Source organism: Salvelinus alpinus, chromosome 5 (assembly GCF_045679555.1).
Source record: "Salvelinus alpinus chromosome 5, SLU_Salpinus.1, whole genome shotgun sequence".
NCBI classification, from domain to species: Eukaryota; Metazoa; Chordata; class Actinopteri; order Salmoniformes; family Salmonidae; genus Salvelinus; species Salvelinus alpinus.
This window is the reverse complement of record NC_092090.1, coordinates 30,803,663-30,875,751: the sequence shown is the minus strand read 5'-3', so window position 1 is coordinate 30,875,751 and position 72,089 is coordinate 30,803,663. Positions and strand designations below refer to the sequence as shown.

Here is a 72,089-nt window from a genome sequence, read left to right as displayed (position 1 = left end):
GCTAGTAAACCTGTTAATGTAATCACAGCACAACCCACTCCAGTCTAGACACCAATCCTCATGATGTCTCCTAGCCCAGTCTAGGATAACAAGGACTGCCTCTGGGCATGAACAGATAATCTATTACATTTTTAATCCATGCTTTAGATGTATGATGGGAAGATCACCACCATGACTGCTCATTGAGGATTAGGCGTGTGAACACATGGGACCTTTCAAGCTTCGGGGCACCAAATACAGTCACATTTTTTGGGGAATGGTAAAACGTTTTCAGTGAAAACTACATCGACTAAAATCAGATATAAACTACGTAGAAAATAAAATATACCTATATATTTTTTAATAAGATCATCTTTGAGAACTATCAATCACCAACAACAAAAAAGGCACAGTCAAGGAGAATCAAAAATGTATGCATTCAGGAGTATTTTTGTCATGGCAGGATTTTGATATAATGTTTGAGAGAGCATAAGCCATGCCAAAATGGAAAGCCCCCCAACTTGTGCCATATCATGAGGATACCTGGATCACCTATTGAGGTGATAAAGGAGCTGAAAAGGAAACTGGAGTAGGACTTTAAAACTGCAATTTTTTTCTCCATGCCCCAAGAAATTGGCTTACATTTTTTTATAAAAATTGGCAAAAAATTCTGGACGGCGGCCGCACCATTGGCCACGCCGACTGCCCCCCCCCCCCCATCCACCCACAACCTAAGCCTCATTTTGCTCCAGAAAAAAACCCTGCCTATGTGTTAAACAACATGTGACCAATGGAAATATATCCTACTACGGGAAGGAGCACGCAATGCAACAAGTCTACCAGATCCAGCAGTGTCATTGGAGGGTATATTCATTTGTTTATCCACAACTCTCCTCCTGTGATGTACTTTTAGAGCATGGCGTCTGTTTTGAAAAAGAAAACGAGAAAAAGCCTCAAATATGAATGCCTCGTGTAACATCTACAGAGGCCATCATTTTATGTGATCCTTCCCCTTTAAGCAACCTGCCATCTCGGCAACCAGACGGACCAAACAACTCCCTGAAGGATTTGGCTATAATGGGCTTGGCATTTGCAATGATGATTGACACAGAAGTTGGAGCGAGTCATTCGCATACATACAGAGGGGTGTCTGTAGTGCTCTAGCCAAGTCTGCCTGGACCAAGACATCCTGGATCAGGCAGGAGGGGAATAGGACCAGAATAAAACATCACAAAGCCAGGTCATACTATCTTTCCAGGTGAAGCTAGGGGAGTAACTATGTCCAAGTAACAATGCTGTTGCTGGTGTTCTTTTTAGATCAGGGGTGTCAAACATACGGCCCGAGGCCCGGATCCCGCCCACGAAGGTGTCAAACCCGGCCTGCGAGTGGTTGGGGAAACAAACTCAAAAATATAAACGCAACATGTAAAGTGTTGGTCTAATGTTCCAAGAGTTTAAATAAAATACCCCAGAAATGTTCTATGTACAAAAAACATATTTCTCTCAAATGTTGTTCACATCTGTTAGTGAGCATTTCTCCTTTGCCAAGATAATCCATCCACCTAACAGGTGTGGTATATAAAGAAGCTGAATAAACTGCATGATCATTACACAACTGCACCTTGTGCTGGGGCCAATAAAAAGCCACTCTAAAATGTGCAGTTTTGTCACACAAGACAATGCCACTGTTGTCTCAAGTTTTGAGGGAGCGTGCAATTGGCATGCTGACTCCAGGAATGTCTACCAGAGCTGTTGCCAGAGAATGTTATGTTAATTTCTCTACCATAAGCTGCTTTCAATGTCGTTTTAGAGAAATTGGCAATCTGTCCAACCGGCCTCACAACCGCAGACATGGCATAGTGTGGGTGAGCGGTTTGCTGATGTCAACGTTGTGAACAGAGTGCCCCATGGTGGTGGGGTTATAGTATAGGCTGGCATAAGCTACGGACAACTAACACAATTGCATTTTATTGATAGCAATTTGAATGCACAGAGATACGGTGACAAGATCCTGAGGCCCATTGTTGTGCTATTCTTTCAGCATGATAACGCACGGCCCCATGTTGCAAGGATCTGTACACAATTCCATGAAGCTGAAAATGTCCCAATTCTTCCATGGCCTGCATACTCACTAAACATGTCCCCATTTGAGCATGTTTGGGATGCTCTGGATCGACGTGTACGACAACATGTTCCAGTTCCCGCCAATATCCAGCAACTTCGCACAGCCATTGAAGATGAGTGGGACAACATTCCACAGGCCACAATCAACAGCCTGATCAACTCTATGCAAAGGAGATGTGTCGTGCAGCATGAGGCAAATGTTGGTCACACCAGATACTGACTGGTTTTCTGATCCATGCCCCTACCTTTTTTTTAAGGTATCTGTGACCAACAGATGCATATTAATATTCCCAGTCATGTGAAATTAAGGCCTAATGAATTAATTTCATTTGACTGATTTCCTTATATGAACTGTAACTCAGTAACATTTTTGAAATTGTTGCATGTTGAGTTTATATTTTTGTTCAGTATACTTTAAAAAGACTAAAACCAAATCAAACTGTGTAGAAATGATAATGGACCTACATTTATACAGTTTCTTGACTGTCCAGCTCACTAATAATCACCGGAATTAAAGCTGCACAGTCGAAGAGTATAGAAATGTTCAAAAACGATGCAAGTTTTGACAGCGAGGAAATATAACCAATATTCAGTGCGGCCCCCCCCAGACCCCGTTGAATATCGAAGGCGGCCCCCGGGACAAAATTAGTTTGACACCCCTGTCTTAGATGAACATATGTTAATGATGAGGTTGTAATCTGATTTGACAAGGCAGGAGGAAAGGTAAAGCAATCATAACAGGTGAGACATGCATCTTGAACCTTAGCCTTGTGAATGAATGATCGTCAATATCTTGTTGCATGTATGTCCACTAATTAAGGGATGTAATATCTGCCTTTTCCAGCAGAGGGAACAGGAGAGTCAGGAGTGCACCAAGTGTTGCAGTTGGGCATTGAAACTACAAGGCAGTGGTACTGTAGTTTGCAGGGCAGTTGGGCATTGAAACTACAAGGCAGTGGTACTGTAGTTTGCAGGGCAGTTGGGTATTGAAACTACAAAGCAGTGGTACTGTAGTTTGCAGGGCAGTTGGGCATTGAAACTACAAGGCAGTGGTACTGTAGTTAGCAGGGCAGTTGGGCATTGAAACTACAAGGCAGTGGTACTGTAGTTTGCAGGGCAGTTGGGCATTGAAACTACAAGGCAGTGGTACTGTAGTTTGCAGGGCAGTTGGGTATTGAATCTACAAGGCAGTGGTACTGTAGTTTGCAGGGCAGTTGGGTATTGAAACTACAAGGCAGTGGTACTGTAGTTTGCAGGGCAGTTGGGCATTGAAACTACAAGGCAGTGGTACTGTAGTTTGCAGGGCAGTTGGGTATTGAAACTACAAGGCAGTGGTACTGTAGTTTGCAGGGCAGTTGGGCATTGAAACTACAAGGCAGTGGTACTGTAGTTTGCAGGGCAGTTGGGTATTGAAACTACAAGGCAGTGGTACTGTAGTTTGCAGGGCAGTTGGGTATTGAAACTACAAAGCAGTGGTACTGCTAAAGGTAAAGTTACACAATAATAACCTATGTGAAAATCCTTCAGGGATGCCCTTGCATTTTATAAAATGGTTTTACATATTGAGTTCATTAGTGATTTAGTTCATGCAGACATATGACAGTCTCTGGCTTATTGGAAAAAAAGGCCACATCTCGATAATCTTCCTCTTCAGTTCATTAGGAAAAGGGGACAGGAACCTGAGAGATGGCAGAAGACGAAAATCCTACTTGTGACTCCCCAGCCCGGGTCAGTTACAGTGAGGGATCTAAAATGTCATTGAGGGGAGTTTTTAAATATCTTGTTACACTAACAGACAGACCATTAGGGAGACCGATCCACTGGTACAGGATCGCTTTCCTTGTCGCATCTGTTGCCATGACAGGGATGGGGGAGTGGGTTTGCATTTCCCCGTCACTCAAAGTTCAGAGCAAGATTAAGTATACATAAATTTGTCAATCTTGTGATGGAGTGTGTGTATTTTATGTAGGGCACTCAGTGTCTTCAATGGATAATAAAGGTGCAGAATGTGATGGGGGTGAGGGAAGTTGTCATCGACTGGATGACTTTATGGTTGAGAAGCAGAAGTGTCTCCTGTATAGCCGTTGCCCATGGATTCACTCAATTGCACGGAAGGCAGGCAGCCAACTGGCACTTACTGGTTAAGGCTATTAAGAAGCTGTAAAGAACTGTTAAACATCTACATTTACACTGAATCTTGAAGACTGGAGATAAAATCTTGGAATATGGTCAATGTGCTTTGCAGAAGGAGATGTTTTGTTTATTAGGGTCAACATTTCCCATCACAGACACGTGCAGATCTCACAAAGAAAAAACATCTTACTGCTAAATCGGTATTTCTCGCTGCACACCTGTTCAGGAATTAAAATAAGTCTAGGCCGAACATAGGGAGGGAATATAACATAATACTGAAACAAAGATGTACAGTATCTGGACAAGCCAATTGGCAGGTAGCCTGGTGGGTAGGAGCGTTGGGCCAGTAACCACAAGGTTGCTGGATCGCATCCCAGAGCCAACAAGGTAGAAATTGGTTGTTCTGCCAGGCAGTTAACCCCCAACAACAACTGCTCCCTGGGCAGCAATGATGTGGATGTCGATTAAGGCAGCACCCCGTATCTCTCTGATTCAGAGGTGTTGAGTTAAATGCAGAAGACACATTTCAGTTGAATGCATTCAGTTGAACAACTGACTAGGTATCCCACTTTCCCTTTACTTTAAACCAAGTTCTGTTGCTCCAAGTGCACATATAATTTACAACCCAGCACACTGAAACAGAGTTCAGTGTGAAGAACTTGCACTAATATACAGTATGGACCTTTGTAGCACAAGATGTTGTATATGCATTTCACATTATTAATCAAGGTCAGACTCATTCCCACTAGGATAACTTACTATCTTCAAACGTGTCACAGAAACTCGTAACGAAATCCAATACAAACCAAGTGGAAATTTAAAATGTTACAGAAAGGAAATAGCAAGCCACATCAGAAAACAAATAATTGTCTGGGCATCAACTCCATACACCAAGGCTTGAATAGCAGCAACGCAGAAGGCAAATGAGAGGTGAATATCTCACGGACAAGAAAACTTCTAGCAATTACTCTGTCAAGACTGAGGTTATTATGTTGATCGGCTTCATTGCTGTTCGTGGCCAAGACACGTGGTCTCTTGCCTCAACTGTCTCTACAGGCTTTGAATAGACCTACCTGAAAAACTTCCCCCTGTGTGTGTGTGTGTGTGTGTGTGTGTGTGTGTGTGTGTGTGTGTGTGTGTGTGTGTGTGTGTGTGTGTGTGTGTGTGTGTGTGTGTGTGTGTGTGTGTGTGTGTGTGTGTGTGTGTGTGTGTGTGTGTGTGTGTGTGTGTGTGTGTGTGAGGGCCGTCTTCTACTACCTTGCTGTATGTAGAGGTAATCTCTCTTTTGTTAATTTTAAGTAAAGACTTTTTTTTTTAGAAATCTTTTAAGCTAGCGAGGACAAGACAGAACTGCACGAGCCAAAACATTTGTTACTATAACCACCCTGCCTGAGTAGGTTTAGGAAATATTTCCCAAAGAAATGAATACATTAGCAGCTGAATTCCATCAGGAAAAAGATTCAGAGGCCCAGAGCACACAGTCTTTAGGACCCTACCATAACCCCTCTGTGGAGAGTCCGGCCAATGGCTGCCATACTAGAGATCTGACCCATCCTAACCTCGGAACCCATTAGCACATCTCTCGCCAGGTAGCTAGCTAACTCTATCTTCATATTTATATGAATGTCTGTTACGCGAGATTAGACCCATAACAATGTTCACAAAATCATAACTACCTTTTGCAGACCAAATCAAATTTTTCAGTCCGAAAAGTCAGCATGTAAAAAAACAACTGCTTGCAAATCAATTGCAAAACTGACATACTACAACGTAAAAATTTGTAAATGAAAACAAGTTAGATTTTTTTGTGATTTTTCAGATTAAATAAATGGATTTAGTGTGCAAGAGGAACTGTCCCCAGGACCCAGAGGTGAAATTAGATATACAATAGTGTTTCAGCTAGTTCTACCTAGCACACACAGTCAGTAGACGAAAATAGCTACATTTTACTACACCACATAGGCTATACAAGCTGCATAAAAAATATATCTTTATCTTCACTTAATAATTTGCTCATTATTAGCAACATTACTCAATATAATCAATTAAATCAATACTAATTCCTTTAGGGCTTAGGGTGAGGGATCTAGTGCCTTTTAAACTAATTTGCATTGCCCTTAAATCTAGCCTAACATCAAACCACATAGGCCTACGTCATCATTCTCAGAATCACAGGACATGGGGTGAGAAGAAACCAAGAGAGGATTTCGTTTTTTTATGGCAACCAATTCTGTCTTTAATTCATGGCTTGTTAATTGTCTCATGCGGGTGATCAACTCTTTAATGATCCTACAATCACTTGCTGTTTTACAGATCATGAGGCTACCACGTCGTGTCCCCAAGCCACACTGAGTGGAGGAGGACAGAGGGAATTGGGAGATAAATCTTCTCTCTCCATCAACGCCCCCAAAGATGTTTCTAGATGTTACAAATGCCATCGACAACTCCTGACCGAGCCTCCTCTTCATAAAGCCCCTGTCAACCCTGCCTCCCACGGCAGGTGCCCTGAGACTGCCTTAACAGATGTGGATGGAAGGAAAAGTAAGGAGGAGCCTGTATATGAAGCACTTCATTCTATCGTTAAAATAGACAACAATGAATCACAAACTGAACTTGTCAGCAAAATACATTGCTAGACAAATGTCTGAGCTATATCTGATGTGAAGAGTATTTTTTTTTCCTCTGTCAAATACAAGCCAAAATGTTTCACAGGTAAAAGTCCAATAAGGTGGCAATCTAGTCTGGAGGCAATGAATGACAGCAGGTAATGAGTTATTGCAATGTTCCAGGTTAAGGAGAAGGAGCAAACTCTTCTAAGTGTGTGCATGAGTCATCACCCCATACCCAGAATTCTAGACAGATTTTGCCCTGTAGGTTAGTTATTCACCAGCACCACTTCACCTTATTTCCAAATAAATTTGACTTACTCATTTATATCACCATCATCCTCAGCATCATCACCATCATCCTCAGCATCATCAACACCATCCTCAGCATCATCATCAAATAAAATGCAGATAAAACATTAAAAATAAAAAGGGTTGTGAAAATGTGTGTTGACAAATGTACGCAGACATCACTCGACTGAAGGAAGTGTTGATTTGAAGAAAAAAATAAAGTCTAACGAGAGTGAAATCTGATGAGTAGGCTGAATCCAAGCCATAGCTTTGAGGTACGGAAAGGATGTTAGTCATGCCTGCTGTCTCTGGGACAAGATATTTTGATTGCCATTAATTTGAAATATTTCTTCCCACTATAGAGATGAGAAAAGCTCCAGAGGTTGGGGGATGAGGGGAAGGATTTAAAAGAAATGGCAATGCCAAAAAGCTCTTCTTAATTCATTTTAACAAGAACAAAACAAAAACAGGGTCAAACATGATACAGCGGATCCTTTCAAAATGACTATGCGGTCGGTTGGTGCCCATTTTAAAAGACTCCACTTTGTCAAATGGATGAGAGAGTGTAACAGTATTGTCAACACGGCGTGCAAAGGAAACAACGCAAACTATTTATAGCCCAAATGAAACCAAATTGAAAGGAGGGGGTTCGGGCTGGAATCCTCTAACTACTGTATATTCACAAAATGTAAAGAAGCAGCGGGAGAAATGGCTTCCCTCCTGAAGGTGAATTTCATGCTATGAAAGGAAGACAAAAGAAGAACAGGGTCATGTCCATTAGTATGTGTCAAGTGTGGCGTCAAGCTAAATGAAGACCTCCCAGTGAAAGAGTCTCATAGAAAAAAAAGATCTAGAGGCATATGAAGAGATGCTTCTGGTAGTTGAAGCCTGTTTTCACAATAACCGATGAAAGAAATAGAATTGGGGGAGGGAGGGTTGGATGAGTTGAGAAACTGTGCCATCCTTCATCATGTACTGCAACGATTTAAAGATTTCCTGATAAAGTGGATGCCCCAGGCAGTTTGAAGACTTGAATTATCATCAGTCCATAGCTAGCTATTTTGTATACATCTAGCTGTTAGAAAGGGGGTGGGGGTGTAGCCTACTAAGTGCACATAATTTCTAGTTCAACCTCTCAGAATAGACTCAGACAGTATCGAAACACAATAGAATTTTCACTTTTTAAGCCTTAGAAACCCCTGAAAGTCATTAAGGCACCAAAACTTCCTCAGATTTTAATCTATTATCTTTGTTTTGTGTCTTATATGTTTTGTATGGGACAGTTGTATCATGTTGTATCATCTAGCAATATGCTAATTGACACATAATTCAATCTTGGCAATAATATGCCAAGCTTGGCATTTCTGGACGTGCTATGGGATTGGGCAGAATAAGCAAGTACGAGGAGTAGGGTGGAAAAGAGTGTTGTGGGCCTGATCTGTTAAAGCCACAAAGCAAGCATTGATCCACAGTAAACAGCCTTCGTAGTGAAGCTCCTTTCAACACTAGATGGGCCATTGAGCTTGACAATTTTCATCAGCGCACTTATACTGAACAAAAATATAAACGCAATAACTTCAAAGATTTTACTGAGTTACAGTTTATATAAGGAAATCATTAAATTTAAATAAATAAATTAGGCCCTCATCTATGGATTTCACATGACTGGGAATACAGATACGCATCTGTTGCTCACAGATACCTGTGTTGTCCCACTCCTCTTCAACAACTGTTTGAAGTTGCTGGATATTGGCAGGAACTGGAACGCACTGTCTTACATGTCAATCCAGAGCACCCCAAACATGCTCAATGTGTGACATGTCTGGTGAGTATGCAGGCCATGGAAGAACTGGGACATTTTCATCTTCCAGGAATTGTGTACAGATCCTTGTGACATGGGGTCGTGCATTATCATGGTGAAACATGGTGATGGCGGAGGATTAATGGCACGGCAATGGGCCTCAGGATCTCGTCGTGGTATCTCTGTGCGTTCAAATTGCCATCGATGAAATGCAATTGCGTTCGTTGTCTGTAGTTTATGCCTGCCCATACCATAACCCCACCACCACGGGGCACTCTGTTCACAACATTGACATCAGAAAATCGCTTGCCCACACAATGCCATACCAGCGGTCTGTGGTTGTGAGGCCGGTAGGACGTACTGCCAAATTCTCTAAACCGACATTGGAGGCAGCTTATGGTAGAGAAATTAACATTCAATTCTCTGGCAACAGCTCTAGGGGACAGTCCTGCAGTCAGCATGTCAATTGCATGCTCCCTCAAAACCTGAGACATCTGTGGCATTGTGTTGTGTGACAAAACTGCACATTTCAGAGTGGCCTTTTATTGTCCCCAGCACAAGGTGCACCTGTGTAATGACCATGCTGTTTAATCAGCTTATTGATATGCTACACCTGTCAGGTGAATGGATTATTTTGGCAAAGGAGAAATGCTCACTAACAGGGATGTAAACCAATTTGTGCACAAAATGTTATGCTGCTGCTACTCTCTGTTTATAATCTATGCATAGTCACTTTAACTATACAATCACAAACATATTACCTCAATTAGCCCGACTAACCGATGCCCCCGCACATTGACTTTGTACCGATACCAGCTGTATATAGCCTCTCTACTGTTATTTTCACTGTCATTTTACTGTTTTATTTTTATTTTGTATTTCTTTACTTATCTGTTGTTTACCTAATACCTATTTTTTACTTAAAAATTGCACTGTTGGTTAGGGCTTGTAAGTAAGCATTTCACTGTATGGTCTGTTGTCTTCAGCGCACATGACAAATAAACTTTGATTTGAAATAAGCTTTTTGTGCATCTGAAAAATGTCTGGGATCTTTTATTTCAGCTCATGAAACATGGGACCAACAGTTACATGTTGCGTTTATATTTTTGTCAGTATAGTTTCTGGAGCAAGCACTATCCCCAATATAACCTTACAACTGTAGTATAATTAGTTTGCAAGGCAAACAAGCTGTAGTCTAGGTGTTGTACTAAATATGTTTTCTAAAGTAGTACCAAAGAAAACCATCGGAAAAGCTAAGTAATCTAATGAGTAAACAAATATTAATGAGGCTGTTTATATCTGAATTTGATAAATTACAAACAAAATATATGCCTATGCTGCCATAAAAATAGAAGACATGGTGTAAAGGTATGAATGAAATTTTGAAAAATAAATTTAAAAAAGAGTAGGCTACTTATTATCAACAGTATGCTACTAAGTATCAGTATTATTAAGGGAGAAACTGTTCAAGACCCAATCAAGTGTGTTCAGATTCCTGGTCTTCCCCTCCAAGGCTCTTATTTGTTTGTGTGGGAGCAGTGGATTGGTCTAGCTCCAATTAGGGAAACGGAAAGGGGGATACCTAGTCAGTTGCACAACTGAATGCATTCAACCGAAATGTGTCGTTCACATTTAACCCAACCCCTTTGAATCAGAGAGGTGCGGGGAGCTGCCTTAATCAACATCCACATCATTGGCGCCCGGGGAGCAATTGGTTACTGGCCTTAACCTCTAGGCAACCTGCTGCCCTTCAAGGCTAGTGCTCTAAGGGGGTATTGGACTAAAATAAAATACTAAAACGTCTCAGAAAATATTATTGTGACAGATTCTGGGTATGCCAGATTACAGGCATGTTTGAATATGAACTTCCTTTGAAACAGATGTTTGAAGTTGTCAAAACATATCAAACCATATTACAATTATAGTACAAATGTAGATTTATAATACTTAGCTGGCAGGCACATCAAATCAAATGTTATTTGTCACATGCTCCCGAATACAACAGGTGTTGACCTTACCGTGAAATGCTTACTTACAAGCCCTTAACCAATAATGCAGTTCAAGAAACAGAGTTAAAATATTTACTAAATTAACTCAAGTAAAAAAATATATAAAAAGTATCAATAAAATAGCAATAATGACGCTATATACAAGGGGTACTGGTACCGAGTCAATGTGCGGGGGTACAGGTTAGTCGAGGTAATTTGTACATGTAGGTAGGGGTAAACTGACTATGCATGAAATCAGACTGGAGACTGCTTGTTGACATTGTGTTAAAAGCACTGCTGCACCTGCCCTTTACTATCCCATACTGATGTTTCCCCAATAATAACAGCATCCTCCTGGGAATGACAGAGCCAACTCTACCCTACCTACAAGCCAAATACGTGGCACTTCACTTCCCTTCACTAGCAGAGTGTTTATTCTGGGGCTGTTTGAGCTGCATTGAGTGTGCTTGTACTATGACACAGATACAATGCAAACAGATGACCTACCCAACTAACAATAAGCAATGATCACAGTGCATACAGGGAGCTCTATGAGCCTGTTTCGTACAAGCTAAGGCAATGTGTGTGTAGAGTAGACCATTCATAACTGGTACTAGTCCGGTTGCCCCAATTTCCGTTAGACAACAATATATGCTAACTGAGAGATTACTCGTTTGTCACTTTGAGCCTTGAACATTTACAATGTTGGAAACCCAAAATGTTCTACTTTGGCTTGGGCAGTCCGAGCTTTTGTTTTGGTGGCCTTGCAGCTTAATCTGCATATCGAATCTCACGTCTTTCATGATGCAACCATTTGGGTTTGTGAGACATCATTTATGAGGACTAACTTCTGCTGGTGAAGACTGCTAACCACATATCCTTTCATTCTGGTTTTGCCAGAGTGAGAATATATATATTATTTTATTTTTTTCCACAGCTGACTAGTTGCAGGTGTAATTCAGCACCACAAGGAGTAATGCATCCTACCCCACCTGAACCCTGGGCCACTAAGCAGCCTGAGCAGGAACAAGGCCAACACCGCAGTATAATCCTACTTTCAATGGGCTCAGTGTAGAACATTTAAAGCACTAGAAAACCATTATTTAACTTTGTACAATCATGTGCATAGTGAATGCATATGATCGTATGAGTTAGTAGATAAATCCAACATATGGTATTGTTGCCGTTAGTATCGATACTGTATCGTATCGTCGTGTGGCTATGAGGTTTACAAGCCTTGGATTGAGCTCCTATTGGATATTGAATGTGTATCAGAAGCATTGTGTTTGTATTGTAGATAAAATATTGTTAACATATTGGTATATTAAAGCCCAATGCAGATTGACCAAATCCCTGCTATAATCTTTTCAGGGGTTTTAATGAATGTGAAACATTCATGTTTATAAAAATTCACCTACAGGAGTACTTTTTAACATTGCTAAGTGAAATGTATTTTCTCTCAGGATATGATCTCCCTGATCATTATGAAAGTTACTATTTTTTTCTTATATCACTAACAGTGAAGTGATTCCTTATTTTTCCCTATTTTTATCTATATTTTACATAAATAAATTAGTCATGTATTTAATTAATCAGTTAGTTCATTCCCATGTGATAGTTAGCTGTATGGCTGCTGATGGCTGATGCTTAGAGAACTAACGAGACACAAGTACAGGAAAATTCTGATAAATAGGCAAAAGTGATGAACGTTTATCAAACACTCAACCATCATTCTAGTACTATCCATAAACTCAATAGACAGTCACGTAGAGCAGTGTTTCCCAACTCCAGTACCCCTAACAGCAGGACAAGCACACCCGATACAACTTGTCAACTAATCATGAAGCCCCAGATGAGTTGAATGAGGTGTGTTTGTCCGGGGCTAAAACAAAAATATGTACTGTTGGGGTACTTGAGGACCGGAGTTCGCAAACACTGATTTAGACGACATGGGCTGCGTTTAGACAGGTAGCTCAATTGTGATATTTTGTTTCACTAAATTGGTCTTTGAACCAATCAAATCAGCTCTGAAAAGGATCTGATGTGAAAAGATCTGATGTGATTGGTCAAAGGAACAAAATAAAATATTTGAATTGGGCTACCTGTGTAAATGAGACAAAGTCAGTCTGGTATAAAGTAGGCTAGTCATAACACTGTAGACTGAAGGTCATACCAAAATGACTACATTATGTCAACAATCAGTTAATCTGGGTTTGCTGGCAAATTCATGAAATGTTTTACATCAGTGATGAGTTTAAATGTTGAATTGTACATCAAAAAACCAATGATTATTACAGTGCCACTATGTTTGACATGTCCTGTATGATATGAAAATGACAGCAGTGTTAGAGAGGGTCACAAAATGAAACAAGACAAAATGATAGGCTTCTCAACTCGCCCCCTCTGAACTTGCCTCAGACAAGAGAGCTAGTTTTATTTCCAGCTCTGTATTACAAAGCACTACAATTGTTCCATATGCCTACCCAAACCTCTGTGACCTGTGTATCCACTATACACAGGCCCCATTACTTATGAATGCATTTATTGGGTCGATGCATTGTTAGCTGCCCCCCACGACTGTTAAAATAAACAGAAAACCGCTAGGGGGATCCATGGTGGCATGAGCATACCTACAACAATAAATAAATAAATAGGGGTACATACTTTGAGGACTTGTCAAATCAGGTGAGGGGCTAACAACTGCACTTCAATTAAATCTGAGGCTGTTTCCCATTAGTTCAAATTAATATATACACTGATTGTAAAAAAAAAAAAAAAACGGAACAATCAAAATAAAATCTATTGTAAGCCACGTTCAGCAGGTATAGCCAGATTTAAGTTCTGTCTCCGGTAGATTACTTTTATTCAGGTAAAACCATTTTCAACAGCGCATAGATAGCAATAAACCAGCAAATGACATAGATTGTCAACTAATAAAGCCGCACAGTTTGACTCGGCTACTGATATGGCCTGGGGTTGTTTGGCAGGCAAAAATACTTTTAGATCAATGACTGTCAACACAGTTACATGCAGTTCGCCACTGAAGTAGACGCATCAGTTATCACAAAAGATTTAGGTATTTTTGGTAGGTAGAGAGAAACCATTTTTGTGAACCGGCAATTCGTAACGTTTATATAGATGTTCTGACTGATGCTACATTTGAATCGGTTTGGGGTCTGCAGACCGATGCACTTCTATCTTAAACATTTGAAATGGGGACTGATGCGTATCGGTAAATCGCTACATCCCTAATATTAACCCCAAAAAATATTTATCTGGCGTAACTTTAATGCATCCTAGCTAACAATTATTACATACATCTATTCATAGGGTTGGCTCAGAGATGGATAGAGGACGCAACATTGTATCTGTCCCATTATGCCGTCTGTGAGAGCATGGGCAGATGAATTGAGGCCATCACCATTTTGAAGTAGTACATTTTCTTCTTCTACTACTTTATGAGTTGGTAAACAAATTGAAAGGGTGCAAACGGCCACCTGCATTGTGTTGTTTGAACAGGTATGAAGCCAAAATTGGCGATTTATTGCCATCTGCAGTTATGGAATGTTTGCTCACGTGTGTAATTCATTGGCTGATCCCTTCTGGTGACCTGGATGGAATTATGTGATCCTTCCTTAACCCATAGGAAGTCCCAACCAATTGACTACTTTAATATGGTGAAAGTCCTCAATGGCACTGCCTAATCTAAAACATACTTTTGGGTACTAGAGTCCTCTATCCATCTCTATGGGTTGCCTACACTTCCAGGATTACAAGCTAGCTAGAAACCTTGGAGGTTTCTCAGACGATCTGATGAGAATATGAGGAAGATCTGTAACTTGTTGTAACTTGTCATCTGATCTTAAAAGCACGTCTCGGTATAATTATTTTATTATAATAAATACATGTATATATGTTTCTTAATGTGCAGTGGCGGCAATGATTTAGCAGCGGTGGTGCGCCGCTGCTAAATAAATATAGGGGAAACACTGAACCCCATACACCCCCCTCACCCCAAAGATAAACCTAATCTGACAATAAAGGAAATATTAGTGGACATAATGATAACATTAAATTCACAAACATAGCTGGAGATGTACTTTTTCAGGAAAAGGTTTCATTATGGAGATCTACTGCAATAAATTTAAGCGAAATCCTCATTCAAATAATGCAGTTTTTGAGCCCTCATTCAAACCCCAATCAAGGACATGTTGCAGGGATGAGTCATCATCTCAATCCAGCTGTCCACGGGGCATACATCTGATTAGCATACCCACACTCACACACCAGGCGCAAATGTAAATATTGTAATAAAACCCTCCGTAATAACATTGCTCCCGTGTCTTGGAAAGGCTTTGCTTTGTTTATTTTTCCAACTTTCAGCAATATTGTATGACTGTGAGCAAATACGCAAATAACAGTTATTAAAACTGGATTTCAGGTGCAGATTTCTGAGATCCTTCTACAGGCAGCCTCCTCTCTATTCTGTGCCTTATGCTCTCTCTCCTACCATTTTCGTCATTAGTATAAATATCATCCTCATTATTGACAACATGAGTAACCATCAAGGCAGATATTCAACTGTACATTTTGATCTCAAGATATCAATAACTGAAGTCAAATTCATTGAACCTGTTGACAAAACAGGCAAATTCTGCACACAGTAATGTTCTCATGTGTAATGTAAGCAACTAAACAAACTGGCACAAGGATACGTTTGGGTGTGATATGATAAAAACGGCTATATTCACACATTTTGGACTTATGCCACTAATAGTTTGCATGTACAGTACATTGATGTACATGTATTTAAAAGAAACTAGAGCCCCAGACTGTGTAAGATGAAAGGGTTAAAGTAGCTCAACATGACAGTCCGGTGGAGCACCCACAAGGGGGGTTGTCTGCTCAGCAATGCTGAACCACCTGCTGCTCTATAGACTCAGGCACCCCATTTCACTAATGAAGTCCCAGACTCTCTTTCACACCACGCCCCCATCACCACTATGAAATGGTCTACTCATGAAAGTAATGAGCCAGGGAGGGAGAGAGACTCTGCTGGCCACTGATAACCTCAGACTAAACTTGCAACCTTACGAGACAAGGGCTTAATATCTGGCCGTCAATCAGCCCCGGCGTCCCTAGCTGGAGTGTTTAATTACAAGGATCAATTATTCACCAGCCTCCTCTTTCACTACACTGTGCGCCGAAAAACAATGGAGGAGTGAGAAAAAAAAACAGTGGCCGTGGCCCACAGGGGGGCCCAATTTTACCCTTGGGGGACAGTTAACCCCCTGCTCTTGTACATACACAGAGTGTACAGAACATTATGAACACCTGCTCTTTCCATGACATTGACTAACTGACCAGGGGAACCCAGCTGAAAGCTATGATCCCTTATTGATGTCCCCTGTTAAATCCACTTCAACCAGTGTAGATGAAGGGGAGGACAGGTTAAATAAGGGTTTTTAAGCCTTGAGACAATTGAGACATGGATTTGGTATGTGTGCCATTCAGAGGGTGAATGGGCAAGACAAAATATTGAAGTGCTTTTGAACAGGCTATGGTAGTAGATGCCAGGCGCACCGGTTTATGTCAAGAACTGCAACGTTGCTGGATCTTTCACGCTCAACAGTTTCCCATGTGTGTCAAGAATGGTCTACCACCCAAAGGACATCCTATGTCTGTGGGAAGCACTGGCGTTAGCATGGGCCAGCATCCCTGTGGAACGCTTTGACACCCTGTAGAGTCCATGCCTCGACAAATTGAAGCTGTTCTGAGGGCAAAAGGAAGGTGTTCCTAATATTGAAGTTGTTTTACTTCAAAAAGCACAACAAAGAAGATTTCGACTCCCACCATCTCAGATTGTTTTGAAATTGTTTGTTGTTAGAAACTGATAAGATTCTGTATACTGGTTGTTAGGGTGGGATTGGCGTGGGGTGCAGGGGGTCCGTGGGTGGATTTTGACTATTTATTTATATTCCTCATGTCTTACTCCCTGTTAGAAAAAAGTTTGGTCCAAATCAGATATTAGGTATTTATTGAATAATATTTGAATCCTATGAATTAAAAATTGCCAAGTTGTGTGCAATCAAATAGCTTAATTTATCAGAGATCAAATTATATTTCAACAAAATAACGTTGCAGGAATGCTAATCTTATCTGTTTCTAAATACGGGAATTATTTCAGAGCAATCCGAGATGGTAGGTGTCATGTCATGAAAAGACCCACTTCCAAAATACAGGCATTGGCATGGTTTTGTTTTTTCCCTAGGACTTTTTTCAAACTTACTGTGGGAGAACATCCTACGAAGAGAACATTTTACAGTTTTGAAGCTAGTTTCCTGCAATTTTACACATTTTGCAATAGCATAAGAACACAGCATAAGCCATCAGAGTGACTCAAACATTATAACAAAATCAATGTGGGCCTCATGCCATGACATTTTTTGATTCTCCCTGACTGTCTAGTATTTATATAGTGATTGATCATGATCTTATAATTTTATATACACTGCTCAAAAAAATAAAGGGAACACTAAAATAACACATCCTAGATCTGAATGAATGAAATATTCTTATTAAATACTTTTTTCTTTACATAGTTGAATGTGCTGACAACAAAATCACACAAAAATTATCAATGTAAATCAAATTGATCAACTCATGGAGGTCTGGATTTGGAGTCACACTCAAAATTAAAGTGGAAAACCACACTACAGGCTGATCCAACTCTGATGTAATGTCCTTAAAACAAGTCAAAATGAGGCTCAGTAGTGTGTGTGGCCTCCACGTGCCTGTATGACCTCCCTACAACACCTGGGCATGCTCCTGATGAGGTGGCAGATGGTCTCCTGAGGGATCTCCTCCCAGACCTGGACTAAAGCATCCGCCAACTCCTGGACAGTCTGTGGTGCAACGTGGCGTTGGTGGATGGAGCGAGACATGATGTCCCAGATGTGCTCAATTGGATTCAGGTCTGGGGAACGGGCGGTCCAGTCCATAGCATCAATGCCTTCCTCTTGCAGGAACTGCTGACACACTCCAGCCACATGAGGTCTAGCATTGTCTTGCATTAGGAGGAACCCAGGGCCAACCGCACCAGCATATGGTCTCACAAGGGGTCTGAGGATCTCATCTTGGTACCTAATGGCAGTCAGGCTACCTCTGGCGAGCACATGGAGGGCTGTGCGGCCCCCCAAAGAAATGCCACCCCACAACATGACTGACCCACCGCCAAACCGGTCATGCTGGAGGATGTTGCAGGCAGCAGAACGTTCTCCACGGCGTCTCCAGACTCTGTCACGTCTGTCACATGTGCGTGTGAACCTGCTTTCATCTGTGAAGAGCACAGGGCGCCAGTGGCGAATTTGCCAATCTTGGTGTTCTCTGGCAAATGCCAAACGTCCTGCACGGTGTTGGGCTGTAGCACAACCACCACCTGTGGACGTCGGACCCTCATACCACCCTCATGGAGTCTGTTTCTGACCGTTTGAGCAGACACATGCACATTTGTGGCCTGCTGGAGGTCATTTTGCAGGGCTCTGGCAGTGCTCCACCTGCTCCTCCTTGCACAAAGGCGGAGGTAGCAGTCCTGCTGCTGGGTTGTTGCCCTCCTACGGCCTCCTCCACGTCTCCTGATGTACTGGCCTGTCTCCTGGTAGCGCCTCCATGCTCTGGACACTACGCTGACAGACACAGCAAACCTTCTTGCCACAGCTCGCATTGAATCCTGGATGAGCTACACTACCTGAGCCACTTGTGTGGGTTGTAGACTCCGACCACTCCGCATTCAAAAGTGACCAAAACATCAGCCAGGAAGCATAGGAACTGAGAAGTGGTCTGTGGTCACCACCTGCAGAACCACTCCTTTATTGGGGGTGTCTTGCTAATTGCCTATAATTTCCACATTTTGTCTATTCCATTTGCACAACAGCATGTGAAATTTATTGTCAATCAGTGTTGCTTCCTAAGTGGACAGTTTGATTTCACAGAAGTCAAATCAAAAATCAAATTTTATTTGTCACATACACATGGTTAGCAGATGTTAATGCGAGTGTAGCGAAATGCTTGTGCTTCTAGTTCCGACAATGCAGTAATAACCAACAAGTAATCTAACCTAACAATTCCACAACTACTACCTTATACACACAAGTGTAAAGGGATAAAGAATATGTACATAAAGATATATGAATGAGTGATGGTACAGAACGGCATAGACAAGATGCAGTAGATGGTATAGTGTACAGTCTATACATATGAGATGAGTAATGTAGGGTATGTAAACATAAAGTGGCATAGTTTAAAGTGGCTAGTGATACATGTATTACATAAAGATGGCAAGATGCAGTAGATGATATACAGTACAGTATATACATATACATATGAGATGAGTAATGTAGGGTATGTAAACATTATATTAAGTGGCATTGTTTAAAGTGGCTAGTGATACATTTTTACATAATTTCCATCAATTCCCATTATTAAAGTAGCTGGAGTTGAGTCAGTATGTTGGCAGCGGCCACTAAATGTTAGTGGTGGCTGTTTAACAGTCTGATGGCCTTGAGATAGAAGCTGTTTTTCAGTCTCTCGGTCCCTGCTTTGATGCACCTGTACTGACCTCGCCTTCTGGATGATAGCGGGGTGAACAGGCAGTGGCTCGGGTGGTTGTTGTCCTTGATGATCTTTATGGCCTTCCTGTGACATCGGGTGGTGTAGGTGTCCTGGAGTGCTGGTAGTTTGCCCCCGGTGATGCGTTGTGCAGACCTCACTACCCTCTGGAGAGCCTTACGGTTGTGGGCGGAGCAGTTGCCGTACCAGGCGGTGATACAGCCCGACAGGATGCTCTCGATTGTGCATCTGTAGAAGTTTGTGAGTGCTTTTGGTGACAAGCCGAATTTCTTCAGCCTCCTGAGGTTGAAGAGGCGCTGCTGCGCCTTCTTCACAACGCTGTCTGTGTGGGTGGACCAATTCAGTTTGTCCGTGATGTGTACACCGAGGAACTTAAAACTTTCCACCTTCTCCACTACTGTCCCGTCGATGTGGATAGGGGGGTGCTCCCTCTGCTGTTTCCTGAAGTCCACAATCATCTCCTTTGTTTTGCTGACGTTGAGTGTGAGGTTATTTTCCTGACACCACACTCCGAGGGCCCTCACCTCCTCCCTGTAGGCCGTCTCGTCGTTGTTGGTAATCAAGCCTACCACTGTAGTGTCGTCCGCAAAGTTGATGATTGAGTTGGAGGCGTGCATGGCCACACAGTCGTGGGTGAACAGGGAGTACAGGAGAGGGCTCAGAACGCACCCTTGTGGGGCCCCAGTGTTGAGGATCAGCGGGGTGGAGATGTTGTTACCTACCCTCACCACCTGGGGGCGGCCCGTCAGGAAGTCCAGGACCCAGTTGCACAGGGCGGGGTCGAGACCCAGGGTCTCGAGCTTGATGACGAGTTTGGAGGGTACTATGGTGTTAAATGCTGAGCTGTAGTCGATGAACAGCATTCTCACATAGGTATTCCTCTTGTCCAGATGGGTTAGTGTGTGCAGTGTGCAGTGTGGTTGCGATTGCGTCGTCTGTGGACCTATTGGGTCGGTAAGCAAATTGGAGTGGGTCTAGGGTGTCAGGTAGGGTGGAGGTGATATGGTCCTTGACTAGTCTCTCAAAGCACTTCATGATGACGGAAGTGAGTGCTACGGGGCGGTAGTCGTTAAGCTCAGTTACCTTAGCTTTCTTGGGAACAGGAACAATGGTGGCCCTCTTGAAGCATGTGGGAACAGCAGACTGGGATAAGGATTGATTGAATATGTCCTTAAACACACCAGCCAGCTGGTCTGCGCATGCTCTGAGGACGCGGCTGGGAATGCCGTCTGGGCCTGCAGCCTTGCGAGGGTTAACACGTTTAAATGTTTTACTCACCTCGGCTGCAGTGAAGGAGAGCCCGCAGGTTTTGGTAGCGGGCCGTGTCAGTGGCACTGTATTGTCCTCAAAGCGAGCAAAAAAGTGATTTAGTCTGTCTGGGAGCAAGACATCCTGGTCCGCGACGGGACTGGTTTTCATTTTGTAATCCGTGATTGACTGTAGACCCTGCCACATACCTCTTGTGTCTGAGCTGTTGAATTGCGACTCTACTTTGTCTCTATACTGGGACTTAGCTTGTTTGATTGCCTTGCGGAGGGAATAGCTACACTGTTTGTATTCGGTCATGTTTCCGGGTCACCTTGCCCTGGTTAAAAGCAGTGGTTCGTGCTTTCAGTTTCACGCGAATGCTGCCATCAATCCACGGTTTCTGGTTTGGGAATGTTTTAATCGTTGCTGTGGGTACGACATCGTCAATGCACTTTCTAATGAACTCGCTCACCAAATCAGCGTATTCGTCAATGTTGTTGTTGGACGCAATGCGGAACATATCCCAATCCACTTGATCGAAGCAGTCTTGAAGCGTGGAATCAGATTGGTCGGACCAGCGTTGAACAGACCTGAGCGCGGGAGCTTGCTGTTTTAGTTTCTGTTTGTAGGCTGGATGCAACAAAATGGAGTCGTGGTCAGCTTTTCCAAAAGGAGGGCGGGGGAGGGCCTTATATGCGTCGCGGAAGTTAGTATAACAATGATCCAAGGTTTTACCAGCCCTGGTAGCACAATCGATATGCTGATAGAATTTAGGGAGTTTTGTTTTCAGATTAGCCTTGTTAAAATCCCCAGCTACGATGAATGCAGCCTCAGGGTGTGTGGTTTCCAGTTTACAAAGAGTCAGATAAAGTTCGTTCAGGGCCATCGATGTGTCTGCTTGGGGGGGAATATATACGGCTGTGATTATAATCGAAGAGAATTCCCTTGGTAGATAATGCGGTCGACATTTGATTGTGAGGAATTCTAAATCAGGTGAACAGAATGACTTGAGTTCCTGTATGTTGTTATGATCACACCACGTCTCGTTAATCATAAGGCATACACCCCCGCCCCTCTTCTTACCAGAAAGATGTTTGTTTCTGTTGGCGCGATGCGTGAAGAAACCAGCTGGCTGCACCGACTCCGTTAGCGTCTCTCGAGTGAGCCATGTTTCCGTGAAGCAAAGAACGTTACAATCCCTGATGTCTCTCTGGAATGTTACCCTTGCTCGGATTTCATCAACCTTATTGTCAAGAGACTGGACATTGGCGAGTAGTATGCTAGGGAGTGGAGCGCGATGTGCCCGTCTCCGAAGCCTGACCAGGAGACCGCTTCGTTTGCCCCTTTTACGGCGTCGTTGTTTAGGGTCGCCGGCTGGGATCAGATCCATTGTATTGGGTGGAAGGCAAAACACAGGAGTCGCTTCGGGAGAGTCATATTCCTGGTTGTAACGATGGTGAGTTGACGTTGCTCTTATATTCAGTAGTTCCTCCCGACTGTATGTAATGAAACCTAAGATTACCTGGGGTACCAATGTAAGGAATAACACATAAAAAAACAAAATACTGCATAGTTTCCTAGGAACGCGAAGCGAGGCGGCCATCTCGGTCGGCGCCGGAAGTACTCTGGAAGTGTGATTGACTTGGAGTTACATTGTGTTGTTTAAGTGTTCCCTTTATTTTTTTGAGCAGTGTATATATATATATATATATATATATATATATATATACTACAGTTGAAGTCGGAAGTTAACGTACACTTAGGTTGGAGTCATTAAAACTTGTTTTTCAACCACTCCACAAATTTCTTGTTAACAAACTATAGTTTTGGCAAGTCAGTAGAACATCTACTTTCTGCATGACACAAGTAAGTTTTCCAGAAATTGTTTACAGACAGATTACTTAAACTTATAATTCACTGTATCACAATTCCAGTGGGTCAGAAGTTTACATACACTAAGTCGACTGCGCCTTTAAACAGCTTAAAAAATTCCAGAAAATTATGTCATGGCTTTAGAAGCTTCTGATAGGCTAATTGAGTCAATTGGAGGTGTACCTGTGGATGTATATCAAGGCCTACCTTCAAACTCAGTGCCTCTTTGCCTGACATCATGGGAAAATAAAAAGAAATCAGCCAAGACCTCAGAAAAAAATGTGTAGACCTCCACATTTCACATTTTTTAAATAAAGTGGTGATCCTAACTGACCTAAAACAGGGAATTTTACTAAATCAAATCAAATCAAATTTTATTAGTCACATACACATGGTTAGCAGATGTTAATGCGAGTGTAGCGAAATGCTTGTGCTTCTAGTTCTGACAATGCAGTAATAACCAACAAGTAATCTAACCTAACAATTCCACAACTACTACCTTACACACACACACAAGTGTAAAGGGATAAAGAATATGTACATAAAGATATATGAATGAGTGGTGGTACAGAACGGCATGGCAGATGCAGTAGATGGTATAGAGTACGGTATATACATATGAGATGAGTACTGTAGGGTATGTAAACATAAAGTGGCATAGTTTAAAGTGGCTAGTGGTACATGTATTACATAAAGATGGCAAGATGCAGTAGATGATATAGAGTACAGTATATACATATGAGATGGGTAATGTAGGGTATGTAAACATTATATTAAGTGGCATTGTTTAAAGTGGCTAGTGATACATTTTTACATAATTTCCATCAATTCCCATTATTAAAGTAGCTGGAGTTGAGTCAGTATGTTGGCAGCGGCCACTAAATGTTAGTGGTGGCTGTTTAACAGTCTGATGGCCTTGAGATAGAAGCTGTTTTTCAGTCTGTCGGTCCCTGCTTTGATGCACCTGTACTGACCTCGCCTTCTGGATGATAGCGGGGTGAACAGGCAGTGGCTTGGGTGGTTGTTGTCCTTGATGATCTTTATGGCCTTCCTGTGACATCGGGTGGTGTAGGTGTCCTGGAGGGCAGGTAGTTTGCCCCCGGTGATGCGTTCTGCAGACCTCACTACCCTCTGGAGAGCCTTACGGTTGTGGGCGGAGCAGTTGCCGTACCAGGCGGTGATACAGCCCGACAGGATGCTCTCGATTGTGCATCTGTAGAAGTTTGTGAGTGCTTTTGGTGACAAGCCGAATTTCTTCAGCCTCCTGAGGTTGAAGAGGCGCTGCTGCGCCTTCTTCACAACGCTGTCTGTGTGGGTGGACCAATTCAGTTTGTCCGTGATGTGTACACCGAGGAACTTAAAACTTTCCACCTTCTCCACTACTGACCCGTCGATGTGGATAGGGGGGTGCTCCCTCTGCTGTTTCCTGAAGTCCACAATCATCTCCTTTGTTTTGTTGACGTTGAGTGTGAGGTTATTTTCCTGACACCACACTCCGAGGGCCCTCACCTCCTCCCTGTAGGCCGTCTCGTCGTTGTTGGTAATCAAGCCTACCACTGTAGTGTCATCCGCAAACTTGATGATTGAGTTGGAGGCGTGCATGGCCACGCAGTCGTGGGTGAACAGGGAGTACAGGAGAGGGCTCAGAACGCACCCTTGTGGGGCCCCAGTGTTGAGGATCAGCGGGGTGGAGATGTTGTTACCTACCCTCACCACCTGGGGGCGGCCCGTCAGGAAGTCCAGGACCCAGTTGCACAGGGCGGGGTCGAGACCCAGGGTCTCGAGCTTGATGACGAGTTTGGAGGGTACTATGGTGTTGAATGCTGAGCTGTAATCGATGAACAGCATTCTCACATGGGTATTCCTCTTGTCCAGATGGGTTAGGGCAGTGTGCAGTGTGGTTGCGATTGCGTCGTCTGTGGACCTATTGGGTCGGTAAGCAAATTGGAGTGGGTCTAGGGTGTCCGGTAGGGTGGAGGTGATATGGTCCTTGACTAGTCTCTCAAAGCACTTCATGATGACGGAAGTGAGTGCTACGGGGCGGTAGTCGTTTAGCTCAGTTACCTTAGCTTTCTTGGGAACAGGAACAATGGTGGCCCTCTTGAAGCATGTGGGAACAGCAGACTGGGATAAGGATTGATTGAATATGTCCGTAAACACACCAGCCAGCTGGTCTGCGCATGCTCTGAGGACGCGGCTGGGAATGCCGTCTGGGCCTGCAGCCTTGCGAGGGTTAACACGTTTAAATGTTTTACTCACCTCGGCTGCAGTGAAGGAGAGCCCGCAGGTTTTGGTAGGGGGCCGTGTCAGTGGCACTGTATTGTCCTCAAAGCGGCAAAAAAGTTGTTTAGCCTGTCTGGGAGCAAGACATCCTGGTCCGCGATGGGGCTGGTTTTCTTTTTGTAATCCGTGATTGACTGTAGACCCTGCCACATACCTCTTGTGTCTGAGCTGTTGAATTGCGACTCGATTTTGTCTCTGTACTGGGACTTAGCCTGTTTGATTGCCTTGCGGAGAGAATAGCTACACTGTTTGTATTCGGTCATGCTTCCGGTCACCTTGCCCTGGTTAAAAGCAGTGGTTCGCGCTTTCAGTTTCACGCGAATGCTGCCGTCAATCCACGGTTTCTGGTTTGGGAATGTTTTAATCGTTGCTGTGGGTACGACATCGTCAATGCACTTCCTAATGAACTCGCTCACCGAATCAGCATATTCGTCAATATTGTTGTTGGACGCGATGCGGAACATATTCCAATCCGCGTGATCGAAGCAGTCTTGAAGCGTGGATTCAGATTGGTCGGACCAGCGTTGAACAGACCTGAGCGCGGGAGCTTGTTGTTTGAGTTTCTGTTTGTAGGCTGGAATCAACAAAATGGAGTCGTGGTCAGCTTTTCCGAAAGGGGGGCGGGGGAGGGCCTTATATGCGTCGCGGAAATTAGTATAACAATGATCTAGGGTTTTTCCAGCCCTGGTAGCACAATCGATATGCTGATAGAATTTAGGGAGTTTTGTTTTTAGATTAGCCTTGTTAAAATCCCCAGCTACGATGAATGCAGCCTCAGGGTGTGTGGTTTCCAGTTTACAAAGAGTCAGATAAAGTTCGTTCAGGGCCATCGATGTGTCTGCTTGGGGGGGAATATATACGGCTGTGATTATGATTGAAGAGAATTCCCTTGGTAGATAATGCGGTCGACATTTGATTGTGAGGAGTTCTAGATCAGGTGAACAGAATGACTTGAGTTCCTGTGTGTTGTTATGATGATCACACCACTTCTCGTTAATCATAAGGCATACCCCCCCGCCCCTCTTCTTACCGGAAAGATGTTTGTTTCTGTCGGCGCGATGCATGAAGAAACCAGCTGGCTGCACCGACTCCGTTAGCGTCCCTTGAGTTAGCCATGTTTCCGTGAAGCAGAGCACGTTGCAATCCCTGATGTCTCTCTGGAATGCTACCCGTGCTCGGATTTCATCAACCTTATTGTCAAGAGACTGGACATTGGCGAGTAGTATGCTAGGGAGTGGAGCGCGATGTGCCCGTCTCCGAAGCCTGACCACGAGACCGCCTCGTTTGCCCCTTTTTCGGCGTCGCACAGGGTCGCCGGCTGGGATCAGATCCATTGTATTGGGTGGAAGGCAAAACACTGGATCCGTTTCGGGAAAGTCATATTCCTGGTAGGAACGATGATGAGTTGACGTTAATCGTATATTCAGTAGTTCCTCCCGACTGTATGTAATGAAACCTAAGATTACCTGGGGTACCGATGTAAGAAATAACACATAAAAGAACAAAATACTGCATATTTTCCAAGGAACGCGAAGCGAGGCGGCCATCTCTTTTCGGCGCCGGAAGTTCAAAAAGGATTAAATGTCAGGAATTGTGAAAAAAACGAGTTTAAATGTATTTGGCTAAGGTGTATGTAAACTTCCGACTTCAACTGTATATACACACATATATATATATATATATATATATATATATATATATATATATATATATATATATATACAGTGGGGCAAAAAAGTATTTAGTCAGGCACCAATTGTGCAAGTTCTCCCACTTAAAAAGATGAGAGAGGCCTGTAATTTTCATCATAGGTACACTCCAACTATGACAGACAAAATGAGGGAAAAAAATGCAGAAAATCACATTGTAGGATTGTTAATGAATTTATTTGCAAATTATGGTGGAAAATAAGTATTTGGTCACCTACAAACAAGCAAGATTTCTGGCTCTCACAGACCTGTAACTTCTTCTTTAAAACCTCTACCGACCCCCCCTCCCGGATCCGGGATCCTCCTCATCAGAAACGCTGACTAGCATAGCCTAGCCTAGCGCCACAGGGAATATCATATAATATAATTTCATGAAATCACAAGTCCAATACAGCAAATGAAAGATAAACATCTTGTGAATCCAGCCAACATGTCCAATTTTTAAAATGCGAAAACAGCGAAAACACAGCGAAAACACAACATATATTTATGTTAGCTCACCACAATAGCCCAAAACACAACGCCATTTTTTCACCGTAAAGATAGCTTTCACAAAACCCACAAATAGAGATAAAATTAATCACTAACCTTTGAACAACTTCATCAGATGACAGTCTTACGACATTATGTTATACAATACATTTATGTTTTGTTCGAAAATGTGCATATTTATAGCTACAAATCTGGGTTTTACATTGCAGCCATGGTCACAAATAGCACCAAAATGTCCGGAGAAATTTTAGACAGCCACGTAATCTAACAAAAAAACTCATCATAAACTTTGCTGAAAAATACAAGTTGCATATATAATTAAAGATACACTGGTTCTTAATGCAACCACTGTGTTAGATTTTTTTTTAAATAACTTTAGTACAAAGCACAGCATGCAATAATCTGACACAGCGCTCAGCCATTCTCCGCCATGTTGGAGTCCAAAGAGTCCACAAAAATACGAAATAACATCATAAATATTCCCTTACCTTTGATGATCTTTCATCAGAATGCAGTGCCAGGAATCCTAGTTCCATAATAAATCGTTGTTTTGTTTTAGAATGTCCATTTCTTCTGTCGAATTAGCAACTTTGGCTAGCATAGTGGAACTCACGTGTCCATGAAGATTTTACGCATGAACGAAAAATTTAAAAAGTCATAATAATAGTCGAATAAACTGGTCAAACTCAGTTGATAATCCATCTTTAGGATGTTTTTCAGAAATTAATCCAATAACGTCCCAGACGGAGCATTTCTTCGTGTCTACCTAACGCATTGCAAAAAACGATATGACAAACCGAAGTGCGGAGCCAAGTACTACTAATATGGCTGACCTCTCACTCCAACGAGTCCCATCCGGTCCCAGAAAAGGCTAGAGACTTCATTCCACGTTCTACTGCCTGTTGACATCTAGTGGAAGGCGTATGAAGTGCATACAGATCCATAAATAAAAGACAATTGAATAGGCAATGCCTTTCACAGAGACCCATTTCAGAATTTTCACTTCCTGTTTGGAAGTTTGCCTGCAAAATGAGTTCTGTTTTACTCACAGATATAATTCAAACAGTTTTAGAAACTTCAGAGTGTTTTCTATCCAATAGTAATAATAATATGCATATCATATGATCTAGGACAGAGTACGAGGCCGTTTAAATTGGGCACGATTTTATCCAGAAGTGAAAAGGGCGCCCCCTATTTCCAAGAAGAGGCTCCTCTGTCCTCCACTCGTTACCTGTATTAATGGCACCTGTTTGAACTTGTTATCAGTATAAAAGACACCTGTCCACAACCTCAAACAGTCACACTCCAAACTCCACTATGGCCAAGACCAAGATCTCACCCCGTGGGGTCAAAATGATCACAAGAACGGTGAGCAAAAATCCCAGAACCACACAGGGGGACCTAGTGAATGACCTGCAGAGAGCTGGGACCAAAGTAACAAAGCCTACCATCAGTAACACACTACGCCGCCAGGGACTCAAATCCTGCAGTGCCAGACGTGTCCCCCTGCTTAAGCCAGTACATGTCCAGGCCCGTCTGAAGTTTGATAGAGAGCATTTGGATGATCCAGAAGAAGATTGGGAGAATGTCATATGGTCAGATGAAACCAAAATATAACTTTTTGGTAAAAACTCAACTCGTCGTGTTTGGAGGACAAAGAATGCTGAGTTGCATCCAAAGAACACCATACCTACTGTGAAGCATGGGGGTGGAAACATCATGCTTTGGGGCTGTTTTTCTGCAAAGCACCAGGACGACTGATCCGTGTAAAGGAAAGAATGAATGGGGCCATGTATCATGAGATTTTGAGTGAAAACCTCCTTCCATCAGCAAGGGCATTGAAGATGAAACGTGGCTGGGTCTTTCAGCATGACAATGATCCCAAACACACCGCCCGGGAAACGAAGGAGTGGCTTCGTAAGAAGCATTTCAATGTCCTGGAGTGGCCTAGCCAGTCTCCAGATCTCAACCCCATAGAAAATCTTTGGAGGGAGTTGAAAGTCCGTGTTGCCCAGCAACAGCCCCAAAACATCACTGCTCTAGAGGAGATCTGCATGGAGGAATGGGCCAAAATACCAGCAACAGTGTGTGAAAACCTTGTGAAGACTTACAGAAAACGTTTGACCTCTGTCATTGCCAACAAAGGGTATATAACAAAGTATTGAGATAAACTTTTGTTATTGACCAAATACTTATTTTCCACCATAATTTGCAAATAAATTCATTAAAAATCCTACAATGTGATTTTCTGCATTTTTTCCCCTAATTTTGTCTGTCATAGTTGAAGTGTACCTATGATGAAAATTACAGGCCTCTCTCATCTTTTTAAGTGGGAGAACTTGCACAATTGGTGGCTGACAAAATACTTTTTTGCCCCACTGTACATGCCTCTAAATATATATTTTTATATATATATTATATATATATACACACATATATACACATACATACAGTTGAAGTCGGACGTTTACATACACCTTAGCCAAATATATTTAAACTCAGTTTTTCACAATTACTGACATTTAATCCTAAAAAAAGTCCCTGTTTTAGGTCAGTTAGGATTACCGCTTTATTTTAAGAATGTGAAATGTCAGAATAATAGTAGAGAGAATAATTTATTTCAGCTTTTCTTTCTTTCATCACATTCCCAGTGGGTCAGAAGTTCACATACACTCAATTAGTATTTGGTAGCATTGCCTTTGAATTGTTTTACTTGGGTCAAACGTTTCGGGTAGACTTCCACAAGCTTCCCACAATAAGTTGGGTGAATTTTGGCCCCTTCCTCCTGACAGATCTGGTGTAACTGAGTCAGGTTTGTAGGCCTCCTTGCTCGCACACGCTTTTTCAGTTCTGCCCACACATTTTCTGTAGGGTTGAGGTCAGGAAAAAGGGGGAGGCCTGCAAGTCGAAGAACACCATCCCAAGGCAATGCATCGCAGTGCTTGAGGTATCACTATAGACCCGGAATCGATCCCAGGCTGTGTCACAACCGACTGTGACTGTGAGTCCCATAGGGCGGCGCACAATTGGCCCAGCTTTGTCCGGGATAGGGGATGGTTTGGCCGGGACGGGTTTACTTGGCTCATCGCACTTTAGCAACTCCTTGTGGCGGGCCGGGCACCTGCAGGCTGACTGCGGTCGTCAGTTGAATGGTGTTTCCTCCGACACATTGGTGCAGCTGGCTTGCGGTTTAAGTGGGTGGGTGTTAAGGAGTGCAGTTTGGCGGGTCATATTTCAGGAGGACACATGACTCGACCTTCGCATATTTGAGATTCTTGAAAGTAGCCACCCTTTGCCTTGATGACAGCTTTGCACAGTCTTGGCGTTCTCTCAATCAGCTTCATGAGGTAGTCAACTGGAATGCATTTCAATTAAACAGGTGTGCCTTGTTAAAAGTGAATTTGTGGAATTTCTTTCCTTCTTAATGTGTTTGAGCCAATCCATTGTGTTGCGACAAGGTAGGTGTGGTATACCGAAGATAGCCCAATTTGGTAAAAGACCAAGTCCATATTATGGCAAGAACAGCTCAAATAAGCAAACAGAAACGACAGTCCATCATCACGTTAAGACATGAAGGTCAGTCAATACGGAACATTTCAAGAACTTTGAATGTTTCTTCAAGTGCAGTCTCAAAAACCATCAAACGCTATGATGAAACCGGCTCTCATGAGGACCGCCACAGGAAAGGAAGACCCAGAGTTACCTCTGCTGCAGAGGATAAGTTCATTAGAGGTACCAGCCTCAGAAATTCCAGACCAAATAAATGCTTCACAGAGTTCAAGTAACAAACACATCTCAAAATCAACTGTTCAGAGGGGACTGTGTGAATCAGGCCTTCATGGTCAAATTGCTGCAACGAAACCACTACTAAATGACACCAATAAGAGCACGGTGGAAATCTGTCCTTTGTTCTTATGAGTCCAAATGTGCGATTTTTGGTTCCAACCGCCGTGTCTTTGTGAGACGCAGAGTAGATGGTTTAGTCATTTAAGTTAACACTGTGAAACGTGTAGAAAAAAAATATATAGGTTTCATCATATTTTTTGGAGTGTAGGCAACGATTTAGCAGCGGTAGCCTTTATGTAAATGGAGCTATTTATGTAAATGCATAGGCAACCACGAACAGTTGCAAAAGTCTCTGGATAAGAGCCAGTTAGGTCATCCATTTGTTCACTTATTTTTTTATTAACATATTGAACTATAGATTTAAAAAACTATTTATGCTGAGTAAGTTGAATCTCTGCAGTTCAGCACTTACACTTTCCTGTCTCACTGTTTTTCAGACAGACGAAAGTATAAGGTGCTTTGATTTTCTAAAAGTTATTTCATTATTTGGCTAACAAATTTCATTGGAACTAAAACACTCTTGTAAAAGGACATTGTATTTGTTATGTATTTAAATTCAGGTAAGGAGAATGTGTAACACGGGAGGCCATTTTAATTCCACAAGGGGGAGTGTGGTGAGACTGCAGTGGCCACCTAGTTTTTCCCTGCTAAAGCAGTAGTGGATCTTTCCCTGGACATTCAGTTGACGGCTCATTAATCTGCCCTGGCGGAGGTCCCCAAATCTGGCACCAGAGAAAAGGATTCCCCACACCTTGTCCTCACTCTCGCAATTCCACCTGCCTGGGCCAACCACTGAAATGAGGAGGAGATGAGGACCACAACAACAAGACGGGGGATTCCTGGCAGCATAAAAACAAAGAAATCACTTCCTGCCCGTGGAGCCACCGGGATGTCCTCTGTGAGTGGGCGTGTGAAAGCGGGAGGGGGGGGGGGGAGGCACAGAGAAACACTCACCCACTATCATCTGTGGGCTGGTAATGAGGGATGCTGGAGGAGAAAAATCTATTGCAGTGGTCGTGGGTGGACCTGACAAAAAGACAAAACACTCAACAATATTGAGTTCTGGGGCTGGGCGACAGGCTTTTAGTCCATACATTTTGAAAAGATGTCTCTTTTCCTAAGAGTGATAGGGGAGGTCGTGAATGGGGGCTGGATAAATAGTTCAACTTGCTGAGAAAACTTATTCTTTCTTTTTAAACATTGTATAAAAGCTATGTTCGACACTTGCAGAGAACATTGTTTCATTCAAATAATTAGGTTACAACAAAGGGAGTGTCAGGGATGATGCAGGGGGTTTCATCAAGGCTATTAACTTAGCCTGAGTAAAAAGGCCTAATTGTATCATCAGCCAGGGTGTACCACAGTGATTTATGATTACTGACTGATGGGCTAGGAACACAGAGATACTCTCTGTATGTTCCTAGCTGACGGGGCAGCCCTGACATTATGTGGTGATGCTGACTGACACTACCTTCTCAAGTGTATTATGATCAGTCATTAAACTAATGACTTGCAAGTATCAAAAGGAGTGACCGAGAAGGGGGATAACGTACATTATGTGGACTTTTAAAATATGGTCATCCTATTCATCCATTTCAAAATCTTAGTGGCACTTTGTTAGTCATCTTCTGACACCTTCTTACTTTGAATCAATTTGATTTATTTTAGTCATTTTCATAGCAATAAGCAGCCAGAAATCCTGTCTTGAGTAAAGTAATAACCTCCAGGTCAGGAAAAGCCTGATTCTGCCCTGAGAAAGGATATCCTTCTCCAAGCCCCCAACCGCCGTCTTCCACATCATGGTTTATAACCACCTTTAGGCCTCACACTGCCCATTATTCAATTAGCCAAATGCTACAATTGAATCAAGATGGTGAAGATAATTAGGTTAAAATGGTTATCCGGCTGGCTAAGCGCATTCACGTTCAAGGTGAATAGAAAAATATTCAATTGTACAAACTGTAATCTTTTAAGAGCTAATTTGGTGGTTAATGAGGCCAATCTAGTTTGGGTAATTTATGGTTGATGGGAAGGGAAGGAAGGCCAGCAGGAGAGCAACACTGTGGCTGCTTGAGATAAAGCTCATTTCTGGAGTATAAAAAGGTTTTACAAGGTCCATCTCTAGACTTATCAACTATCTCTAGACTGATCAGCACAATTAAGACCTAAGCCCATAACCTTATCGCCATTTTTGTAAGTAGTACAATCACTTGTTATTTTAAAGGCTTTGCATGTGCAGCACTACTAGCCCTGACAGTGTGAGAAAAATGTTGGGAAATATCACAGTCCACCTGTGTAGATATCTGTGCTGGACTTCATGCGTGGGAGGCAGCGGGGTGTGAAAGGCTGCATTGCCATTTACCCACTTTGGTGTAATTGCAGCGTTTGCTCTCAGATACCCATCATCTCCCTAAGTGCTCCATTCATACACACTATGCTTAGCCTGACAAGAGCAACTACGCAGGGTTGATTGCTTTACAATAGCAGATCAAAATATTAATCTGACTCAGTTCAGTGATTTAAGTGAGTATTTGGCTAACATGGAGCGTGGGTTTCCTCCCAGTCATTGACTTGTCAGTGAAACCCCCACTTAAACAAACAGGGTCTGTGATTACACTACCTAGCTGCTCTACAGGACAGCTGATGGAAACAGAGTGCAGACACCTGATTGCCTTACTGGTTCATTAACAGAAATGGTGGGGGGATTTCACATGGAGAATCTCCACCATATGAATTTCTATTGTAAGACCGTTTAAGTGTTTACATGTGCCGTCATTACTACATGGAAATGTAAACACAAAAACGAAATGGTTTGTAGCTGTTTATTTACATGTGTACCTTGACCAAGGCTGCTATTACATATAGCCTAATAGACCACATGAATGAATAAACATTTTATTTATGTTTGTGAGACCTTACATTACAGTTTATAAACAGTTACCATTGTCGTTGCAATGTTCCAGCGAGCAGTCTGAACATGACGCATTTGAATTCTCCATCAAAGAGAAATTACAGTAAGAGCTGGATTCAATCAAACATGGCAAAGTAGCTTAGTGTTTATGTAGTTTCTATTTACACAACTAGCCTACTTCCTGCACACACAAGTGTCTCAGTCTGAAAGTTGAAGGTAAGATGGATGTGCAGTACCCAAAACATTCTGCTAATGTATTTGAGTATGGGGGAGGGGACTGAGTATGCCAATATGTATATACTGGAAGGCTGGTTTGACAATGTTGCTATGAGTGTAATTACAGCATCATACACAAGTAAGCACAACTTAAAGGGGCAATCTGTGACTACTACATCCCACATGGCCTTTTAAATGAATGATGTATACACACTGATTCTTGAAGAATATATCTTATAAATTCCTCAAGAGCTTAGTTTAACTGTCGTACCCCATCAGAACCCAAAATATCGCCTAAACTTTTTTGTAAATAATGTCATTATAAACACTGTATGGCCTCAAAACATGGCTAAAACTCAAATGTTGCATCATGGATAGTCAGTCCATACATAGCTCTGTCTATGAATTTGAGAGTGGTTACATTTCTTAAGCCCCATCCCTCAGCATTTTACCAAAACAGTGGCGGGGTGTCCTTTATTATTGTTTAAACAGCAGATTGCTGCTTTAACGTAAAGTATTACAGCTTTTAATTACTGTGCTACATTGCCGGTCCTTCAGCTTTTAATAAATTCTTTTTCAGCATTTGGGGGTGAAGCACAAACTGTATAAAGCAATACCGTAATATATATGCAACTAGGCTACACCCTGGATAGAGCCTGTCAATGTGCAGTGACTAGAATTAAATTAAAAAATCCATCTAACACTTGTTTTTAATGGCAAGCTCTTGGCTAGCTTTATTGGGACAGTTGGCCAATGGGCGGAGAGTGAAGGAGTTACAGTAAGAGGTGCTAAAGTTCAGGCAGGAGTGTTGCAGGCAGCACTCTATGTCCTGCCAACAGCCTTACGGTGGCACAATGCCTGACTAAGTTGTTGACCCATGGCCCCCACCTGCCCTGTCCGTGCAGCATCTCTCGGCCACCCAGGGGGCCCATCAAGTCTCCCTCCGCACTGCCCACCAGAAACAGAAGGCCTTTGACTCATGCCCATCTGTCCTTGTAGTATGTATGGGAAAGCCAAGGTAGTGGGATCTTGGTGACTTAATGTGCCCTCTCAAGAGAAGTAGCCCATCTTATGAACTGAGAAGTGAAGTTTGGCCACAAACAACCTTTCAAAGAATGCAGATTTCCCTATAATTCATCATGTGGTAAAAACAGGCAAAATGCACAACAAACCTTACCTGCTGTTCCATAGAATTTTTAACCATCAAGGGCTCACTAAGAAAAGGTGGGTTGACACACACACACACACACACACACAGCGTGTTAGAGAAGAAAGACTTACCTGGCAAGGTTGAATATCTAAACATTGGAGCACTTTTTTAAGCATGACAGGTGTGTGCAGTGTCTGTTCAGCCAAGATGGTGGAGTCATCTTTACGTCTGTCCTGGTGACCAGGCTCCATGGGAGCAAAGCCAGAGTAATACAACCTACTCCCCTTCCATGGCTGGCTGACTCTACAAGCAACATCAAGAGCCACTCTCCATGATGATCTCAAAGTGGGACAAGCAGACACATGCTGGCATGCCATGGTCTGAAGAGAATTGGAAGGGCATAGACATGATGAGAGTGACATGACAAAAACATAGCAACTTTGTAAGATGCTATTCTAGCTAGTGGCTAATACAATAAATGCTCGCTAGCTTATCAGAAAATATTGATCCGTTTTTTCTATCTAGTTATCCAGCTACAGTAAATAGCTAGCTACTTAGCCAACTACACAGTAAACCAAATCAAAGTGGGCTCCAGGGCACATTTTTACACTAGAGTGCAGTACTCAGTAGAAGAAGACCACGTTGAAGAGAGTCATCTAATTTCAAAGTGGAGAAGTGCGAAATAATGATTTGTGTAGCTAGCGTTAGACAGATACTAGCTAGCTATTCTCAGGTGCATCTTCATAAAAAACTATCGGGGAAAAGTGTTCGGATATGTGCGTTCCGTTCAGCTGTAGTAGATAGTTAGTAGCTAGTGTTACAACACCTTGAATAACTTGCAACTGGACGATGCAAATTGTACTTAGGACATTGATCTTAACGCAATAGTATACTTACTTTGTTATGTTAGCTATGTGTCATAATGGTTTCAATTACATGATAAAACATTTTTTGCTAGATAATAAATGGCATACGAACAGAGTTTAAAACCACTTCCTCCACCAGTACTGCAATAAAATGACTGCAACACCAAGCTCACCGACGTCACTCAAGGTGCATAGCCAATCAGCTGTTGCGAAGGAAGAGGGGGCTTGTTTTTGAAAAGACGCGCTGGTCTTGGGAGAAAAAGTAGCAGTGACAGTACTTGCTAGCGAGCCACAATTGCAAATGTGAAACAATTATAGTCAAAGGTAAGCTGTGGCTGTATTATACTTCGCTCCAGGACAGAAGTCATGTTTATGATGTATTTTACAACTCGCAGCACTTGCTGTTTTCGCTCGGAGGTGAGCTTCTATGACTCTTTGTTGACTGCTAATGTTAGCTAGCCACAAGAAGGCACTACGGGCGACGACTACACGAGACATTCAAGTCGCCCTGTTCGTTATGTAACAACATATTTGTATATATTCACTGCTTAAAATGTAACGTCGAATGCAAGTAGTTAGCTATGTTATTACTTATTAAGCTGGAGACTCTTACCTCCCTCACTAGCTTTAAGCACCAGCTGTCAGAGCAGCTCACAGATCACTGCACCTGTACATAGCTCATCTGTAAATAGGCCATCCAATCTACCTCATCCCCCATACTTTATTTATTTATTGATCTTGCTCCTTTGCACCCCAGTATCTCAACTTGCACATTCATCTTCTGCACATCCTACCATTCCAGTGTTTAATTGCTATATTGTAATTACTTTGCCACTAATGGCCTATTTATTGCCTCACCTCTCTTATCCTAACTCATTTGCACATGCTGTATATATATATTTCTACTGTATTATTGATTGTATGTTTGTTTATTCCATGTGTAGCTCTGTGTTGTTGTATGTGTCGAACTGCTTTGCTTTATCTTGGCCAGGTCGCAGTTGCAAATGAGAACTTGTTCTCAACTAGCCTACCTGGTTAAATAAAGGTGAAATAAATAAAAATTAAAAAAATTACGTCTGGCCACGCCCAATTCCACAAAGCCTGGTCTCTGCTCCACTCCATTGGAGTATATCAGAAACATCCTTCACCGTGGAGTTTAGTCAGCTAAAGCATCTTCCTTGTGATCTCTCAACTAGATCAATACACAATAAGAAGAGTCATGGACGTGTGCAGCCATGTCAAAGTGGTTGTTCGTGTGCGGCCAACTAATGACAATGAGAAGTGCGAGAACTTCAGAAATGTGGTCCAAGTTGTGGACAACCACATGCTAATATTTGACCCCAAGGAACAGCAAATTACATCTTTCGGGGGACCAAGAGTTCGAAACAGAGATGTCAACAAGAGAGCCAATAAGGACCTGAAATTTGTCTTTGATAATGTTTTTGGGGAGGATTCTTCTCAGATGGATATCTTTGAGAACACCACTAAAAGGATACTTGATGGAGTGTTGAATGGCTTTAACTGTACAGGTAATAAAATAGGCCTGAGCCTACTAATCTTTACAGGACTACACCGTCTGATTAGTAGGCTTATGGCTATGTGCACATTGAGACAGACGTTGTGAAAACAGTGTTGCAAATAGCTTAATTTAAATTAATGTCATAGTACAGAGGACCATTATAGAAATAGTCATTAGTATACTACAGTAGCCTACATCTTTGTACACCATTTAGCAGTTAAATTCCAATAGATTTGGTGTCACATTTAAACCTACCAAAATCAGATTTATTTGAATTTGAAGTGGAAGTTTTGATCATGTTTAATTACTAATCCTTCTCTGAAACGTTGCAGTCTTCGCTTATGGCGCAACAGGAGCAGGCAAGACACACACCATGTTGGGCTCAAGCAATGACCCGGGTGTGATGTATCGCACCATGACAGAGCTCTTCAACCGTATGGATCAAGTCAAGGAAGAGAAAATATTCGATGTAGCATTTTCTTATCTTGAGGTGACTCTTTGGTTTTGTCTGTCTGATTTTACAAGTAATACATTTACACAAATCAATGAATAATCTTCCTCCATCATACCTGGGAATTAAAGAAACACATTTTATTAATGAACAATTAGAATTTATATTGTCAATAGAAACCAGCCAAGTTTTTGTCATAACTGGTTTGCAGGTCTATAATGAGCAGATCCGGGACCTCTTGGCTAATGTGGGCCCACTTGCAGTGAGGGAGGACCCCTCGAATGGAGTGGTTGTCCAAGGCCTTACTCTGCACCAGGTTAGTGATCGACAGGTTATTTGTTGTGTCTGTCAGGTGTGTTTGTTGTCCTTTTTTCCTTAGTTGAATGAATTTACATCTATTTTTAATGGACGTGTACTGATTTTATTTGTTTAAAAAGTATTCATGTGACCTATTCTGTAGCCTAAGTCTGCTGAGCACATCCTTGAAGCTTTGGATTATGGCAATCGGAATAGAACGCAGCACCCCACTGACATGAATGCCACCTCGTCACGGTCCCATGCTGTATTTCAGGTATGCTATTTCAATGGAGTGGTGTCATCTACCTTTCCTCCTTTACCAGACAGCAAGCAGGTTTACCCACTGCAGTCACTGAACAGGTGAAGATGAAATTGTTGGTGTTCTTGTCCCACTAGATTTACTTGAAGCAACAGGACAGGACGGCCAGCCTTAATCCAAATGTCCGTGTGGCCAAAATGAGCCTGATTGACCTCGCTGGCTCCGAGCGAGCAAGTGCCACTAACGCAAAGGGAGCACGTCAACGGGAAGGCGCTAACATCAACCGCTCACTCCTTGCCCTGGGAAATGTCATCAACGCTCTGGCTGACCCTAAGGTATGTGTAAAGCATCTTGATGCATGTTTCTCATTCAATATGACAAATTATTCAAAGGAAATGTTTCTGCTCACAGAATTCAATATAATTCAAAAAGGTGGTTGATCTTTTGACAATAACACCCACAGGCATTTCTGTGAGACTCGTAAGCAATGTTGAGCAGGCCTTGGTCCTGCTACCTCACCACTGAGAATACACAAACTTATGTCTAGATTTAATACTAAGACAGGTGTGTCAAACTAATTTTGCCCTAGGGGCCGCTTTCGGTGTTCAAAGTCCAGAGGGACGCACTGAAACGTATATTTCCTTGCCATCAAAATTTGCTAAAGATAGTCCTCTATCCACAATTTTTTGAATTTTCAATGCTCCCGGATTGTCTGGCTTTCATTTCTGGGATTATTAGCGCGCTGGACACAGTCAAGAAACTGTATGAATGTAGGATCATTATCATTTCTACACAGTTTCCATTTGGTTTTAGTAATTTTATACTATTGAGTTCATTCCCCCCCACACACTTTTATCCAAAGCGACTTAGTCATGTGTGCATAGATTTTATTTATGGCTGGTCCCGGTAATTGAACCCACTACCGTAGTGTTACAACTGAATACATATGTTTATCTCACCGGTGAATGGTGTTAGGGTTATCCTTTGCTGTCGTTCATTTTCACTGTGCCAGTTGATTTCTGTGGTCACTGCATTTTTTAAGATGATTTTGTTCTTGTTGTGGATATTTAGGTCGGTCTAGTCTAATTTATTCTGCCTTCATTTTGTTTGTATGTTGTTTAATTGATTGCAATTTTACATCACACTGGCAGCAATACTCCCCTGGTCTGTCATTGCCAGAAAAAAAAGTGAGCAGCTCCCTGTGACTCAAGGAGCCTTGCTTGGTCTGTTAGCAAGCCAATTATTTGGGTAATATTTAATTCCAGTTGCATACATTAACCTGTCACTGAGTCTTCTTGGTTTACCACTGAACCTGGGGATTCCACAAGCAGGCCACATGCATTTAGGAAATGCTGCACAAACATGCCACGCAGTACCAAAATGTATTTTTATTATGGCACCATTGTTCGCTTCAGGGAATGATACCTTGATGTCCCAGCTAGGACTGGTCCCATGGCCATGAAGTGCAGTTGCACATTTAGCCTTTGTGGTTTTCTCCATTGGCCCATTTCCTCTCTCTCTCAGGCTGTTTCTCTGTACATTGTAAATCCTGCTCTGACGAAAGACTCACTCTGCTTAATTGGGACAACCTTCTTTTAGCTGCAAACTTTGAGCTCCCATAGGATCAGCTGGAAATATAAGGGTTTCCTGATTCCAGATGTAGGTTTTGGCCAGGGAGAACAGCTGAGCAGCCCCCAGCCCATTGCAGATCACTTTGCCTCTGCAAGTTCCTGGTAATTCCTGCCATTTGAATCTCCATGCGACTGTGACTCACCTGAACAGATGTAATGTACTCAAGACGCATCTGTGCCATTAGTGAAGCCAGGCTGAATTCAGACCTAGCACATTCACACCAGCAGAAGATAATGTGCTTGGGTGTTTTCATATTCTATAGAAATGAAAGGTATCTGTCTGCCAGAAACCTGTTTATGGAAACAAATAGTTACCGTCTGCCAAAGTAAAAATAAGAATGTGTATATAGAAAACATTAAGAATACCTTCCTAATATTGAGTTGCACCGCACCCCCCCTTGCACTCAGAACAGCCTCAATTCGTCAGGGCATGGACTCTACAAGATGTCGAAAGTGTTCCACAGGGATGCTGGCCCATGTTGACTCCAATGCTTCCCACAGTTGGCTGGATGTTCTTTGGGTGGCGGACCATTCTTGATACACACTGGAAACTGTTGAGTATGTAAAACCCAGCAGTGTTGCAGATCTTGACACAAACGGGTGTTTCCTGGCACCTACTACCATACCTCGTTCCAAGGCACCTAAGTATTTTGCCTTGCCCATTCACCCTTTGAATGGCACACACACAATCCATCTCTCAATTGTCTCAAAGCTTAAAAATTATTATTTAACCTGTCTCCTCACCTTCATCTACTCTGATTTTGAAGTGGATTTAACAAGTGACTTCAATAAGGGATCATAGCTTTCACCTGATCAGTCTGTCATGGAAAGAGCAGGTGTTCTTAATGTTTTGTACATTCAGTGTATGTTCTAAAACAGCCCCCTATACAGCCTTATTAGTGTGTTGTCCCATTGTCACTGGACATTTACTGTATGAGTCCCAAGGGGTAATAGGACTGTGGTCAATTGCATTTTGACGCAAGCAAGTTGGAATTAATTGGTATGAATAAAAAAGCATTTATGTTCTGTGAGGCTTGTCAGGCCTAACCTTTTCCTGTTTTGCACTTTTACTCTTTTCTCAGGCTAATGTTGCTTTTGCTTTATTTATTTTAGCAGAGTAAGAAAGCCCACATACCATACAGGGACAGCAAGCTAACACGACTCCTTAAAGATTCTCTTGGCGGGAACTGCAGGACGGTCATGATCGCCAACATTAGCCCCACCTCCAAATCTTATGACGACACCCACAACACACTGAAATACGCCAACAGGGCCAAAGAGATCAAATCATCGGTCAGTAAACTACTCACCCATCCCAACAATGTTATAGGATTTACTTAGGCCTCTTTGGCTGTGCTCTCCTTAGTGTACCTTCATTTGTAATAAACTCTGTTTTTAAAAGCCAAACATAAGTTCAGAGGTAGTTTTGATAGTGAAACTTGTACTACATGGCATTTCTTACAATATTTCTGTTTGTAATGCCTCTCTTTCTCCCTCCATACATTATTACATGCATCTACCTGTCCTTTAGCTCAAGAGGAATGTTGTCAGCTTGGACAGTCACATCGGCCAGTATGCAGTGATATGCGAGAGGCAGCGAGAAGAGGTAATATAAGATGCAGCACCAATCTCTACTACGCAGACTGGAGGCCCTTAGGTTCTGAAAATGTGTGGACATACATTTCACAATTTATCAACAGTTTATGCCATTTCAGATCGTTCAGTTGAAGAAGAAGTTGAAAGAGTATGAGGAGAGGAAGATGGGCCCTCTTGTTCCTGGAGGCTCTAATACCATCTCCAGTCAGAACCAAACAGAGATTCACAAGTAGGTACTTATTTCTTGTACCAATGTGCATGCAACAACCAAAAGGCAAAACTTGTATTTATACAGTAATACAAGTTCTGTTATGCATAATATGCACCACACTTGAGTGTCCTTTAAACTTGTACACTTTAATTGAAATCCATAGATAATTTATAATGTTGAGGGAAAGTACAAAGCCCAAGGACCTGGGCTTTGGGTGGAGAGTTTGCTCTGCATTTTTGATAGGGGAAGCTGTGAGCCACATAAAAAATAAAACTACACATATAATATATCGATATTCGTTAAAAAAGTCCTTCCTTCACTCCCCTCCAAGGGCTGCAGTGGTGTCTGTTTAAAAAGGGAGAGAGGAGAAGGGGGGGTGGAGCTGAATGAGTCTCATTCCCACGCATTTCATTCACCGGCATCAGAATTCACAACTCGCACAATGTGAGGCTCTGAAGAGAGGCAGCATGCTTTTCACACAATTAAAAATTCATCAGTCTGGCAAGGCCACGGCGGCTCCTACGTCACAGGGGTTACATTGGAGATTGCAGTCACATCTCAGCGGCTGCTCTCCACTGTCTGTTTATTTATTTACCTACATATCCCTCTTCCTTTACCAGAATGAGACATTGTTGCAAGGCCTCTGCCTTATTGGGTGAAAGCTGCTGAGGGTGATCCAGGGCAGCTGCCTGATTTTAACACTGTTCAACCTGTTGAGTTGTACAATAACATGACATAGGATTTTTACTTGAGGAAGGGCAAACACTGAAAAGTTTTATTTTTATAAACCTTTGCCCTACATTATTAAGCAAAGACTCCATTTAACAATAACTGGCTGGTTGCCCCTTTTTCTGGACAGGGTGTCAGAGTCCCTACAGAGCATTTTCTCCAGCCGTACTCAGATCAGGAGGGAGCACCTTGTTCTGGAGCGGCAGCTGAAGGAGAACGAGTTACGTCAGCGCCACAGTGAGGAGTGCAACCAGCAGGCCCAGCTCTTCGGTGCCAAAGACAAGACTGAGAAGGTCTGAAAAAGACCCTGCTTATCACCATGTCATTTTAGCCAGAAAATGGTCCCAAAAGGAGCTTGTCTTTTATGATGTACCAGTGATAGATGGATGTTGAAAGTACATATACTCCTTTGTCATATCCCAATCTGATAGGCTCTGTTGTTGAATAGGCCACCTGCAAGCACGAGCGCAAGCTGGCTTCCCTGCTCACACAGCAGCAGCACATCCGCAAGAGGCTGAAGGAGGCTGAACTGCGCTTCCTTGAGAACGACGGCTGGCTGCACCGCGTGGAGAATGACGTGAAGCTACTGGGACAGGACTCCCAGCCACCAGTGGTGAGGCAACTGCTGGAGAGGTCAGGAGATATGGTAGCGCTTGACCCAGGGGTGGTGTTAGTGGTGTGGTATATGGGTTATTTTGTTCATATACTGGTCGGGGAGATGTAGAGGAAGATGGTCCCTCCAGGATTTTTTAAAAGTTTTTTTTGTTGCTAAATCAACAATTCCCTGAATATTATGTGAGGGCTTGCACATTTCACCAATCACTGCACTATTTCTGCATAAAACTGTAAAAACATTTGTTATATTATCGCATAAAGCTGACCCATTACCGCAGTACAAAAAGAGGGCTCGCAATTCAAATCAAATTGTATTTGTCACATGCGCCGAATACAACAGGTATAGCCCTTACCATGAAGTGCTTACTTACAAGCCCTTAACCAACAATGCAGTTCAAGAAATAGCGTTAAGAAAATATTTACTAAATAAACGAAAGTTTTAAAAAAAGTTACACAGTAAATAACAATAACTAGGCTATGTACAGGGGGTACCGGTACCGAGTCGATGTGCGGGGGTACAGGTTAGTCGAGGTAATTTGACCATATAGGTTGGGGTAAAGGGACTATGCATAGATAATAAACAGTGAGTAGCAGTAGTGTAAATACAAAAGGGAGGGGGTCAATGTAAATAATCCGGGTGGCCATTTGATTAAATGTTGAGCAGTCTTATGGCTTGGGGGTGGATGTTGTTAAGGGGGCTTTTGGACCTAGACTTGGCACTCCGGTACTGCTTGCTGTGCGGTAGCAGAGAGAACAGTCTATGACTTTGGTGACTGGAGTCTTTGACAATTTTTTGGGGCCTTCCTCTGACACTGCCTAGTATATGGGTCCTGGACGACAGGAAGCTTGGCCCCAGTGATGTACTGGGCCATACGCACTACCCTCTGTAGCGCCTTCGGTCGGATGCCGAGCAGTTGCCATACCAGGCGGTGATGCAACCGGTCAGGATGCTCTCGATGGTGCAGCTATAGAACTTTTTGAAGATCTGGGGACCCATGCCACATCTTTTCAGTCTCCTGAGGGGGAAAAGGCATTGTTGTGCCCTCTTCACGAGTTTCTTGGTGTGTTTGGACCATGATAGTTTGTTGGGTATGTCCACGATCAGTTCCTTTATCTTGCTCACGTTGAGGGAGAGGTTGTTGTCCTGGCACCACACTGCCATGTCTCTAACCTTCTCCCTATAGGCTGGCCATTGTTGTCGTGATCAGGCCTACTACCACTGTTGTGTCGTCGGGAAACTTCATGATGGTATTGGAGTCGGGCTTGGCCACGCAGTCGTGGGTGAACAGGGAGTACAGGAGGGGACTAAGCATGCACCCCTGAGGGGTCCCCGTGTTGAGGATCAAGCCACACGTCAACACACACTTTTTGTCCCTCAACGGTGCATTGTTGCCCTGCAAATATCACACAAAATCCTCACAAAATCCTGGAGGGATTGGGAAGACTTATTGACAATGCTGCTAATTGTAAGCTACCTAAACTAAGCCATATTTTTGGTTGCTGGCTCGCTGGATCAGATCCATATAATAAACAAATTGCTAATTATACGTTGAAATGGTTCTACTTATAGTTAAGGTGACCTATCCCTTTTAAATGTTATTTTCCATCTCCCAGAGTACATTTTAGAAGGGATGGGAATGCGTCACAGGAATTTTACTCTATGCAAACTTTTAATTTTTTACTTATGATTTGTTTGTTTTTGCAAATACAGTTTATTTTCTTCCATCTGTTCTCCTGGTAATTAGAACTGTGCTTATTTTATTGCTCTTGTTCACTGGTGGATGATTGAGGTGAGTGGATCAATGATCTTTACGCATCCCTCACACAGCCAGTTACCTAAAACCATGTAGATGTTTTTTTCCTCTTTCTCATCCCTCTTCTAGGAAGTGGCACAGAACAATGATTCATCCGCTTGTCAAATGTTCTCTCTGCTGTCGTTTCGTATACTCTTTTACGTCAGAGGTGGATGACAGCTTTTTTTTTTTTTACCCAGAAGACAGGTTCTCAGAGATGAAGCATGGCACAAAATAAACCCCTCAAGACTCATTGTCTTATGCGTCACTGATGACTCCCTGCCAGCTTGTTCTCTAGCTGTGGTCAGGGTTACTCAATATGTTCCCTCATGGTCATTTCCCCAGCTCTTCCACTTTTCCCTTTCCCCCTCAGGTACTCCAGAAGGACCTTCGCTGCCACAGGCTCCAGCTACAGGTAGAGGACCTCAAGCAGCACATTGAGCAAATGACCCACCTCATCGGCATCCAGGACCAGGAGAACAAACAGAATAAAAAGTAGGTAATTTTTCTTTTACAGGGTTAAACACATAATGTTGTCACCATACCAACATTTGGACTTCGATACCGATATTCATTGTAGTATTTGATACTCTTTACCCCAGCAATACGACAGTGGAAAAATACCTCACTTCCTGTGTAAAACATGTGGCCAAGCCAATGCTCCAGCTGGAGAGCTACTGGGTGTGCAGGCTTTTGTTCCTGTTGAGCAGCTGATTGCTGGAGTCTGATATGCTACAGCAGGGCTGGAACAAAAGCCTGGAATTACATATCAGAGTTGAATCATCCACCTGTATCCACTGAAGACAGAGAGTGGAAATGCAGTGATATTACCATAAGATGGCCTTCAGTCTTAAAGGGGTTTGTTAGACTTTTCAGACCTGTAAAGTAGACTTAAGTCAATCCGAGTCAGTATTCCACAACATCTGTTGTACAGATATTGCTACATGTTTTAGAAGGTATCTTCAGGCCGAATCCTACATGAATGGGAAAATATGGTCAGGTAGACACAGGCATATTAAAATGGGAATGATATTAAATAATATTTATGAATAATTGAGTATGAGTAGTGACTCACATTGTACTATGTGAGTATGAATGGCTGTGTGCCATCCATACCTGTGTCATACATTACCTCCAGAGAATGTTCAAATCAAATGTATTTATATAGCCCTTCTTTCATCAGCTGATATCTCAAGTGCTGTACAGAAACCCAGCCTAAAACCCCAAACAGCAAGCAATGCAGGTTTAGAAGCACGGTGGCTAGGAAAAACTCCCTAGAAAGGACAAAACCTAGGACAAAACCTAGAGAGGAACCAGGCTATGATGGGTGGCCAGTCCTCTTCTGGTTGTGCCGGGTGGAGATTATAACAGAACATGGCCAAGATGTTCAAATGTTCATGAATGACCAGCATGGTCAAATAATAATAATCACAGTAGTTGTCGAGGGTGCAGCAAGTCAGCACCTCAGGAGTAAATGTCAGTTGGCTTTTCATAGCCGATCATTAAGAGTATCTCTACCGCTCCTGTAGTCTCTAGAGAGTTGAAAACAGCAGGTCTGGGACAGGTAGCACGTCCAGTGAACAGGTCAGGGTTCCATAGCCGCAGGCAGAACAATTGAAACTGGAGCAGCAGCACGGCCAGGTGGACTGGGGACAGCAAGGAGTCATCATGCCAGGTAGTCCTGAGGCATGGTCCTAGGGCTCAGGTCCTCAGAGAGAGAGAATTAGAGAGAGCATACTTAAATTCACACAGGACACCGAATAAGACAGGAGAAGTACTCCAGATATAACAAACTGACCCTAGTCCCCCGACACATAAACTACTGCAGCATAAATACTGGAGGCTGAGACAGGAGGGGTCAAGAGACACTGTGGCCCCATCCGATGATACCCCCAGACAGGTCCAAACAGGAAGGATATAACCCCACTCACTTTTCCAAAGCACAGCCCCCACACCACTAGAGGGATATCTTCAACCACCAACTTACCATCCTGAGACAAGGCCGAGTATAGCCCACAAAGTGACTCAGTGACTCATCCCACTCAAGTGACGCACCCCTCCTAGGGACGGCATGAAAGAGCGCCAGTGACTCAGCCCCTGTAATAGGGTTAGAGGCAGAGAATCCCAGTGGAGAGAGGGGAACCGGCCAGGCAGAGACAGCAAGGGCGGTTCGTTGCTCCAGAGCCTTTCCGTTCACCTTCACACTCAATCATATGACCCACTGAAGAGATGAGTCTTCAATAAAGACTTAAAGGTTGAGACCGAGTCTGCGTCTCTCACATGGGTAGGCAGACCATTCCATAAAAATTTAGCTCTATAGGAGAAAGCCCTGCCTCCAGCTGTTTGCTTAGAAATTCTAGGGACAATTAGGAGGCCTGCGTCTTGTGACTGTAGCGTACGTGTAGGTATGTACGGCAGGACCAAATCGGAAAGATAGGTAGGAGCAAGCCCATGTAATGCTTTGTAGGTTAGCAGTAAAATCTTGAAATCAGCCCTTGCTTTAACAGGAAGCCAGTGTAGGGAGGCTAGCACTGGAGTAATATGATTTTTAAAAATTAGTTCTAGTCAGGATTCTAGCAGCCGTATTTAGCACTAACTGAAGTTTATTTAGTGCTTTATCCGGGTAGCCGGAAAGTAGAGCATTGCAGTAGTCTAACCTAGAAGTAACAAAAGCATGGATAAATTTTTCTGCATCATTTTTGGACAAAGTTTCTGATTTTTGCAATGTTACGTAGATGGAATAAAGCTGTCCTTGAAACAGTCTTGATATGTTCGTCAAAAGAGAGATCAGGGTCCAGAGCAACGCCGAGGTCCTTCAGTTTTATTTGAGACGACTTTACAACCATCAAGATTAATTGTCAGATTCAACAGAAGATCTCTTTGTTTCTTGGGACCTAGAACAAGCATCTCTGTTTTGGCCGAGTTTAAAAGTAGAAAGTTTGCAGCCATCCACTTCCTTATGTCTGAAACACAGGCTTCTAGCGAGGGCAATTTTGGGGCTTCACCATGTTTCATTGAAATGTACAGCTGTGTGTCATCTGCATAGCAGTGAAAGTTAACATTATGTTTTCGAATGTTGTTGTTGGTTACTTATATGAATTAGTGAATAGGGAGTATTAGTCTTTTAAATTATACTCTACTAGATGTTGCATACATATGCAACAAAATTCACTTTGGCACCTTTTACACTATAAATTGTGATACTGACTCAACAGAACATCTTTTAAGCCTGCGTTTCATGCTTTCTTCTGTTCAGAATGGTGCACATGCTGCTGCCTGCCTACAGCAGACAGTACTGGATGCTGAGGGGGTCGGGCCTGGTCACAGCTACCGACGAGGCTGAGAACCAGGACCTGGAGCACCTGGTCCTCAGGGAGAGGGGTGTGGTGTGGGCTGATCAGGAGAAGGCAGGGGAGCAGAAGGATGAGGAGACCCAGGCTGAGGTTTCCAGGCTTAGGCCAGAGCTCGCACCCATCCTGTCATTTTCACACCTCATCTGTCCCCATCAAAACAGTCCCTGCAGTAGTAAGTCATGACTTCATACCTTATGTTGTCTTAAAAAACGCAGAATTAGCTTCAACTCCCAGTGACAACGATGACATGTAATTCCCCCTGAGGGGTATACTACCATGCCCAGTCTTTCTAGAAAATCTAAATATATTTTGGCAAGTTAGCTGGCCATTGATCTTGCTTTGTAGTATACCCCCCTGGTTGACTGTTTAATCATCTGTTGTGGTGCTTTATTTTCAGGCCACCAGTGGCCATACAGCAATATCTGGTGGCCCTGGGCTATTGGGCTCTATTTACTGTTGATCATGGGAGCCTACACACATGGGAGCCACCATTCTCCAGGTCCTATCACACCATGTATAACCCAGCACCAGTGCACCATCAGGCCTCCTTTCATGACATTCAGCCCCTAGGAGACAATGGAGCGTGAACCAAAGCTGGCCAGCAATACTTAATTACTATGTTGCTGTCCATCAAATGTCAGCAGGTGCACCCCGCACCTGTACCCGTCACATGCTTGTTTCCCTGTGTCTTTTATTTTGTATTTTTGGCCCTGTCCACTTGTGCTTGTAGTTGAGTGATATCCTGTAATTTGACCCTCCTTTCACAAGCCATGAGCACAAATGTATGATACCAGATCTCAATAGGTCCCGTCTGTTTGTTCTATTCCCTCCTTTTTCACCTTGCAATGACTATCCTGAAGACTACTGTTATTATTTATTTAAAGCTACATTTATTGAAAGGCCCAGTGCAGTCAAAAATGTGATTTCCTGCATTTTATATATATTTCCACACTATGAAATTGTGTAAAATTATGATAATTCCCTTTTAGTTTAAGAAAAGACTGCTTAAATGTCTGCCTCTTTTGGCGGGATGGCATTTTGGCCTGCCTGGTGACATCACCAAGTGGTAAATTAGTTAATAAGAATGAGTTCCAAACCTCTCTGCCAATAACAGCTAGTTTTCCCTTCCTCATTCAGGCCACCCCCAGACAGTCCCAGAAAACTTCTTGCTTGAGAAATTGCTCTTTGCTAAGAAGCTATTTTTGTTTCCTTGTTTTCAATTAAAATTGTTAAAATCACAGTAAAGAACTTGTTACCCAGAAATGATTTCATATTTTGATAAAAATGGCTGCATTGAACTTTTAACCCCTAACACTTGTGGGAATTGGATAGGGATAGAGCTAAATGTAAATGTTTCTTACAGAAAAATAAAAAAATATGGAAATGCATAACCATGGTAGAAATTTAAAGGGAACAGTGGAGATTAGGGCAAAATTATTAGACTAAAGGTGAGGCCAACCGTTCAGCTGACACAAGACTGAATCCAAACATTAGACTGTTTTTTAACAAAATCCAAAAATTCTCCCCGCAGTAACATGATAAGAATATTCTTGGGAAATTTGAGATAGGTGCAACAAAAGACAAAAGCATTACAAAGGTTTGAGTGGGGGGTCTAAGTGATGTTTCCAAGTGGCCACACACCTGCACAGTTCCAAATTAATTTCAATGCAGTTTTATGACTCAGAAGTCCTCAACTATACATTGCTTTTTTGAGCTCTCATAGCTGTGCCGTTTAGGAATTAGAGCAAGTACACTTGTAGTTGTTTTATCTGGAATACAGCCCTGCATCTTCGCCTTTACACAATTATTGTTGCTTACACAATCCAAAAACAGTCAATTTTTATAAATCACAATCTGGGTCAGGTTGGTGAAATTTGAGCGCTTGTTCTATTGCCAACATGACTAGCAAAATTATAAAATAGGATCTTAGTGTTAGGCTTTCACAAAGCAATTCAGAGAAACAGATTGTAATTTTGTGTGCATGGAATGGATTCATGAGTAAATTAAAATGCGTGGTCCGCTGCAAATTTTTCCACAATACAACAAACCGGCTCATTCTGTTCAGGACAACCCAGGGTATAACGCCATGTTATTTTGTAACTGTACATCAAACATAGTAATCATAAATGTTGACAATGTATATTACATGAGTTTTATGATATGGAAATGTGAAGTGCACATTGGGACTCATGGGTGTTAGGCTTGCTTGTATGACATCAAAGCAGTATTTATTATAATCCTTAGCATCTCATCTTTCAAAATACATAGAGTCCTTGCAATTTACAGCATTTCCCTCACTCATACAGAACATTTTCTAAAGTTGCCCAATTAGCGGGAGGGATGGGGGCAACCTCTTGTCGTGTGCGGTGCTCAAGTTCAGAACTGCTGCGCAGTTCATGATGACTATTCACATTTGCCACAGCCAAATGCTGAGGCACGATTGTGTCTGTTCTATTGATAACTGTGCAGGCTGAGCTGTGATGCTAGTCGTCATGCTGTGTGTTGTGCTGATAACTGGGGGGGGGTGGCATGGTATTCATGAAGGAGGCTGTGTTGTTGAACATACTGTTGTCTGTCACTCAGGTGCTGAGAAACATAAGAGGAGAGTCTCGCTGCGCCTTCAACCCAATCCATCATCGAAAGGTAAACCTGTCTTTACTCTCCCTCAGGCCTGCTAACCTGGTCATTAATCTAACAGCTTGCCACATGGAATCCTTCATAGTGACAGTCCGAGGGGATCAAATATGTCCATCAAAGTCATCACTCCTGTGGTAAAAGCTCTGTTTCAGCTGTTAATTGTTCATCAGCAATTTCAGTTGTGATAAAACTGGTTTCAGGATTCACTAGTATAAACTTGGGGTGTTAACAGAGAAGGCTTGTTTCAGAAGACCACAAAGACTGGAATGGTTAAAATAATGAACTGGCAATATTAAACACCCCCACTGTAGTGGTCAAAGTGCGACCATGAGTAATATTGATCTGTGGATTAAGTGTTTTTTATTGTTTTATTCCCACTGATCACTGGTGTTTAGTGTAAAAACTTAGTTTCCCTTCTGCCAACCTCAAGAGATGATGGGACATCAATTGGCACTTCAACTGATTCTTAAACGAGGAAAAATTAAATAGACAATCTGTAAATAAACTACAAAGTATTCCGACATGAAATAGAATGTAATTTCCAGTTGTGCAGCACTGCGGACTTTCTGGTCTGGAACTAAAGATATTTTGTGAAAATGAAATAACACTCGAGACCCCTTTAGAGAAAGAAAAGGACTGGGAAAACCTTTAGGGAAGTACAATAAGGAAGTATGTGAAATATGGCCATCCAAATTGTCTGTAATGATATTTTCTGCTGAACAGGTGGTCTACATTTGGTTGAAACACATTGTGGGAAACGTCAGCTACATTTTTAAAGAAAACAACACCAGATGACCACAGCGCAACAGGAAATGGCTTAAAAAACACTTTTCACTAGGGCTGCCACAATTACCGTTTAACCGTCATGAAAGTAAAATAACCCTTATAACAGTTTTAAAACGTGTTTTTTGTGGAACAGCTGACTGAAGACTGGACAGCTGGGCATTTGTGCGGCTGAGTCTGTTTCTGGGGACGGTCAGGCATTTGTGCTGTTGAGTCTATTTCTGCGGTAACATAGACTGTTAATAACAATGTGATAACTTTGTTGCTCCTTGCTGAAAGAAGCAAGGTGTTGTAGCAAACAGGCAGCAGCACAGGCAGTCAGGAGCAGAGCAGAGGAGAAGATGTGTGTATTTTATTTTGCTATTTGAGCTGTAATAACGGTGATCACGGTCATTTGGCTGACCAATATCCGTCATCCAAAATTCCATGACCGTCACAACCCTACTTTCTGCATGTCTTATCTACTTCAGAATGGCTTTTTGTGGTTGTGAATTACATGAATGTCCTTAACTTAAGGGTTTATCATAGTTCAAAACCGGCACACATATACACTGCAGTTTTCTATAATATTGGACCGTTAGCTTTCATACTTTTCTCATTCTGAGTGCAGCTCAAGCAGTTTCTCCAATTGTCAACACATTCAAATGAATAGAGGATGCCTACCGGAGACGTGTTGATTGGGAATTGTAGGAAGGTGTGTGTTCGGGCTTTGTGTCACCTGCAGATGGTGGTCTCAGAGCCAGGTAGCTATGTCACAATGGGACACTGGACTATCGCTTCTGTGGACTATGATTTATGCTTTTGATATGAAATAAGATCTTGTCCAAATCATGTTACCTGTTCGTGTGAAATCTTTGTTTTATTCTGTGTTTGTGTAACTAGCATCAGAGCTTGATAACGATTGAGTATGGAGATCCTCCCTCTCCAACCTTTTTATTACCGCACCATCTCGAAGTGGATACGAGTGCAGGTCACCACACATGACCCTCTCAATAGGGTTCTGCACCCTGCCAGTCCAATGCCATGTACCCATCCCTTTATCTCCCTTCAGCACAGGATGGCCCACACAATTTCAATCACTCTTCTCTCTCTCTCTCTCTCCTGCAACCTCGTTCTGTGCCAGTCTTACTTTTTCCTGCTCGATCACTCTCTCCCTCCTTGCCCCCCTCCCCCTTTCATCCATATCTTGTACTCAGTCAATCTAGCATCCAGCCCTCCCAACCCAGGCTGCTCAAACCTCATTCATGAAAATGCAAATTCACTGCAGTGAAAAGAAGGTAGGCAAGGCAAGCGTAAACGCCCCTGCCCCGTCAGCAAGAACAGCAGCAGCGCTATAAAGAGGGAGGCAGCAGCCAAGCGACCCTAATACGGCGCTGTCTCTACCAGAAATAGCACCTCATGCATGTATTAATCCTACAAGCCAAAAATATGTGATTGAAAGAACTTGGCTGCCATTTATTGCCTGGCCAGATCTCCGTCAGAGAAGCAGTACCATTTATCACTGTCCCCTCATCCTGCCTTGCTATCTGAGCTGTGACTCAAATTTCCTAAATATTGCATTCTGCTCTTCACATGAATAAATAGGTCCATTAATCTTCCATATCTCCCCATCCCTTTTATTATACGCAAATATGTTGTTAAAAATGTGAGCATTGTCACTTAAAAGCTTCTACTTTAAACAATTTAGTTGGTTGTTCTATTTTGTCTTTGGTGGGGTTAGAGTAGGCAAATTGATATGTCAAATCCACTACCACACAGCTCACATTTCTGGGAATTGCCTCCTCCTCAGTAAAATGTATTAGGTAGGAAGCGGCGTCACAGGGCTGTGGTCAGCAGCATGTAAATGATGCAGCCGCAGTGTCTCACTGCAACAAGTGAGTCTGCCTCCTTGTGCTCTGATGCAACGTGCTCTCCACTTTACTCTTACACACCACCTTTTAAACTCTAACAACCCTGCTTACATTCTTTTGGTGACATAATCCTCAATCTCAGCCAGGTTTTATCATAGTCTACCTATTCTCGTAAGACATATTTATTCATGTTATTACGTTTAAGCTCTTATTACATCATTAAATCCCAAAGTTCTATTCATAACATTTAGGCCGGTTAATGGAAGACGCATATATATTAAAACGACTTTGGTGTATATGACAAATTAATTGTGTAGCCTATATCAATTATTCCCATTTAATCAGTTGTATGTAAAGTTAGTTGTATATAAGTTAGTCTTGATCAAATGACCAATAATTAACAGTATGTATGTAGTGTGTATGACTCATCCTCACTGATGACTAATATGGTGATCCATTCAGTGTAGCTGTATCCTTTATACGACAGGTTGCTAAGCGTGTGAGTCATCCATTATGGCTAGTGATTGTGAACCACTTATACCATGAAATAACTTAGGACTAATCATAGGATATGTCCACTCCTGCTTTGTCGGCCATAAGTTGTTTTCCCTCATTCCTTGCTTTGTGTTCCATAAGGATTTTATGTGGCCTTGTTATGTTTGCTTGATTGGTTAAAGGTCCAATGCAGCAGATTTTATCTCCATATCAATTCATTTCTGGATAACAATTAAGTAATCTTACCGTGATTGTATTCCATAAAAATTGTCAAAAAGAAGCAAAAATAGCTTCTTAGCGAAGAGCAATTTCTCAAGCAAGAATTGTTCTAAGACTATCTGGGAATGGACTGAGTGGGGAGGGGAAAACGGAAAACTAGCTGTTATTGGCAGAATGGTTTGGAACTCTCTTATTGGTCTATTAACTAGTTTACCGCCTGGCAATGTCACAGGACAGGCGAAAACTCCATCCCACCAAAACAGATTTCAATTTCAGTCTTTTCAAACAGCTCATTAAACAGTTATTCCAACCTCATAGTGTGGAAATATACACTGAGTTTACAAAACTGTATGAACACTGACCAGGTGAAAGATATAGTCCCTTATTGAATCCACTTCAATCACTGTAGATGAATGGGAGGAGACCGGTTAAAGAAGGATTTATGAGACAATTGAGACATGGCTTGTGTATGTGTGCCATTGGTGGTGAATAGGCAAGATAAAAGATATTTGAAGTGGCAGTGGTCTAAGGCACTACATAGCAGTGCTAGCTGTGCCACTAGAGATTATGGGTTTGGGTCCAGGCTCTGTCGCAGCCGGCCGTGACCGGGAGGTCCGTGGGGCGGCGCACAATTGGCCCAGCGTTGTCCGGGTTAGGGGAGGGTTTGGTCGGCAGGGAAGTCCTTGTCCCATCGCGCACTAGCGACTCCTGTGGCGGGCCAGGCGAAGTAAACGCTGAAAAACTTTTTTTTTTGTTAGTTTTTTTTATAAATAAAAATTGTACCCCCTTTTCTCCCCAATTTTCTTGGTATCCAATTGCTAGTAATTACTATCTTGTCTCATCGCTACAACTCCCGTACGGGCTCGGGAGAGACGAAGGTCGAAAGCCATGCGTCCTCCGAAGCACAACCCAACCAAGCCGCACTGCTTCTTAACACAGCGCGCCTCCAACCCGGCCCCCTTGGTTAGCGCGCACTGCGCCCGGCCCGCCACAGGAGTCGCTGGAGCGCGATGAGACAAGGATATCCCTACCGGCCAAACCCTCCCTAACCCGGACGACGCTGGGCCAATTGTGCGTCGCCCCACGGACCTCCCGGCTGCGACAGAGCGCGAACCCAGAGACTCTGGTGGCGCAGCTAGCGCTGCGATGCAGTGCCCTAGACCACTGCGCCACCCGGGAGGCCCTGAAAATCGTGTTTTTGACTGCACTGGGCCTTTAAGTCTTGGTTTCTTTGAAACATCAAATTATATTTTTATTTTGCCTTACTCGATTTGATTCATTTTCTTCTTTCCCCTACTTAGCCATCTTCCATGTCACAGTAGCTGGGCTTGTCGGGACTGGTGAAACTCAATTTGTGGGCATGAATGTGTCCCGGCCCTTACTCCCTTACACCTCTGATTAATGTCTGCACTGTGTAAAGGTCACCAGGTTCATTTTCTTTGGCTACCTCTACACTTCTCCAACTGCCAAAAGATGAGAATCCATATTAGGCCTACTGCAGACATGGACTTCTCCTTTCAGTATTTTACAGAAAGGTTATTCCTTCATCTTTCAATGGTAGTGATACTCTGTCTTATTTTTATACCGGTGCCAACTAAGATCTATTCAGATGTGATTGATTTTCTTAAAATATGATTATGGTGCTCTAACACAGATGGTAAGGCCATGCAGGGGTCAAAGTTCTCAGGAGGGTGATTATTTGGGATATAAAATAACACTCCAGAGCACACGAATGTCTAAGACTAGATAGAATGTATGTAGAAATTGTAATGGACATACAGTTGAAGTTGGAAGTTTACACACACCTTCGCCAAATAAATTTAAACTCAGTTTTTCACAATTCCTGACATTTAATCGTAGTAAAAATTCCCTGGTTTTGGTCAGTTAGGATCACCACTTTATTTTAAGAATGTGAAATGTCAAAATAATAATAGAGCGAATGATTTATTTCAGCTTTTATTTCTTTCATCACATTCCCAGTGGGTCAGAAGTTTACATACACTGTATTTGGTAGCATTTCCTTTAAATTGTTTAACTTGGGTCAAATGTTTCGGGTAGCCTTCCACAAGCTTCCCACAATAAGTTGGGTGAATTTTGGCCCATTTCTCCTGACAGAGCTGGTGTGACTGAGTCAGGTTTGTAGGCCTCCTTGCTCGCACACGCTTTTTCAGTTCTGCCCACATTTTCTATAGGATTGAGGTCAGGGCTTTGTGATGGCCACTTCAATACCATGACTTTGTTGTCCTTAAAAACTTCTTAAGGCTGAAATCCCGTTAACGGGACCGACTTAACAACAGCCAGTGAAAGTGCAGTGCGCCAAATTCAAACAAATTTAATAATAAAATTCCTCGAACATACAAGTATTATACACCATTTTAAAGATAAACTTGTTGTTAATCCCACCACAGTGTCCGATTTCAAAAAGGCTTTACGACAAAAGCATGCCATGCGATTATGTTAGGTCAGCACCTAGTCACAGAAAAACACAGCCATTTTTCCAGCCAAAGGAGTCAAAAAAACAGAAATACAGATAAAGATTTATCACTAACCTTTGATGATCTTCATCAGAATGCACTCCCAGGAATCCCAGTTCCACAATAAATGTTAGTTTTGTTCGATAAAGTCCATCATTTATGTCCAAATACCTCCTTTTTGTTTGCACGTTTAGTTCACAAATCCAAATTCACGAGGCGCAGGCCAGACGAAAAGTCAAAAAGTTCCATTACAGTTCGTAGAAACATGTCAAACGATGTATAGAATCAATCTTTAGGATGTTTTTTATCATAAATCTTCAATAATGTTTCAACCGGAGAATTCCTTTGTCTTCAGAAATGAAAGGGAACGCAGCTACCTCACGGGCACACGCCTGACTGAGCTCATGGCATTCTGCCAGACCTCTTAGTCAATCAGCTCTTATTCGCCCCCCCCTTCACAGTAGAAGCCTGAAACAAGGTTCTAAAGACTGTTGACATCTAGTGGATGCCTTGGGAAGTGCAATATGACCCCATAGACACTGTATATTGGATAGGCAAAGACTTGAAAACCTACAAACCTCAGATTTCCCACTTCCTGGTTGGATTTTTTCTCATGTTTTTGCCTGCCATATGAGTTCTGTTATACTCACAGACATCATTCAAACAGTTTTAGAAACTTCAGAGTGTTTTCTATCCAAATCTACTAATAATATGCATCTCTTAGCTTCTGGGCCTGAGTAGCAGGCAGTTTACTCTGGGCACCTTATTCATCCAAGCTACTCAATACTGCCCCTAGCCATAAGAAGTTAAGCCATTTTGTCACAACTTTGGAAGTATGCCCTGGTCATTGTCCATTTGGAAGACTCATTTGCGACCAAGCTTTAACTTTCTGACGGATGTCTTGAGATGTTGCTTCAATATATCCACATAATCTTCCTCCCTCATGATGCCATCTATTTTGTGAAGTGCACCAGTCCCTCCTGCAGCAAAGCACCCCCACAACATGATGCTGCCCCGTGCTTCACGGTTGGGATGGTGTTCTTCGGGCTTGCAAGCCTCCCCTTTTTTCCTCCAAACATAACGATGGTCATTATGGCCAAACAGTTCTATTTTTGTTTCATCAGACCAGAGGACATTTCTCCAAAAAGTATGATCTTTGTCCCCATGTGCAGTTGCAAACTGTGGTATGGCGGTTTTGGAGCAGTGGCTTCTTCCTTGCTGAGCATCCTTTCAGGTTATGTCGATATAGGACTCGTTTTACTGTGGATATAGATACTTTTGTACCTGTTTCCTCCATCAGCTTCACAAGGTCCTTTGCTGTTGTTCTGGGATTGATTTGCACTTTTCGCAACAAAGTACGTTCATCTCTAGGAGACAGAACACGACTCCTTCCTGAGCGGTATGATGGCTGCGTGGTCCTATGGTGTTTATACTTGCGTACTGTTGTTTGTACAGATGAACGTGGTACCTTCAGGCGTTTGGAAATTGCTCCCAAGGATGAACCAGACTTGTGGAGGTCTACAATTTTTTTTCTGAGGTCTTGGCTGATTTCTTTTGATTTTCCCATGTCAAGCAAAGAGGCACTGAGTTTGAAGGTAGGCCTTGAAAAACATCCACAGGTACACCTCCAATTGACTCAAATGATGTCAATTAGCCTACCAGAAGCTTCTAAAGCCATGACATCATTTTCTGGAAATGTTTTAAAGGCACAGTCAACATAGTGTATGTAAACTTCTGACCCACTGGAATTGTGATACAGTGAAATAATCTGTCTGTAAACAATTGTTGGAAAAATTACTTGTGTCATGCACAAAGTAGATGTCCTAACCGACTTGCCAAAACTATAGTTTGTTAACAAGACATTTGTGGAGTGGTTGAAAAATGAGTTTTAATGACTCCAACCTAAATGTATGTAAATTCCCAACTTCAACTGTATGTACCTCTATTTATTTATTTATTGTTGTAGGTATGCTCATGCCACCATGGATCCCCCTAGTGGTTTTCTGTTTATTTTAACAGTCGTGGGGGGCAGCTAACAATGCATCGACCCAATAAATGCATTCATAAGTAATGGGGCCTGTGTATAGTGGATACACAGGTCACAGAGGTTTGGGTAGGCATATGGAACAATTGTAGTGCTTTGTAATACAGAGCTGGAAATAAAACTAGCTCTCTTGTCTGAGGCAAGTCCAGAGGGGGCGAGTTGTGGAGTGGTTGAAGTTTGTGGAGTGGTTGAAAAACAAGTTTTAATGACTCCAACCTAAGTGTATGTAATCTTCCGATTTCAACTGTATCTATTTTCAAATAACTGCTCTTTTTCATGACTAAATCGATTTAGATAAACAAATCGGTCATTAAAAAAATCTGTGCTGCCCTCTGTTGAATTTTGAAATCCCGATGTGGACCTCGAGCCAAAACGTTTCAGTCATGGGATTTAAAATTAAAATAAAAAAAATTAAAAAAATGTAAGTAACTTTAATCCCTGGGCCATGTATGACATTGCTATGACAAACTACTGGCATGTTGTTAGTGAATACCCACATGCTGAAGCTGACAGCCTACTGTGATTTAGACTGATTAATGCATTCTTATCTTGCACTTGAGCTCAAACTAGTAAACCAAGTAGCAAGGCCTCACCAACCACTAACAGAAAAAGTGTTCTGGCTGAACAGGATGAACCCTGGACCCTGTTCAGGGAGAAGCAAGTTTATAGAACGCTCCCATATAAATGTGTGTAGAACAGATGTGACTGTTTGTCAAGTAAAATATGGAACTCTTTACGTTTTATATCCGCAACATTCCAAAGGTCTTAACACAGTGAATACATTCAAGGTGTATACACTTCCATGTAAGTGCTTGGTGGAGGATGTTTCTAAATTACTTTACAGAATTTATTTTTATTTTTATAGAAGTCAGGGTTGAGGTCAATTCCATTTGACCTCTCTCAATTCAATAAGTGATTTGTAGAGATAGGCCTAAATTGAAAAATCCTCTAATTGTCAATTCACAGTGCATGGATTGGACTGTATTGAGGCTTCTTCATAAAAAAAGAAATCATATTGATGTTGTTTTCTAGGCCCAGCAGCCCAGGTGACAGTGATGGAACCCATTCCCAAGAAACCTACCAGGAGGAAGCTGGCAGTGTCTCCACCAAATCCTGGGAGTGTTGTCTCCGCCTCAGCGCAGGTTCCCATGGTCCTTCAGGATGTGTTGAGACAGGAGGGGATGTTTCCACTGCTCTACACTCCAGAGGCCAGTGGTACACTCAACAGGCCTTCACTCCTGCCTCTCCAGCACTCTGCAGTCAATGACCCCAACATGACATTTGACATTGAAGATGAAGACAATGAAGCAGCTCTTGCCAACGCTACCATCGTCCTTTACCAATGTGGCCCCAATCATCAAGCGGAGTCTTCGTGCCACTTGAGTCCAAGCCAACAGCAGGCTCCCCGAACCAATGACATGAGCAAACCCCCCAAAAGGTTGGTGTGGTATTGTCGAAGATGGTCATCATACTCCGTCATTTCAACAGTCCAGTTTAATATTAGCTGCTGAACAATGTAAAACAGTGCATACATTCATAGATTAACCTCACTAGGGTATGTGGGACGGTAGCGTCCCACCTCAATAACAGCCAGTGAAACTGCAGGGCGCCAAATTCAAAACGACAGAAATCCCATAATTTAAATTCCTCAAACATACAAGTATTTTACACCATTTTAAAGATACACTTGTTGTAAATCCAGCCACAGTGTCTGATTTCAAAAAGGTTTTACGACGAAAGCACACCAAACGATTATGTTAGGTTAGAGCCAAGTCACAGAAAAAGACAGCCATTTTTCCAGCCAAAGAGAGGAGTAACAAAAAGCATAGAGATAAAATTAATCACTAACCTTTGATGATCTTCATCAGATGACACTCATAGGACTTCATGTTACACAATACATGTATGTTTTGTTCGGTAAAGTTCATCTTTATATCCAAAAATCTGAGTTTAGGCGGGACGCTACTGTCTCACTTGGCAAAAAGAGAGAGAAAATGCAGAGCACCAAATTCAAATGAATTACTATAAAAATCTAACTTTCATTAAATCACACATGAAAGATACCAAATTAAAGCTACACTGGTTGTGAATCCAGCCAACATGTCAGAATTCATAGGCTTTTCGGCGAAAGCAAACGATGCTATTATCTGAGTATAGCACTATTGTAAACAAACATTTCAACCCTGCAGGCGCGACACAAAACGCAGAAATAAAAATATAATTCATGCCTTACCTTTGACGAACTTCTGTTGTTGGCACTCCAATATGTCCCATAAACATCACAAATGGTCCTTTTGTTCAATTAATTCCGTCGATATATATCCAAAATGTCCATTTATTTGGCGCATTTGATCCAGAAAAACACCGGTTCCAAATTGTGAAATGTGACTACAAAATATCTCAAAGGTTACCTGTAAACTTTGCCAAAAAATGTCAAACTACTTTTGTAATACAACTTTAGGTATTTTTTTACGTAAATAAACGATCAAATTGAAGACGGGATGATCTGTGTTCAATACAGGATTAAAGCCAACTGTAGCTAGCTTTCTGGTCATGCGCTTCTAACAAACAGGACACTTCGAGTGACCCTCCTTCAAGATGGCCGTACTTCTTCATTACACAAAGGAATAACCTCAACCAATTTCTAAAGACTGTTGACATCCAGTGGAAGCGGTAGGAACTGCAAGAAGGTCCCTTAGAAATCTGGTTTCCCAATGAAAACTCATTGAAAAGAGAGTGACCTCAAAACAAAAAAAATCTGAATAAGCTAAATAAGTTCTGTTATACTCACAGACATGATTCAAACAGTTTTAGAAACTTCAGAGTGATTTCTATCCAAATCTACTAATAATATGCATATCTTATCTTCTGGTGATGAGTAGCTGGCAGTTTTAATTTGGGAATGCTTTTCGTCCAAAATTCCGAATGCTGTCCCCTACCCAAGAGAAGTTAAGACATTCTCAGTATATGTTGTTGGTTTTTTTGCCTCTCTTATTATTGCAACGATTCACATTTTTATTTTACACATTTTGTCCCAGGTGACAGACTGGCAGAAATTGTATTCGGGTTCGAGCCCCTCCAAGTACTTGTTTCTAAACGTTGAGCTGCCTTGTCTCTTAAGTTTTAGGTACGAGCAAGTGGCAGTGAGAGAGCTCAGAAATGTCTAACGTAACAGAGTGCTGTACTCATTCCAGTCTGTTTATTTGATTTGGTCACACGTCAGAGACTGTTCAAATATTGAGAAGGAAATTGCCTGACTTGTTGTTTCCCGCAGACTAGAGATACCGTCTCTGTTGGACATCCGACATGGTAAGACCTACATGGCCATGACTTCGGCTGTGCAGGGCAAACGCAAAATTAATTGGTAAGTGTGGTTGTGATGTACTCAAAATAATTTTTTCTTAGTGAAGGATCAGGGAAGGAAGTGTTGTGCTGCTCAGATATTAACACATTTCATCTCTCGTTTCCATTTCCCCCTGTAGCAGCAGCAGCAGAGAGCAGGAAATTCTTTCAGCACCCAAGCGCATAAAGCAGGACCCCGCAGTAGTAGCAAGCAGACCACTAAGAGTGCGTCGTTTTGCTGGTGAGTGCAACAATACCAGTATTTCTCCCCTGAAGTGACCCAGGGAAAGAATGTAGCTTGCTTTTATTCGCTATTTATAAAAAAAAATATATGAAATGTGTGGCTATTTCCCCCTCTAAAATCCCCATGTTCATTTCAGTTAGTGGTGCTTACACTCAGAGCTTATGCCTACATCTGTCAGCTGCAACACAAAGTTCAGGGCAGGGCCAGGCCAGAATATGCTCTCTTTTTTTTATATGCCTGTTATGAAGGACACTTGCTTTTAGAAAACCAAGCTGTTTTTAATCTACAATGAAGGAGCTTGTCTGCCTGTTACTTATGGCACTTATTATTTTAATTTTAAGGATTTTGTTTGGCTTTTGGACAAAACTGCAGAATTTGGTTTCTCATCCGATTGCATACTTTTGGTGTGATGTGTATTAGACAGCAATTTGTTTTATTGTTCGCGTAATGTATGTTCAGTAATCTATAAATAACCTATTTTATTTTAAATAATGAGATTTTTCACACTGCAAAGGAAAAACATTCAATTTGAAGCTCTCCATACAGATGGGGGCTCTATCTAAACATTGTGTTTCTCCTTAGGGTCAGAGGAGAACGAGCCCAGAAGAGTTATGAGGAGTGTTTCTGAGGGGAATCTTCACCTCATGGATGTTCAGAGGAAAAAGTCCATATTCTATAAAACCTCCCAGAAATTCAAGAGTGTGACAAAGAGGATGTGAGGCCTGCTTTTGACCAGATGTTGCTGATGTCATGTAGAAATTAGGGAATCGTGTTTAGTTATGGAGAGAGAAATTAAGTCCTATGGATTTCTTGGATAGTTTTTGCTTGAATTGTGTATGATTCTGAACTTGTTCTTAGTTTTATTTTTGGTTTTAGAATTCATGTTTTTACATTTTTATTTCCTACATTAACATTTGTTGTACAGATAATTTGCTATTGTTATTTAGTAATAAAATGTTTAGTTAACTAGTAATGTATGTGGTTGGTTTTTGACATGAATAATTCAACTCGTCCAATAATTTTTTCTCGAATGGTTCATTTCTGGGCTTTTCCCTGTTTAGTGTACATATATTTCCTTTCAATGTAATATTGAACAGAAGGGGTAGATTGAGTTATCAGACATGCAGTTTTACTGTCAAGTCATGTGAATGCTGTTGACATGGAGACTTGTGATGTTTGTTCATTCCGTTTGTAACCCATCTGTATAGGGAAACTCATTCACCTGTGGAACTTTTTTCACTGTTCAATATCAGGCTACACATCATAAACAGAAATGTAGGGCTCATAAAATATTAGGTCAGAATGTTGAACAGTGTTAAGAATTCCAACTCACTGAGAGCTGTATTGAGCCCCATCTAGTTGCCGCTCTTAAGTAAATACATTTGTTTTCGACCAGCTCTAACAATAGGTGTTGTACATGCACTTTGATACCAGCTTCAAAGAAAACATCTGACCTACATTATGTCTGGAAAGCCAACTCATCACTTTAAATTCAGTCTTTCAGTTGCACAGCATCCAATATGATCTTTATTTTTAGCCAGGAAGTTAATACCAGGTGCACAGATGGGGAGTCTAACTGTGCTGAGCACATGCCCTCCAAAACGCTGAGTGCCCTTTTGGGTGGTGGTATACAGTGTCTTCAGGAAGTATTCACACACCTTGACTTTTTCCAATATTTGGTTTTGTTACAGCCTGAATTTTATGCATAAATTTAGATTTTCTGTCACTGGTCTACACACAATACCCCATAATGTCAAAAAGGAAATGTTTACAAATGTAATTAATGAAAAGCTCATGTATTGTTATGGCAAAACTAAATAAGTTCACGAGTAAAAAATGTGCTTAATAAGTTGCATGGACTCACTCTGCAATAATTGTTTTTAGAATTTTTTAAATGACTACCCCATCTCTGTACCCCACACATGCAGTTATCTGTACGATCCCTCAGTTGAGCAGTGAATTTCAAGCACAGATTCAACCACAAAAATCAGGGAGGTTTTACAATGGTTTGCAAAGAAGGGCACCTATTGGTAGATGGGTAAAAAAATAAAACTGACATGAATATCCGGTTGAGCATGGTGCAGTTATTAATTACACTTTGGATGGTGTATCAATGCACCCAGTCATTACAAAGATACAGGTACCCTTCCTAAGTCAGATGCCCAGAAAGGAAGGAAACAGCTGAGGGATTTCACCATGAGGCCAATGGTGATTTTAAAACAGTTAGAGTTTAATGGATGTGATAGGAGATGACTGAGGATGGATCAACAACATTGTAGTTACCCCACAATACTAACATAAATTAGAATGAACAGAATATAAATATTCCAAAACATGCAGTCTGTTTGCAATAAGCCCATAAAATAATACTGCAAATTAATTAACTTGTCCTGAATACAAGTAGAACCACTTCATATGTTCAGTCATAATGGTGGCTGCATCATGTTATGGGTATGCTTGTCTTCGGCAAGGACGGGAGTTTTTTCAAATATAAGAAATAGAATAGAGCTAAGCACAGGCAACATCTTTGAGTAAAACTTGGTTCAGTTTGCTTTCCAACTGACACTGGGAGACGAATTAAGCTTTCAGTAGGACAATTACCTTAAACAGAAGGCCAAATATACAGGAGTTGCTTACCAAGACAATATTGAATATTCCTGAGTGGCCTAGTTAGTTTTGACTTAAATTAGCTTGAAAATGTATGGCAAGGCTTGAAAATGTCTGTCTAGCAATTGTCAACAACCAACTTGACAGAGTTTGAATAATTTTGTTAAGAACAATGGGCAAATATTGTACAAAGCAGCTGTGATTATAACATGTGTTTTGGAAAAAGTCAAGGGATGAGAGTCCTTTCTGAAGGCACTGTATACATATTTTTTTGGTATAGCTGTTCTGAACCCACTGACCCAATGACATAAGTCATTATGTCAAGTTAGCCTGTAGGTTTGACCTGTACAGGGTTCGGCGCGCCCGGGTTGCGCCTGTTTTCCAGTCTGCCCTGTATGGAGATTGCGCACGGCCGGTATCCAAACGTGCATTGCTTGAGATGCGGTCACCGGTCAAGTGTGTGTAGCAAGCTACCACAGCAGCATAACATTTAATTAACACACGATAACACTGTATTTACATAATCAATTTCGGTCTGGTTTGCTGATACGCGCAGCACGGAGGCAAAAAGACAAAGAAGAGAGCCTGAATCAACGACCCTCCGACTCAACTCCATCCCTTCTTCAGTCGGAAGTTGCACATGTGTGTCAGGGCAGCAGCAACACAGGTATTCTGGACTAGCTAACCACCACTCAAATATCCACACTAGCCAGCCAGCCATATATAATGAGTTGGAAGATTATGAATATTATATTATAAAGTTGTTATTTTAAAACGTTTAATTTTGAGCACCCCTGAAAGGTCTGTGCACCGTGCTGCTCAATGCAAATATCAGCACTCTACTGCGCAAGTACTGACACCTCTCATTCACAAGAAACTCTTCATTGTGTTTTTTTCTCCAAGAGAGGCAGGTCTTGACTAAAGTTTATTAACTTCCTCTGAGCCAATGAGGTGACTACTGCGTTTTACCCACTGACCAATGGGACAGATTGAGAGATTGTAGGTGGATGTTGCTTAGCAACTGCAGGTAGAATCTAGGATCATGTTGGTATCATTGTCTTATCTTACCTCCCAGAGAGACAATACATGTTATGTGTTGTGACTTTTGAAGATGACATCTGTTTAAATGCATCAAAGAATTTGAAGTTATTAAGTCTGTTTTCTTATACTTAAATTACATTTTAAAAATCCTTTCATAATGTCACTGCGCAATGTCCCTTTAAGTCAGACCACTTTTAATTTAATAAGATAAATACCCAAAGCCTATACTGAGTTTACGAAACATTATGAACACCTGCTCTTTCCATGAAATAAACTGACCAGGTGAAAGCTATGATCCCTTATTGATGTCACCTGTTATATTCACTTCAATCACTGTAGATGAAGGGGAGGAGTCAGATTAAAGAAGGATTTCTAAGCCTTGAGACAATTGAGACATTAGTTGTGTATGTGTGCCATTCAAAGGGTGAATATAGAAATGTGTTTGATGTATTTGATTACATTCCACTGATTCCGCTCCAGTCATTACCACGAGCCTGTTCTCCCCAATTAAGGTGCCACCAACCTCCTGTGGTATGGTAGTAGGTGCCAGGCGCACGGGTTTGTGTCAAGAACTGCGTCGCTGCTGGGTTTTTTAAGATCAACAGTTTCCCGTGTGCATCAAGAATGGTCCTCTAGCCAAAGGACATCAAGCCAACTTGACATAACTGTGGAAAGCCTTGGAGTCAACATGGGCCGGCATCCCTGTGGAACCTTGTAGTCCATGCCCCAACGAATTGAGGCTGTTCTGAGAGCAGAAGGTGTTCCTAATATTTGGTATACTCAGTGTATACTGCCAACCCATTGGAAAATGCCTTCCTTAATTGAGAGGTAAATTTGTTATAGTACTTTATCAATGGCCAGATTTTCTACTGCAGAATAATGGGGCAGGCCTACTATTATCAAATTAATACTGCTAACTGCTATAGTTATAGTTGTGCTATTAAAAAACATCAATATGACAAAATGAAACATTTATTCCCAATACTTTCCTAGATCCTATGTTCTTTATTGTCAGGTTGCGTCTTGTATATTTGTATGATGTTCCAGCTGAGGGGAGTTTGGCTGGGCTTTTAAGGGAGGCTACTATTGATAAAGCTGAGTGTGAGAGAGAACATGGTTTGGGCGGTAGATGCTGAAGTTTAAGACAGATTGCAGCTTGCTATTTCCATGACTGGTAAGTAGGAAAACAAGCACAGACTCCCACACAAACATACGCACTCCCCTCCTACAATGCTGCCGTCTCCCACGAGGCAGTGCGTCACAGCTGTGATCCTTTTGTCTCCTGACTAATTAGAGAAAATTAAGTCTTAAGACTTCTTCTTGAGTGGAGAGTTGCTTTTTATTGTTTCAGTCACCCCCCTTCTTTCTCCAGTAGTTTTTCAGCTTTTACTTAATTACACTTTTCTCTGTGGAGTGTCTTGGTTCGGTTTATCTTTGTAGGTGGCTGTGTTTCTGTAAGTCTGTTTCTCACCCCATGTCCAAAAAAAAAAAGATATATTAAATGTAGAGATCAGACAAGGTGACATACTATGTGTATGAGAGACATCACCCAAAAATATTACCAAAAAAGAAAGGTGGAGAAAACCATTTGAGATTCACCACTTCATCCTCAGGAGGGTCCAGTACAAGTGTTAAAAAATCTTCTTACACAAGTAATATCACAGTAATGACAATCATTATAAACCACAAAACAAGAGCATGTCAACAGAACACAAATTCACCAACAGACAAATTGAAGTCAAGTTCTTCAATGCACCTTTTGGAAACATAATCTAGTCATAAATTTTACTACATAATACTAAATTACTCTTTGCTTGCATACACTTAAATACATTAAGACTTTGGTTACCTTTCCAGCTGCTGTAAACCACTCTGCAGAATAGCATTCTATCGGCAGTATAGAAATTAACAATGCTATTTTTCTAAAGTGATTGTGAAGGTAGGAATTAATTCTGTCCTTGATAATCAGGGATGGAAAACAGACAAAATAGTATCAAGCTTTTCTCTTGCAAGCTTAAAATCTATTTTGATCCAGGATTTTTTATCAGTAAACTTATTTTCTCCTGAGCCTAAATAAACGTTTTACACTGGATCCTCTCTGCTGGCATTAGCTCTATCCCAGCATCAGCACCAAGCAAACAGCTTTGAGCCATCCCTGCCAAGTAGGGGGCCTACCATCCTCCCTTACGATCTCAACAACCCCACACAACTGTGATGCAGGGTTTTTGTAAATCTCTTCAACTGTAGAGAGATTGGAACTGTTCACATTTGAAATTCAATTGCCTGCACTTAACTCTGGCTCCTCTATAGCCTACTGAGTTGGCATTTGGGCTCTGTTGCTCATTAACCCTGTGAGACCCAACATTGTACAAATACCAGCCAGGTCACCCGTGATACAAGTCAGTATTCGACGTCCATCCATCTCTGAGGATGTCGGGAGATGACGTGGAAACCGGACACTAGGGGCAACAGGGAGCGCTGTTACCTTCAAGAAGGTTTTGATTTTGCTAGGGCATTGGGGACTGGGATGGTGGATGGGTGTAAGCAACTGCCTCTGATTCCAAAGGTTGCAAGTTTGAATCCAGAAATAGAAAGTAGTTCTTTATTTTTTTGTTTTAAGCCTGTCCCAAACCTTAACCCTTACCTCCCAAACCTTAACCCTTACCTTAACCCTCCCGAGTGGCGCAGCTGTCTAAGGCACTGCATCTCAGTGCAAGAGGTGTCACTGCAGTCCTTGGTTTGAATCCAGGCTGCATCACATCTGGCTGTGATTGGGAGTCCCATAGGGCGGTGCAGAATTGGCCCAGTGTCGTCTGGGTTTGGCCGGGGTAGGCCGTCATTGTAAATAAGAATTTGTTCTTAACTTACTTGCCTAGTTAAATGAAGGTTCATTTAAAAAAGGTGTCTGAAATAGCTAAATTGATCAACTTGAACAATCCGAATGTTTATATTTTTGAAAGTACAAACTATTTTGTGAGTTTTCTGTGTATGGAGAAGTAATATCTGATTGTCCTTTCTATCTTAAATTGTATATGCAGTTTTGTTATTTTGATGTGTAGAGACGGCATCAAAGTTACTCTTGAAGTATTTGGTTGTCCATATTTGCAGAATTTGGAAAGGAAACTATCAAAATATGATTGTGGCCCTACACTTTTAGAAAAAAGGGTTCCAAAAGGGTTCTTCAGCTGTCCCCATAGGAGAACTCATTTTGGTTCCATGTAGAACCCTTTTTTAATTCCAGGTAGAGCCCTTTTGGTAGAACCCTTTTAGGTTCCATGTAGAACCCTTTCCACAGAGGGTTCTACATGGAACCCAAAAGGGTTCTACCTGAAACCAAAAAGGGTTCTTCAAAGGGTTCTCTTATGGATCAGCCGAATAACCCCTTTAAACTCTAGATAACACCTTTTTTCTAAGAGTGTATCTATCAGTGTGTCAAGCCTTTAAACCCAATTTTGCCTTTTTGCAACACTTACAAAACTACCTCTAGCTCTGACTCAGAATGTTTGTTTCTAGATTTTCATTTTTTGTACATAATCACTACATCTTAGAAAAGACAGGAAAACATATTTCATGTCATGTACTTGCATGGATGGCCTACAACATATGCCTGTGTATTGTGTGGTGGCCAGTGTGGTGTTAGATGAGTGGACAGTTTTCAAATTTTCCAGAGGCTACTGATGCTACAGTAATCATACTGACACTGAACAAATATTATTAAAAGATACATCTGGTTCTAAGGAGATGCACTATACAGTGTTTGACATGATTGCAGGATGCAATTTAGAAAACATTGTATGCTGCTACCAGCTCTCACGTCAGAATTAGATGTTCATCCATGTTCCTCAAACGTCAAATTTCAAAGTTGTTCCAAACGACAAGTTTGTTTAAGGATTAACTCCACATTTTTAAGGTTAGGGTTGAGTTCAGGCATTAACTCAAAATTCTTAAGGTTAGGCATTCATTCCAAATGGTTACGGTAACCTTTATTTAACTAGGCAAGTCGGTTAAGAACAAATTCTTATTTACAATGACAGCCTACTGGGGAACAGTGAGTTAACTGCCTTGTTCAGGGGCAGAACAATTTTTTTTACCTTTTCAACTCGGGGATTCAATCCAGCAATTCTTTCGGTTTCCGGCCCAATGCGCTAACCACTAGGCTACCTGCCGCCCCAGGTAGGTACATTCATTTTAAATATATATACCATTAGACAATATTTTTCATCACATGTAAATGCTTTTAATCCATTTTGATGTGATTTTAATATAATTTCTGATCACATTGTTGCTACCATTGAAGCTCAATGTTGCATTTTTGCAACATTGGAAACTGTATGACATAAAGAAATGCATTTGAAAGGATGATGCGGAAGCTGCAGGTGTAAACCGAAGTCAAACGTTGGAGGAAGTAAGTTGGAGGAGAGTAATACAGTATGATGATGTTTTATTACCATGTTTTAATTATCATTATCAATCCAGTGAAACTGGCTTTTTATAAAGGGTACCTTTGGTCTCTGTCCCATGTTGCTTAATTTAAATATTTAAAAAGGGTTTATGGAAATTTCTGTCATGCAACCTGGATTTGAAATGTAAAGCAGGGCAGTAAAAGATGGTTGCTGGGACCCACTCCCTACCAACAGAACAGGACAGAACCCTGGCATTACTTTGATTTGGGGTTCTGATATATTATTTTCTGGATCTGGGCCTGCGCTAGGAGATACTGCAGTCCATAGGCAGTTGCCTGACAAGTGACACCTACTTTAGCTACAGAATAAGGTAAGCTTTGCTGCACAGATTCCTTTATGCTTGGATTGCACAGGTAGAATAGCACCACAGGATCTTGTTTCACCAAATTGTATGAATCAAATCTTTCCATGGTTTCCTGTCAAACTTGATAACCTCAATGGAGATGTTAGTGTCTAATTTTCAACTGGCCTCATAAGTACAGTACATGTGGATGAACTTAGATCTACTTTATCAAACAAGGTGAGTGATCTAAAGTAAGTTATACAGGTAACTGCCAAGATAAAGTAAATACCAACATAAAGTGTACTATAGGGCGTTGGGCCACCATGAGCCAGAACAGCTTCAATGCACCTTGGCATGGATTCTACAAGTGTCCAGAACTCTATTGGAGGGATGCGATACCATTCTTTGACAAGAAATTCCATAATTTTGTGTTTTGTTGATGGTGGTGGAAAACACTGTCTCAGGCGTCGCTCCAGAATCTCCCATAAGTGTTCAATTGGGTATAGATCTGGTGACTGAGATGGACATGGCATATGGTTTACATCATTTTCATGCTCATCAAACCATTCAGTGACCACTCGTGCCCTGTGGATGGAGGGATTGCCATCCTATTGGGGCATAGTCATGGTAGCTAAAATAATGGCCTGCCCAGCATTTTTATACATGACCCTAAGCATTGCTTAATGTTAATTGCTTAATTAACTCAGGAACCACACCTGTGTTTTTAAATATATATATATTTCACCTTTATTTAACCTGGTAGGCCAGTTGAGAACAAGTTCTCATTTACCACTGCGACCTGGCCAAGGTAAAGCAAAGCAGTGCGACACAAACAACAACACAGAGTTACACATGGAATAAACAAATGTACAGTTAATAATAACACAATAGACCATTCTATATACAGTGTGTGCAAATGAAGTAAGATTAGGGAGGTAAGGCAATAAATAGGCCATAGTGGCGAAATAATTACAATTTAGCAATTAAACACTAGATGTGCAGAAGATGAA

At 41.9% G+C, this 72,089-nt stretch overlaps 1 protein-coding gene across 4 annotated transcripts; it reads left to right on the top strand.

The window, feature by feature from the left end:
• Window positions 1–36,317: 36,317 nt before the first annotated feature.
• On the top strand, window positions 36,318–64,752 carry LOC139575031 (kinesin-like protein KIF18A). Of its 4 annotated transcripts, none has more exons than XM_071399957.1 (18): window positions 36,318–36,467; window positions 37,340–37,672; window positions 37,995–38,152; window positions 38,325–38,429; window positions 38,574–38,684; window positions 38,807–39,004; window positions 41,417–41,593; window positions 41,832–41,906; window positions 42,016–42,125; window positions 42,967–43,129; window positions 43,285–43,449; window positions 45,618–45,739; window positions 48,501–48,769; window positions 51,181–51,240; window positions 60,132–60,537; window positions 62,374–62,463; window positions 62,582–62,682; window positions 63,268–64,752. In XM_071399957.1, exons 2-18 carry the CDS (start codon window positions 37,363–37,365, stop codon window positions 63,402–63,404), a joined length of 2,757 nt encoding a protein of 918 aa, XP_071256058.1. In that variant the 5' UTR covers window positions 36,318–36,467; window positions 37,340–37,362; the 3' UTR covers window positions 63,405–64,752. The 4 variants fall into 4 exon arrangements, with proteins under 4 accessions (XP_071256058.1, XP_071256059.1, XP_071256055.1 ...); XM_071399958.1 differs by having other exon boundaries at window positions 41,414–41,593; window positions 62,588–62,682; XM_071399954.1 differs by having other exon boundaries at window positions 41,414–41,593.
• The last annotated feature ends 7,337 nt before the right edge of the window (window positions 64,753–72,089 follow it).

Excerpts from the sequence above, each read along its gene's own strand:
- LOC139575031 (XM_071399954.1), top strand. The coding sequence starts at position 37,363 with ATGGACGTGTGCAGCCATGTCAAAGTGGTTGTTCGTGTGCGGCCAACT. Across the intron at positions 41,594-41,831 it reads CCAAAGAGATCAAATCATCG|CTCAAGAGGAATGTTGTCAG; the intron begins GTCAGTAAACTA and ends CCTGTCCTTTAG. Across the intron at positions 43,130-43,284 it reads CCAAAGACAAGACTGAGAAG|GCCACCTGCAAGCACGAGCG; the intron begins GTCTGAAAAAGA and ends GTTGTTGAATAG.